The 72,089-nt window shown below is 43.0% G+C and overlaps 1 protein-coding gene and 1 long non-coding RNA gene across 2 annotated transcripts; both read left to right on the forward strand.

Annotated features, from left to right (window-relative positions):
• Positions 1-2,291: 2,291 nt before the first annotated feature.
• On the forward strand, positions 2,292-11,912 carry Tmed3 (transmembrane p24 trafficking protein 3). Its single transcript, XM_020186426.2, has 3 exons — positions 2,292-2,571; positions 4,744-4,992; positions 11,098-11,912. Exons 1-3 carry the CDS (start codon positions 2,407-2,409, stop codon positions 11,332-11,334), a joined length of 651 nt encoding a protein of 216 aa, XP_020042015.1. The 5' UTR covers positions 2,292-2,406; the 3' UTR covers positions 11,335-11,912.
• A 7,447-nt stretch (positions 11,913-19,359) lies between these two features.
• LOC141419212 (uncharacterized) lies at positions 19,360-27,198 on the forward strand. Its single transcript, XR_012443875.1, has 3 exons — positions 19,360-20,262; positions 21,331-21,452; positions 21,924-27,198. It is a non-coding gene; the product is annotated as an uncharacterized lncRNA (long non-coding RNA).
• Positions 27,199-72,089: the final 44,891 nt, after the last annotated feature.

Consider the following 72,089-nt stretch of genomic DNA (forward strand, 5'->3'; position numbering starts at 1 on the left):
GTGGGAAGTGTATAGCTTCAGAAGTGGACAGGTCGGGATTCAACTCCTGCCTTAACTGAGTGAGTCTAGGTAATGTAGAAGATTGTTTAACAGCCACAAATTCTTCCCATCCTTGGAGGCTCCTCCTTTGCAATGATACTTTGCATCTCCGCTCATTGAGATATAGTCTTCTTCTCCCCCCTCCTTGAACGTGGGACAGCTTTGGACTTGCTCTGACCAACAGAATGTGGAGGAAGTGATGTCAGGAAATTTCTGAAGCTTAGGTCTTAGGGGGACTTGCTGTTTTTGTGTTGATCCTCTAGGAATACTTCCCTGAGCCTGTTACATAAGAAAGCAACTTAGCCTACTAGAAGTGAGAGATGCTTGGACGAGAAACAAGGTGCTCCAGTCAACAACCTGCATTTGCTGCCAGACATACAAGTGAGGCTATCTTGGACCAGCACAGTGGGCTGCATGGGCAAGCCCAGGAAAACCCATCTGATGCTGAAATTCCCAGCTAATCTACAAAATCATGAGAAATTATAATTCAGCATTGGTTTAAACCATTGAAGCTCAACAAAAGCTAATAGAGACAGACATATTATTTAATTCAACTTCCTGAGCTTCTGTTTCTTCCTTGCCAAATTGGAAAAACTACTTTTTTTGGCATGATTGCTGCTGAGCACTAAGCATTACAAAGCATATGAACTGTATAAACAGGTGGCTCTGTGGTGGGGTCATTGCTAGTGCTAAATAAATGGTAGCTCTTAGGATTGTTATGTAAACTTGAGAAACTAAACTCTTCATAAGTTTTTACTTTCCCAGGTTAAATTCTTTTGCCTTTGCCTTTACCTTGCTTGAGAAGGGTTCCTGGCAATTAATTATGCTTGTCTCCTCCTAATTACCTTCTTGTGACTATCCCTTCCTCTTTTGCTAGTATCTCTCCTAAAATAGTTCAATAGATGCCACCTGATCATTGCCTGTTAAGGTGGGACATTTACCTTCCTTAACAATATTTTCCATACAACAGGTGCCAAAACAGTGCTGTTCTTTATTCACCAGTCTAACTCAAGTTTCCTTTTTTTAGCTCAGGCATTTCCCTTGTCTTACATTCAGGTTGCTGTTGATTATAACTCTGCTTGCTCACTTGAGCTGTGCTCCTCCCAACCCGTTCTGAATTTAGGCAGGTGATTTCTTGGAATTTACATTCAGGACTTAATATTTAACCTGGATAAACTTCTTTTCATGAGACTTAGCCTAGCACTTCAGCTGGCCAATGTAACCTTCCCTCCCCCTCCATTTGATGTATCTAGATTATATGATTATTACTTCCATGCTTTCTTTCGGATACTAAAACTACTGTTAAACAGGACGGAGACAAGGAGCGGACTGCAAGACACACTAATAAACCTTCTTCCGAGTCTACTACAGAGCTACTACATCTTACTCGTAACTGTGTTATTACTTCACAGCCTACAAATTGCCTTCACACATATCAGGTCAGCTGGATCAGATGGCAGAGAACGCCAGTCTTATTCATATGGAGGTATATGCGCAGTGTAAAATCCCTCACTGAAATCAACTCACCACATCTATGAAAAAATTCTTCATTGAGTAGCAATACCATAATGTCACTTCTGTTTATGGCATTACAGGGAACATAAAACCCTATAGTTATAATTACATAAAAAACTTAGGATAGTGGTTGTGGGTAAATCAACTTGTGTCTTCTTAGCGCTTTGGGGACGTGTGTGTGTGTGTGTGTGTGTGTGTGTGTGTGTGACAGTTTTGTCCAAAAAAGAATTTCAAACAGTCCGTACTGCCAAAACATCTAAATCCCTGCTACTTCATTCTCATTTTCCTGAGACCATTTCTGTGCGAGCATGTCTGTTTTTCCATGGCAGGCGTGCGGGTGGGGCTTTACGTATTCTGGGACACTTCGTCACCCGGGGAAGGGGTGGAGGAGTGTCAACGTGTTCCCAGCGTTCCCTTATCCTCATCCACCTAACCCTCGTAAACTACTGTGCGTGTTGGGTCTGGGCACACCCATTTCTATGGAAGAAGACTGATTTCTCCAGAGGCCTGGGGGACAAGGGACTGCAGAGCGGGTATGGAGTGCAAGCGCAGTGCGCCGTGCTGCGGCGGCGGGAGGGGGTGGCGCTCAGCTCTGTGGGCCCCGGAGTCGCAATAGAAAGCAGGGGGTCTGTGCGGGGTGGTGGGGGAAGCCCGCCTCCGGTTCCTCGTCCCAGCCAGCGCGCACGCGCAGCGAGCGAATGGCCCCGCCCCCGGCCCCGGGCGCGCGCCTGCGCACTGGGCGGCCCGCCCTCCCGGAAGCGCGGCGGACGGTGGCGCCACGTCTGTCTGTCCCGGCACGGCCCTCCAGGTCCCCGCCAGCGCTGCAGCCCAGCGGACTGGGCCGAGGGCACCATGGGCAGCGCGGCCCCGCGGCCCGCCTCCTTGCTGCTGCTGCTGCTCCTGCTCTGCGCCGAGCGGCCGCGGGCCGCCGAGCTCACCTTCGAGCTGCCGGACAACGCCAAGCAGTGCTTCCACGAGGAGGTGGAGCAGGGCGTGAAGTTCTCCCTGGATTACCAGGTGCGGCCGGGCCCGGCAGCCTCCCCCTCCTTCCACGTGCCGGGTCTCACCTGCGCCCTGGGCACCGCCGACTGGAGCGGCCCGAATTAGCCAAAGAGGCTGCAGGGGGTGGGAATGGATGGATCACTCGAGACCGGTTGACCTCCCCGTGAGACCGAATGCCGGCATCAGACTGAGCCCACCCGAGACGGGCCAGCGCCGCAGGTGCGTGCCCAGGTGGAAGCTCGGCGCGGGTCCCGCATCCCGCAGAGTTGGCCAGAGTGACCTCCTCTTGGGCCACTGCAACCCTGACGAACGCCCGTAACCCATCAGCTGAACTTAGGCACTGTCTGGCCAGACCGCCTCCTCTGTCCCCGCAGGTGTTGAAAGATGGCAGGAAGGGGAAGTGGGCTTGTTGACAGTTGGAGTGGGGGTGAGCCAGGGTAGTGAGAAAGGGTGCTTTGGAAAGGAGGTCTCAGAGCAGCCGTTGAACCCTGGCAGTGTTCATAAGAAGCAGTGGCCGTGACCCCTAAGATTTGTCTCTTGCCATATGCCCCAGGAAAGCCACCTCCTGCACTCCTTTCTTCATAGACAGCTCATGGCTCACAGTTGCCAGGATTAGCCCTTGGGTGAGGGGTCTGTCCCCAAGGTTTAGTGTGCAGATCTAAGGTTGGATGGCAGATTGGGCACATGCTGGTAGGCCTTCAATGAATGAGGTGGCACAGGCAGTAGGAATGGGGCATACTGGGGCACCTTGCTGTGGTTAGAGCGCTGAAGGAGGCTGTGCCTGGAGCCAGTGTATGTCCACTTTCACATCTGTGTGGACAGCATGCTAATTGTACATGTGTCTGCCTTAACACAGGCTACCCAAGCACGGGAACAAAACAATGGTAGTTGTGTGGCTAGAGTCCTGAGAGGCCATCTGGCCACCACCAGGGTAGGAGTGTCCTCAGTGGGTCTAAACACCCAGAAACAGGATGCTTGCTGCTTCCCACAAAGCTTGCTGAACAAGTCTAGTAACTTTTATCGCACAAAAAGAACATTTTAAGTTTAGAAACAGATAAAGGCCATTAACTGTGTCCTTTAATGGATCTTGGTCACGGCCATTGACCACCTGTGTGATTTTGCCCTCTGTGGGTCTTACTTTTCTTGGGCATACAGGAGAGTTTGAAGTAAATGATTCCTGAGTTCTCCCCCTCCTCTAACTGATTCTGAGTGCTTCATTCCATATCTGCCTTTTCCTTGCATCCAGTCAGTACTAACTTTATTAAAGTTACTACCCATTCAACAAGCCAAGAATGACACTTGGGACTCCTGTCTTGTACTGGAAGAGAGAAGCAATAGGTGCAGCATGAGCTCCACCTGTTCTTGCCCCTGGGCAGCTCCGGGTCAGATCCCACGCCCTCCATCATCACCCTCTTGGCCAGTGTGCACTGTGAGTGCAGGGTATGTGCTCCGTGTGAGACGTTACGCTGATTACTTTTGACGTGATGCCACATGGTATTGTCACCTTATGAGGTCATTACTACTGTTATCCCCCTTTACAAATGAAGACATGTCCTCAGAGAGTAACCTGACCAGGGTCACACAGCTGATGAGTAGAGCGCTTTGCTCCATGTCTTGTGTTAGGGACTGGACAAAGATAAAGAAGTAGTGGCAGCTAGTTGCTCTGGAGCAGTGTCCTGGGCGTGCCTCCCTTCGTTTTCTTCCTTCTGAGAGCCCTGTAGCCCCATCCTATGAAGAGAGTTATTTTGGGGAGTGGTCACTGGTGCTGCAGAAGAAGGCAGTGGCTAAGTGTTGGGGAGATGGAGCCAAGCAACCCTTAGGCCAAATCACAGCCCAACTATTTTCTGTCTTGCAACCTTAGAAAATTCATTTAACCCTGGAGCTTCAGTTTCCTCTTCTGTAAAGTGAGAGGTGTTAGGCTCATTGTAGTCCTGCTGAGCAAAGCCTTTGGTGTCAGGCAAACATGGATACCAGTCTTAGTCCTGGCACTTTTAAGCAGAGTGACCATGGTCAGTTCACTTAACCTCACTCAGGCTCAGCAAAATGAGAAGTGTCATGGCACCTGCCTTGGAAGGTTGTGAAAGTTAAGTGACAGCAATGTTTATAGAGACTGGTTGCAGTGTGTGGTTGACATTTAGTAAGTGTTGGTGGTCTCTCTAGTAACGGAAGACTTTTTGTGACTGTTAGGTCATCACTGGAGGCCACTACGATGTTGATTGCTATGTGGAGGACCCACTGGGAAACATCGTCTACCGGGAGACCAAGAAGCAGTATGACAGCTTCACGTACCGGACCGAGGTCAAGGGCGTTTATCAGTTTTGCTTCAGTAATGAGTTTTCCACCTTCTCTCACAAGACCGTCTACTTTGACTTCCAAATGGGCGACGAGCCCCCTATTCTCCCAGACATGGGGAATAAGGTCACAGCTCTCACCCAGGTGAGTGGACATTAGCAGTTACAGGCTTGGTGGAACCCCCCACTCCTCTAGCATGTCCCTGTCTCAGCTAATGAGCAGAGTCACTGTCTGGCCCTCATGGTCACTGGTCTCCTTCCTTTCTGTTCTTTAACCAGATCCTGTGGTATCTGTTATTTCTATCTCTACTCATTCCCATGTAGTCTTTCTTTGACACAGCTCCCCTTTCAAAGTCTATGTCATGTGCCTTTTTGCTTATGTGATTTGCCTTTATCATAAAGACCAAAGTCCTACTTTATGTGGTATATTGGTGAGGATAACACAACATGCTATGACAAATAAATGTCAGTGGCTCAACACAGTTGAAGTTTTCTCACTCAAGATGATCTAGAGAAGTTCTTTCTTCCATGGTGTGACTCAGGAATATAGGCTCTTTCTTTCTCATCATCTCTCTGCTTTTCCTGGGGGCTTCAGAGTCTTTTGCCACCAAAAGGAGAGAGTGAGAAAGGCCCGCTTGCTTTGTAAAAGCCTGGGCCCATAGTCACACATTCCACTTCTGCTCCTGTCCCACAGGTGAGCATCCATCATGTGGAAAATTTGGATGATAGGAATGCTGGCAAATACAGTCCTGGGTGAGCAGCCACCTCTGAGTAGCAACTCCACTGTAGAAGAGAAACAGGACATTTTTGGAGGTCAGGCCTCCTTCACCATTCCTCCCTCCTGCTATTTAAGTGCCTCATTCCCTTCCACATGCAAGTTGGAGGCTTCCTGCAGGCCAGGACTGGTATTTTACCTTTGTATTCTTGGTTCCCCAGTACATGAGGCATGGCACCGAAAGCTCACCAAGTATTTGTCATGTGACTGATTATCATGGCCCAGTAAACCTGTAAAACGAGAACAACTACCTGTGGCTGCACTCGTTCCAGAAACAAAGCTACAGCATCTTGAGTCTTTAAGGAGTCCAGGTTACCTTCTGGCCCTCCAGGGTGGCCCTGTGCTCTGTTCCTCTGTGGCTTTGGGCACACTCATCAAATCCTGTGGGCTGCCCAGTCTCCCTCCTTCCCTAAGGAGTTGGAGGATAGAGCGGCATTGTCCAGCACAGTAGCCACTCTCTACACTTGGCTACTTAATTAAAATTAAATTAAAAATTCACTTCCTCATTTGCACTGTAGTGGTGTATGGTACTCAGTGGCCAATGGCCATGCATGGAAACTTCCATTGGATTGCCATGGGTTGGTTGGAGCTGGGCAGCCTGACCTCCTTGAGAATATTCAGCTGAAGGCACGGATTGGATGTAAGACATTTTGCACCTGATATTCTTGAGCGTTCTGTTGGTCACTGACGAAACGCCTCTGTTTGGAAGATCTTGAAAGCTCGAGCTTAAGGACTTACTTTGAACCAGTGGGGTGGGGCATTGGTAAGAGAAAATACTTAATGAGTCAGGTTAGTAGGAAAGTTCTTTCCTGGAACCTGAGCATTCGAGTTTGGTTCCTTTTTAGGGGAAGAGTGACTTAGGCTTCCTTTTTCTCACCACTTTGAACCTCTTCTTTGCTCTTGCTCAGTCTCAAAATAGGCATTCTTTCTATTTCTGTAGCCCTGACTCCTCTTCCTTACACCAGGGTCCTTTTGTGTTTGCCTCGGAGGGCTCTTGCTCACCAGTGGTGGGTGTCCATGTGATCTGAATCCTGGGCCACTCGTAGTGGAAGCACTAGAATAGATGACACTGCTTCTGTGTCAGAAGAGAGCAACCCTACCAGCTAGTTAGCCACAGGGTGCTGTGGTCAGAGCTGGATTGAAGGGTGTGGAGAGAACTGCGAATTCCCCCTGGCAAGTCAGGAAACCTTCATTGGGAAAGTTTTAGCTTAAGAGTGAAAATGTGAGGCCAGGAGTGGTGGCACACACCTGTAACACTAGCACTCAGGAGGCTGGGGAGGGATGATCGCAGCTTTGCGGCCAGCCTGGGCTGCATAGCAAAACTGTCTCAAAAACAAACAAAAAAAGAACCCAAACGAAAACTGAACAACAGCAAAAGAAAGAGTAGAAACGTGAAGACTAGACATTTGTAAAGGAGGAGGAAGGACCTCCCAGATGAAGAGAAGAGCAGTTGAATTGTCCAGGGTCTGGCTTTTATTCTCGCTGACCCATTTTTACTTTATGTGGCATGAATCTCCTTGTAGCCATTATCTACTGTCTCATGTCCCCAACAGAAGCAGGCTGGAGGGATTGTCCAGCTGAACTCTTATGGTAACAAGCTGAAGAGGTTTCTTTCAGACTGGCACTAAAGGAAGATCCCAGCAGATGGGGATGCTTATGGCAAGGGGATGCTTCCAAGTATTTGGGATTTTTATTTTGGTTGTACTGGGGCTTGAACTCAGGGTCTACACCTTAAGCCACCCCACCAGCCCTTTTTTGTGATGGGTTTTTTCAAGCTAGGGTCTTGAAATGGAACTATTTGCCCTGGCTGGCTTTGAACTGCGATCCTCCTGATCTCTGCCTCCTGAGTAGCTAGGATTACAGGCCTGAGCAACTGGCCCCTGGCAGTATCTGAGATTCTTGGCGATATATTGCTTTGGGGCTCTTGTGGGACTCGTGCCAGGTTTAGATATGGTTTGTTCCCCAAAGGTTCATGAGCTAAAGGGTTGGTCCCCAAGGTGATAGAATAAGAAGTAGTGGACCAGCACCACTGAGTTCCCAGACCAGTGTCCTGGGTCCAAGGGGCTCCAATTAAGTGAGTGCAGTGTACATTGTGAGTTTCTGAATGTGGTTGTGACAGAAATAAACTTGGAGAATGGATTTCTAACCTGGAAAACCAAAAGAGCCCTTTCCTAGTGTTTAAAAACAAAGTCCCTATAGAATGATATAAGTAAAGTGTGTGTGTGTGTGTGTGTGTGTGTGTGTGTGTGTGTGTGTGTGTGTGTGTGTGTGTGTGTGTTAGGAGAACGTGATAACTACTACACTACTGAAACCCCATAATGTGTGTGTATGTTTATTCCTCTTACTAATGTTAGGAATGACTTCCTTTGGATCATGGTCCAAGGCCGGCTCCTGGGCAGAAAGTTGAGACTCTGAAGGATAAGCAAAAAAGGGCTGGGGCCATGGCTTAAGTGGTAGAGTGCCTGCCTTGCAAGTGCAGGGCCCTGAGCTCAAACCCCAGGATCTCCCCCTTTCCCACCCAAAAAAGAGTGACTTCTAACTTCTGTTACTAAGTTCTCTGATTTCATAACCCTAAGTCTCCCCCAAATTCATGCTTCCCCACCATTTTGACCTTAATTGAGGACTTGTCTTCTTGATTGCAGCAACCTGAGGTTTTCTAGCTGGTTTTCGTGCACCCCGTTCTACCTCATGGCTACCACAGGCAGATCCTGTTCACGTGGAATTCTCACCCCACCATTCCTGTTCCTAGAGCCCCATAATAACTGCACTCCCCTGTGGTTTGCTCTTTGTACTCTGTATTACACTTCATTTATTTTTCCTTTCAATTGTGAACTTTCTGAGGTCCAAGTCTGTGTTGGCTTTTATTGTTTCCAGAGCCTTAGCACAGGGCTGGCCTCAAAGACAAGTAGGCAGTTCGTAAAAGCTTGGATGAATGAATGGAGTTTTGAGCTATGAAAGAAAACTAAGCATGATTTTAAATCCTTGTAGCCTCACTTTACAGGTCTCCTGAGTGCCTCAGCCCCACCTTCAGTAAGTGATCTAATGACCTTCAGGGTGATGTAAACACAACTGATTTGACTTGCCAAGGCTCCATGTTCATGGTCACAGGCAGAACCTGGAAGGGAGCATGGGGAGGCTCTAGAAATATCATACTTGAGTCAACTTTGACATGGGTTTGCATAGTTAGGTTAAGCATGACTTCACCCTGTCACCTAGTTTCTTCCCAGGCCAGCTTCCTATTCCTCCAGAGGACATGAACCCTGGAAGTATCAAGAGAAAAGTGAGGTGGAGCAAGCCTAAAATGCCACCATTGTCCCCAGCATTGGAGGTCTGTGCTGAGAGGCCTCTGCTGGTGACTGACACTTGGGAATCAATTTTTTTTTTCTTTTGGCAGTACTGGGATTTGAACTCAAGGCCTCATGTTTGCTAGGCGGGCACTCTGCCACTTGAGCCATGCCCCCTATCCCTTTTTGCTTTAGTAATTTTTTCAGATGGGGTGCTGCTGTTTATACCTAGGCCAGTCTGGACCATGATCTTCCTATTTATGCTTTTTCTTCCTCCCAAGTAGCTAGGACTATAGGCATGAGCTACTGTGCTTGTCCATGAATCAACTTCTTGATGTCAAGAAACATTCTTGGATGACTTGTTCTTTTTTCAGTGTCAAATATGTGTGCATACAGCTTCCTTAACAAATGTGGGAAGGTAGCGAAGCCTGGTGCTGATGACACAAGATAAGTGTGTATGTAGCTGAGATACTCAGACATGATAGAAGTCACTAAGAAAGCAGAGTTAAGGTAGCCTCTGGGACAGACTGAAGCACAAACAGACTCATTCTTCACTGGGTTCTCCTTGAACTGGTGCCCAGGTCACCTCCACCAGTTCCATCTGATCCACAAATCCTTGTCACCTTTCTATCCATGGATCAGAATGAGAGGCTGAGCCACCATGGGCACAGGAAACCTAGAGCTCAGGAGATAGACCACATGTCAGACAGACAGAAGATGTGTAGGGGTTAGAGGGGAGCTGTTGTTCTAATGTCATCCTGTTTAGCTCTTAGAGGGCAGCACCATGTTTTGGTCAGATTCCCATTTGCCTCCTGTAAAGGGTTCAGTGTGCTAGAGAAACAAGGGTTTTTGGAGAGGGAGATTACATGATAACTCCATCTCCTCTAGCTTCTCATGCTTTGCTTTGGAAATAGTTTGCCTTTGGAGTGTGGAAGCTGCAGCAAGCATCTGGTAAATGCTTATGAATGTCTGTAGCCTCAGAACTCACTGTTGAGATAGGACTTGCTGGCTTTAGATGTGCTGGTGTTTTAGAGGTTGCCTCTTGAGTAAGAACTGGTGGTCTTCCACATCCTAATGCGTTAGTTGTCTATTGCTGAGTAACTGACTCCCACAAACATAGCGGCTGAATAAGCACCCATCTTCATCTCACAGCTCCGTGGGCTGTGTGTCTGGGCAGTTCTGCCATCCTCTGCTCAGGCTCTCTGGGCTGAAATGGAGGCATTGGCCAGGTATTACTGTTGCCTGGCAGGCTGGGGAAGCATCTGTTTTCACACTCGTTCAGGTTGTTGGTGGGATTCAGTTCTGGGCAGTCTTAGGACAGAAGTCCCATTTCATTGCCAACTGTTGTGCTCTGAGCCCCTGGAGGCCTTTTCCTGGACCTTGCAGGTCTGCTTCTCTGCAACCTGTGCTTTGAGGGCTTGTGTGAGTAGATCAAGCCAGTGGTAATCTCTCCCTGTCTTAAGGGCCACGGTGCCAAGTGACAGCACAGCCACATGAGTGGCAACTAACCATACATGCCCAAGATTCTTGGGAGCAGAGCAGGACTTGGGTGGTGGTGGGAGGGGGCCTTTCCAGAGTTCTGCCTGTCTCACAGAATATTTTAGAAGATACAAGAAGCTGTGAGGTAGTATGTGTTGCCCATGAGAATGTGTGCGTATTTATATGCATGTGTATGTCTTTGCGTGTGTTTGTATGTACGCGTGTGTTTATGTACACGAGAAGTGCATGTTTATGTTTATACATAAAACTGCAGGTGTCAACTAGACAGTAGAATGAGCAATAGATTCAGCATCCAGCACAGCTCCTTGGCTGGTTCATGTAGGCTCCTTGAGCCTCAGTTCCCTCATCTATATATGGGACAAGCAGTCCATCAGCCTCCTTAACCGTGAGGATGTGAGCATTGTCAGCACTGTGAGGATTGATTTAGAGAAGTGGGCTTGCGTACATAGACTCAGGAGAGTTGAGTCAAATGTGACTCTGCCACATACTACCTGTGTGACTGGGCCAGCCGCTTACTCTCTGATCCTCAGGCTTATCCCTAGGATTAAATAGTAGCACATAAGGTCTTGGCACAGACACTTAGGTAGCCCCCCATAGATGTTTTACCTGAGATGTTGATGACAGTGTTGGCTGGATTCCACTATGCCTGTCTCAGGGTTAGCAACATGACGGCTTTTCTCTTCCTGCCCAGATGGAGTCAGCATGTGTGACCATCCATGAGGCTCTGAAGACGGTAATCGACTCTCAGACACATTACCGACTTCGAGAGGCTCAGGACCGAGCCCGAGCAGAAGATCTGAATAGCCGAGTCTCTTACTGGTCTGTCGGCGAGACAGTTGCCCTGTTTGTGGTCAGCTTCAGTCAGGTGCTGCTGCTGAAAAGCTTCTTCACAGAAAAACGGCCCATCAGTAGGGCAGTGCATTCCTAGCTAGGTGCCCTGCACCAGGACCCCCTCATACCTCTAGGTCCTGGCTCCTGCAGGGCTGGGGGTAGGCAGGCAACCCAGGGTGGAGGCAGAGCTGCAGGGAAAGCACAGTGCGTTGTGCTGGTGTGGCAGCACCCTGCCATTCATGCACCGCCTGGTCCTTGCACCCCAGCAGCTAAAGCTCACCGAACCCAGTCATCAGAAGGCATCTGATTGCATTATGTGTGGACATTGACCAAAAAATGTTTACAGTCACACTAGGGATTGGCCACTGTGGGAGGACAGGTGGGCAGCTAGCTGTAGGAGGAACACCAAGTGCCTAGGCCTCTGGGGCAGTTTAGGGCTCTGCCTCTGCTCCATGATACCTGGGGGGTCATTTGGCTTTTGTGTCCTCTTCCTCGTGGAAAACAAAGGATTTCCCAGTTCTCCCTCAGGACTCTGTACCTGAGGAAACCATGCCCACCTCAGGGAAGCAATGGTATCAGCCATGTTTGCAGGCCCCGAATAGTGATTGGGTGCCCTTGGTTAGTTGTACATCTCCTAGGAGGTGAACTGTGGCTAATAAAATCTAACTACAAGCACCTGGAGATGTGTGCCTTCATTTTTTGCCCTAAAAGAGCTCACAGCTTAATGGGGAGCATGGGTATGTATATAAATGCAGTACAACGGAGCAAGGTATGACCGAGAGCTGTGTGTGGGTGCTAAGTCCAGAGATGTGGAGGGGCCAGTAAGTCACCCTCCTCCCAGGTGATGGAAATGGGGAAGTAGAAAGTCCCCTTTCTGTTCCTGTCACTCACCTGGCTGTGCAAATTGTCTCTGCTAATGTGTTTTTTCCCCTGGCTCTGCTATCTGCATGACCTCTGTCATTTCCTGCTGACCAGTGTCCTGTCATCAGTGGAATGTTCCTTGACCACTCTCCAGGATGGCACCATCTCACTGGCTTAGCTCCCTCTGCTCATTAGAAAGAAATTATTGCATTGAGTGTCCACGTAGCAGATCTAGAGGGAACCTGTTGTCTAAAGGAAAGCTACCAAGAACGCTGAAATCTCAAGCTGCCTTGCAGGTGTTAATGCGTTGTAGGAAAGGGAACAAAATAATCCTTTTAAAAAGCTACCTTGCGAACATCCTGATTTAACTTGATTACAAGAATGTTTCTCTCCTGTCTACTGTTTTAAAGTTGAGCACTAGGCATGGATAAAAGATTATTCATGAACTATGTCCAGGGCAGATTGAAAAACTGCAGCAAATCTGTATTTGCTACCTAAAAACATAACCTATATCTTCTTTCTTATTTTTTCGGGATACGGTCTTGCTAGCCCAGGCTGGCCTTGAACAATTGGTCCTCCTGCCTGACTCTCCTGAGCTCCACCTGTACTTCATACAAGCTCCCTAGCTGCTTGTCCTTGAGCTCCTTTGCCAGCTACCCCCCAGCCACCACCCTGAGCGTGACGTTTATCAATCACTATTAAGGACATTGCCTAATAAAACTCATATCACTTTTGCTTTTTATAGAAACAAATCTCTTCCAACCTGAAAGAAAAAAAGAGAATAGAAATTACTGGTAGCTCCTGTTTTATTTATATAACCTTATAATCATTCATCCAGAAAAACAGACTACGGGGAGAAAAATCCTGCCCCATGCATTGAGTTAGGAAATAATGTTTACAATAAAATTTGCTTTCTGTGTGTATTATTTAAGTATTCATTTTGATCAATTATGTACTAGTAACAATTAAGATGATACCCAATCCAGAAGATATTTTTTAATACTAGGAGCTTTATAACTGCAGCATGAGGCAAAATTTAAAATTAAAGATGTAAGTAGAGAAGTAGAGTACTCAATATAAGAATTTCAAACAAATAAATGTGGTTGTATAGGAGAGATGAAATGGAGGTATGAAGTTAAGGGAAATTTCTGAGCATGCATTTATAGGTGATGGATATCAAGTCATTTTGATAAGTACCCATTGAATGCATTTTAATAGTAGTGTAACTTAAAAACTAATGTTTAAAAAAATGGCAGAAATTATTTCCTTTGTAACTGCATTCATCATGAAAAGTTTTAGATGTAAGTTTAAAAATGTGTGCAGTTTTATGGTTTCTCAAGTTCACTTGAGATATTGAAGAAAAAGAAGATGCTGCTTTGCTTTGTTCCCTAGGAGCCTCTTGCTCTCCTTTGATGTCTGGGCATCTCAGTGACAAAGGTTCAGCATTGGCATTTAAGTAGAAAATACTGAGTTGAATCTGACCCTGCCAGATTTGAATCCACAAACGAATTGTGTCATTGTGGGCAAGTACTGAACTTGCCTCACCCGTGAAATGGACAGAAGGCAGGATTGTGACCGGACAGGCACTTAGGGCATTGGTGAATAAAATTAGGTCTCACTGGTCCATGGGCTCACAGGAAAATTCCTTTGAATTTGAGTCCTGGATGCTACTGACAGAGTTAAGGGGCACATCTATAAGCTTATCCAGGCATGTGAAAATCCCCCTGGGAAAAAGAGAAGACCTCTGACTCCCATTGAGATGCAGAATTCTTAAGGAGGGGCCTATAAAAACTGGTGGAGTATGGCTTGCTGCATACTGTAGATTTTAAGAAAGTCAGTGGAGTTTCTGCAGGGAAATTCTCTGTAAAGCAGTTAGGAATCTGGATGGACAAGCTGGGCCTAGTCCCAAAGACCAAGGGTTGAGATGTGGTTCTGATTCTGGCTACCTCGTGGTATAACTGTCTGGCAGTCAAAAAGCTATGTGCGGTATGAGAGCTGTAATACTCAAGGCCCAGGCAACTTTGTTGTCAGATACCCTGCACAGGATAACCCCCCACCCTGGGAGGAGGGAATATTTGCTTTAATTTTTCAAAATATAATAAAATTATCAGCTTTGTGCAGACCAGATGAACATATGCTAAAGATTTTATTTCACTTGTTAGTGAGTGAGGGAGCCAGATGTCAGAATGATTCAAAAAAGAATTCAAAGAACAGACACATTTTTACAGGGCTGAAATAGATCAGAGATTGAACCAGGCTAGAATTGGTAACCCAGAAGAATGTGCTATGTGGAGAAAACACATAGTGGTAAAAGTAGTTCAAAGATAAAGCTAGAATCAGATAGCTAGAGGAGTTTCCAGAAATGCAGAGGAAATTTTTTATTATTAAAACTTTTTCCTCCACAAATTCAAATTCAGAGGGGCTGCTGAATGATCACGCTGCCTGGGGAGTGGCCCTGATTTCCAGTTTAATTAAGACCAGCTGTTCCATTTTGCCACTCGTGGTCTTTACCTTAATCTTACATTTGTTGCTCTCTTCACCTTACCTGACCTTTGTAAATAGTCCCTCCATTAAATTTTCCTCAAGATAGTAAGAAAGAAGGGGAAGAAGGCAGGAAAAATCATGTTTAGCAGTCTAGGGTGCTAGATTGAATATTTTTGTCCCACCATTTTTTGATTCATACATTGAAATTCTATCCTCCAAAGAGCTGGGATTAGGAGGTGGCACCTTTGGGAGGTGATTAGGTCATGAGGGCAGTCATCCTAAACAGGATTAGTGTCTTCAAAAAAGGTCCAAGAGAGGTCCCCATCTCTTCTGCCATGAGAGGACACAAGAAAGTCATCTAAGAACCAGAAGATGGGATCTGACCAAACACTGACTCTGTGGGGGCCTTAATCATGGAGTTCCAGCCTCCAGAACTATGAGAAATAAACCTTTTAAAATTGTTGTGCTGCGTGGGAGTATATTGTGGCATTTACAAAAGTTTTTACAATCTATCAAATATATCATACTTGAATTCACCCCCTCCATCATTCTCTATCCTCCCCTTGCCATTCCTGGAATAGTTTCAACAGTTCTCACTTTCCTGTACACACATTTGCACCATATTCCCCCTCCCACCCTTTCCCTACATCCTCTCCCTCCCACTGGTACCAATCATCCACCACCCAGACAGGATCTGTTCTATCCTCCTGTCCTATGATTTTGTGAAAGAAAAAAATAACATTTTTGTTTGTTTTAGATAACCTCACAGGGAGTTTCCTTGTGACATTTCCGTGTGAGAAATAAACTTCTGTTGTTTATCAGTTGCCTAGTTTGTAGTATTCTGTCATAGAAGCTCAAAAAGATGAAGACACTGGGAGACAAAATTGCAAATGAATATGGAACCATCTCTAGGGAGGGCCACTCAGGCAAAGCCTGGACCTTCTCATTGTGCAAATGGATCCTCAGCACGTGGAGATGTGTGACTCAGGGTGTCTATTCCAGCCTTGTTGGATTCTGTATGTTCAGGTGCCTGGCACAACCCTGGTCTAAAACAAATGCAAGTTTTCTGCCCTCTACTTGCACTCACTAAAAACAAAACATGTTAATAAACCAGATAAGATGGTACTGGAAGGGTTTAAGTATCCTTGTTGGGACTGGAAGTTCAATAGCTTTTCTTCACCCCTCACTGGAGTTTCAGTGGCCATGTGCTACTCATTTGAAGGATGGTTCATTTTATCTTATCACAAGTAAGCTTTTCAAAATAAAATAGAATATGGTTGCTTGCTTAGAATTAATATGGCTTGCACCCAGCCAACAGCCATATTCTTTCTAAGAAGCTTTTGCATATTTGGGGGCCATGTAAGAATTCTAGGAGCTATAGAAATAAATATAGTTATGAACTCTTAAATGATGTACAGATGGTCAGGGGATGTTCTGTGTTGTTCTCAGAAAATGCAGCTGCCCTGCTCAGGCTCCGTAGTGAGTGTCAATCCGAGGATGCTGTTTTCTCTTGGAATTTCACTCAACATTTGCTTTAAGAAGTCACCTTTCTTTGTGGTTGTGTCCAATTCAAAAGGAAAGGGGCACCAGTGGGCCAGGGGACTGGTGTGATAGAAGAGGAAGAAAAGGTCATGGCTTTATCTCTAGGATCACCAAGCAACCTTCTGATTATAATCTGGCTTATTACACAGTTTGTCTTCAAGAAGAGAATATATTTGAGATGCATTTTTAATGATAAAAAATTAAAAACCACATTCTGATTTTAATTTATAAAGTCATTTTTTGGACAGTTAAAATATTAACTAAAATTGATTAATTTCCTCCACCTCCACACAAGGCAACTAACTGGCCCTTAGACAGGTCTAAAGCCTGGTGCACTATACGTGGGAAATGACCTGTGGTTTATCCATCCTCACAGCCAACTCTCAAGAATGTGCTGGTTTTGTTTTGCACCTGCTGGGGGAAGGATAAGGGTACTGAGACCCTGTGTCACTCTCGGGGTGATAACCTGTAAGGTGGCCATTCTCCACAGCACACCTAGAGAGCTACAGGAGCAAGAGAGGCCTGCATCTGAGCAGCTCTCATCCACGCACGGCTGTGAAACTGTAAGAGGGTTGTGAAAGCACTGAGAGGAGCAATCGCAGGAAAAACTTTGACCTTCTGTGCCTGGCTCTCCTGGGTATTGTCTTGAGGACCATGGTCTTCCCCTTTACCATGAATTCAGTGGCAACAGGCCAGGCAGCATCGGGTGGTATCTCGAAGATCAAAGGCCCTGCCTGGTCCAGTAATAAACTGGCCACCCACTCCAGGGCATCTCCTCCTTGTCCTCCCTTTCCTAACACCTAGGGGTGGTGGGTTGGAAACTAAAGCCAGTATCATATCCCAAAGCTGTTCTGAGAGTTTGAAGTGAAACTTTGAACAAAGTTGTCAAGTATTTGCAAATGGGGGTTATCCGTTGTGGTTTTTGGGTTCTGAGTCCCTCCCTCCCCTTTCCTTAAACTCTCTAAGGGTCATCAAGCAGGGCCTGGCCTTTTGCCTTCTCAGTACCCATTTCCAGTCCCCTGGGGGCATGAACTCACAAGCCAAAACAACGAACACCAGAGGATACGACAAATTGAACTCTATTACATTATTTGAAGCAGAATTGTTGGGACATGTGGATCACAATTTTTAAGCAACATGATAAGTACACTCTAAAAGAGAAGACTTTCATAATATTTTGCTGTATAAGAAGTTATAAGAAAGAACCAAGTGGAAATGTTACGTATGAGGATATGAACACAGAAATGAAGACTGCCTAGAGGAGATGAAGGCACCATGGAGTTCAGCCAAGGATCTCTTTGAAGAACTGTCCCAGAAAGCAGTAGAAAGAATGGAGAAATACAAGAAAAGTTAACAGACAGGGAAGGTGAAGCAGAAGTGCCAAAGGATGGATAACAGGTATCCCCAAAGTATGAAACAATGAAAAAAGATTTGAATAATGGAAATAAGTTTCAGGAATAAGAACAAATATGAAAGATCTCAGATCTAAAGGCCTTACAAAGTAAGAAATAGGATTGAGAATCAATAAGGTAAAATTCCCACATGGATACATTATAATGAAACATAAGAACACCAAAGGTAAAGGGAAAATTACAAATGCTCCAGAAAGAAAGAACCTATTGCCTGCAAATAAGACTGAAATGAGACTTTTTTTTTTTTTTTTGCAGTACTAGGGCTTGAACTCAGGGCCTTCACCTTGAGCCACTCCACCAGTCCTATTTTTGTGAAGGTTTTTTTTCTTTTTCTTTTTTTTTATATAATGTTTGGGTCATTTCTCCCCCCTTACTCCCACTCCCTCCCTTACCCTCCCTTACCCTCCCTTACCCCCTCAACCCCTCGCTACCAGGCAGAAACTATTTTGCCCTTATCTCTAATTTTGTTGAAGAGAGAGTATAAGCAATAATAGGAAGGACCAAGGGTTTTTGCTAGTTGAGATAAGGATAGCTATACAGGGAGTTGACATGTATTGATTTCCTGTACATGTGTGTTACCTTCTAAGTTAATTCTTCTCCAACGAACTTTTTCTCTAGTTCCTGGTCCTGAAGGGTGTTTTTGAGATAGGGTCTCTCAGAACTATTTGCCTGGGCTGGCTTTGAACCGTGATCCTCCTGATCTCTGCCTCCTGGGTAGCTAGGATTACAGGCATCAGCCACAGGTACCTGGCTACATTGAGACTTTCTAACAGCAACATGGCAGGCACAAAGAAAATCAGATCTTATTTTTAAAATAGAAAAGGCAAAAATAAAATAACCCCTGAGTTTAGACATTTGTCTGGCTACAGTGTAAATATGAAAGCCTACTAAAAACCTCAAGGTCACAGCAGGGGAAAAGAAATAGTGCTGGGAGGCTTCTGAGACATGCAAGAGCCAACAGTTATTAACTATTAAATATTGCTGTCTTAAAAGATCAAAGCTCAGAGAAAAGGAAGATATACACATCAACTATGATACATTGTACTAACTTTTGTAAACATCACAAAGTATCCTCAATACAACAGTAATATGATAATAGTAATAAAAAAAGAACTCCCATTCCAAACACGGTCACCAAAGTTTGCAGATGGGGTGACTAAAGTTACTGTCTCATTAGAGAAACATGTTGATCTTATCAATCTGAGAAATCAGCAGGAGTAAGTAAGTACGAGTGTGGGCCATAAGTTACAAAGTTTAGAAAAAATAATTTTGAAATCACTAACAGAAAACAAGCTATTCAGTGGAAAACTGGGAAGAAGCAGAAAAGATAGAGTAGATGAAGACAGGGAAGAAAAGTAATTTTGTATGTACCTTTCTTATAAAAGGTACTTTTGCAATAAGCAAAGCCAATTAAAAGGCAAAGACTCAAACTAGAAAAAAGTATAAGGTCTGCTATTATGTTTTCTTTCAAGGACATGTGTTGAAGACTTGGTCCAAGGGTGGTGACACGGTTGAGAGGTGATAAGGTCTTGAAGGCTCCAATTTAATCAGTGGATCAACCCATTAATTCAAAATTTGATGGCATTACTGGAGGTGGTGGAAGGTAGAAGGCGAGGCATGCCCCTTCCTGTTCTCTCTCTGTCTCCACCACCATGAGGTGAGCAGATTTGCTCTGTGTCACCACAGCCCCACAGAAATAGGGCCAAGTGACCAGACACTGACACCTCTGAAACTCTGACCTAAAATAAATCTTTTTTCTTTAAGTTTTCTCAGACATTTTGTTAAAGTGATGAAATAATGACCCAGGCATACTTAAAAAACACATTAATGTGGAAAATAAAAGGATGAAAAAAGACTTTCCAGAAAACATCAACCAATTTAAAAGTGAGGTAACTATCATAGCATTTGGTAAAGCAGAATTCGAGGAAATTATTTCACTAAGAAGGAATATTACATACTCAAGTTACAGGAACGAGTAGAGCAGGTGGACCTCACCGTCATTGCTGTGTACAACTGGGAAGCAGTACAATAGCACCTAAAGCAACAGACAGAATCACAATGGCTCATCAGACTCCCTGAGAGAGAGTTCTACACAACTTCTATCAGAGCCTTGGACAATGGGAGTTTCCACTGACATGTTCCAGATGGGCCCATGCAGAAGCTTCAGCTCAAGTGAGGCTGTCAGAAGTGGGACTGAACGTGAACTGGGTATATTTAAGCAGTTAGTTTACTAGAATCGTCCTCCTTTAAGACATTTTGAAACTGTTGGATTCTCTCTTATTAGTAATAACCCTAAGTTATTATGCTCACATATGGATAGTAAAAGTTTATTGTAATCAGGAACACCTGCCTTCTGCAAGACTTGGCCAGTATACTGGGGCAAGATGGGCAAATTTCTGGACCAGTCAAAACCTGCAGCCCCCTTCTTAATGATCACTGAGCTGTAAAAGCCTCATGATTGCCTACTTTCAGGTCCAGGGACCTGGTGGTAATTTAAAGTCTCTCTCCTGGATCATAGTTGGGTCAGACTCTGAACAAAAACATCTGATCTGGTATTCATGATGGCATTCTAGCCTTTAATATTGTATGACATGTGATGTGCAGTAATTTAATTTCTTCATTTCCAATGGTTCAGGTTCATCTTTTCTCTGGCATTAGGAAAACACATGGCTGAGCTGAAGTCTGCAGGCCACCGCATTCCCAGTCTGTCCTGGAGCAAATGGCAGGTGCTCAGTTTCAGCTCACCTTGATTTGCTTCCTCTGTGCTTTGGTAGTTGCACAACTCCTAACCTTGCTCTCTTGGTTCTGACTGCATGGCTACAGTACAACACAGTCTTTAACTCTACACACCTTAGGGCCATCACCCTGGGGAGCATAAGGTGCATAAGTGCTAGGACTGTACCTGGAGGAGACCTACAGCTGAGCCCATTTTCCTGAGACATTTCTTTAAGCAAAGTTGTAGAAATTCAGGGAGACCATCGTTGGCCAAACCAAGCAAAGTCTAACACAGATGAATGACAGGCTGTGGAGCAAGTTGGGGAGAACCTGTTTTTCCAGCTCTGGTGGCAGTCACAGGCTGAGCTGACCTTAGCACCAACATGCAAACTGGAACTTTTGGGTTATGTGAAAAGCTGTTGTCTTTCACTTTATCTACCTGTAGACATAAGATTTTCCACATTCTCAAAACAGCCAAGCCATTATAATTCTGCAGATTCTAACACAGTTTTATGCTGTTTTCTTCATCAGCTGTGTTTCTTAGTCCAATATTTGACCATAGGAGAAAATGGGCTTCATGTACTGCTTCCTCCAGTGACTGCTTTCACACTTTGTATCATCCTGGAAAAATTGTTCAAGAACTCGAGAAGACTCTTTACAGTTACTGTTTTGTTGGTCTCTTCTTAGCTTTCTGTAGTGCATAGGAAACAATACTGGCTCAGCTTTCTTTGTTGAATGGAGACTCCTGGCTACAAGCTCTTTGTTTTTAATCTGTTTTAAGTACTGTGAGAATTAGCACTAGTAAGAAGGGACCTCTGATGGGCACTTATAGAATCTTCAATTTAAGTAAAACAGGATGGTACCCAGGTACCTTCTCCATCAAGCATGGCTTCAACTAAAATCACTTTGGTTCATTTAGATGTGCTCACCTCAGCTATAAGAAATTGCAGAAAATAATATCATCCTAAGTATTAGTGGCTTGATATGATTATTGCAAATCAGGATGAGCCTCACAGACAAGAGTAAACTCTCAATAGCACTAGTAGCTGAATAGTAACTTTTTTTTTTTTTTTTTGCAGTGCTGGGGATGGAATCCAGACTCTCACACACATTCAGCAAGTGTTCTACCATTGAGCATCAACCTCATCCCCACAGTAATCAACCCAATTAAATAAAATAGAATTTAAACTACTGAAAACAGGTGAGAATAACAATCCCAAATGACTTGCTGAGACATGATTGTCAAATGTGATGATATTTGATGACTAGAAGAATTCTAGGCTGTCAATGTGTGTGTTTTCACTGTTCATTTTCTGTTGCTATAACAAAATACCCACGGCTGGGTAATTTATAAGGTAGAGAAGATTATTTGGCTTATGATTTTGAAGGTTGCAAAGTCCAAATAGCATAGTGCCAGAGTCCTGGTGAGGGCCCCTTGGCTATGTCACAAGATGGCAGAGAAGAGGAAAAGAAACTGTCCAGATGCAAAAGGGACATGGGTCAAGCAAGGAAGCAAGAGAAATTTAGGAGCAGTGCCATGCTCCTTTATAAAAACTCACTCTGAGGGACTTCCTCACACTCCTGAGTGTGAGAGTGAAAACACACTCCCAAAAGAAAAATGCTAATTCCTCTAAAGACCTAACCATCTCCCACTCTACCCCATCTCTTCAAGGTTCTACTGTCCCAACGATGGTACACTGGGGACCAAACTTTGAGCACATGACAAACCATATCCAAAGCCCAGCAATGGTCAAGTGGCAGAGCTTGGAAGGAAGCATGTATGGACTGCAGGGTGGCCTCTTCTCTATCCCTCATCTCAGAGTGGCAGAGCAGGTGAGGCTGGAAGAAGAGCTTTGTGGGCAGGTGGGCAGGAGCCATGGCAGGTGTAAGAGGAATGTGGGGGCAATCATCTTTGTAGCCCTGATCACACCAGGACCAGGAGAGCAGAAGAGAGAGCATTGCTGAGTGAGCACACCTGACTCCAAGCTCCCTGTGCCCCAAATGGCATGGTTCTTTAGCCAGTCAGTGGCCTGGATGGTGAAAAGAGGAGGGGTGACCATTGGACCAGGATGAGAGCAAAGTAGCCAATGGAAGGCACACAAAGAATGCATTTCAAGAGAGTTATCCGAGGAAGGAAAAAAAAAGTTACCCAAGAAACAGAACAGTGAAAACACACATTTTCCCATAGTCTTAAAACAGAAGAAAGAAAAGCCAACACTTCAGGAAGGGGTCACCTGGAATCATAGAAGAGGTTATAATAGAACCAAAGAGATCAAAAGGAGCTGTCAAGTCTCAGGAGGTATGTGAGAAAAGCAAAAGCCATTATAGAAATGACAGTCAACTTGAAGATGCCAAAAAGAGAAGAAACGCCACTGAAATCACGGATAGGGACACTAAAGAAAGGCTTGAGGACACTGCCCAAAATAAAACGGGAAGAGAGCAAAGAGACAGAGCTGTTAGGTACAGCCTGGGAGATTTGTACAACAAAGGGTATCCATCACTCAGATAATTGGTGTTCATGGAAAAAAATAGAACAACTTCAAAGACATGAAAAAGAAAGCTTTATTAAAACTAAAGGCCTCAATTTCAGTTTAAAAGAGTGTCTTGCACTTCAGAAAAAAACTGAAGCAGAATCACTAGCACAGATACATGCTAGTGAAGTCGTGGTTCAGGAAAAGAGAGAGAAATATAACCCAAATGAGACAACCAGAAAGAAAGACAAAAAGCAAGTAATGTACCAGAGGAATAAATCATGTCATCTTAAATTTTCCAGAATATTTACTGAGAGAAGACAGTGGAGTGGTGTCTACAAGGAACTCAACTTGTAAACCTAAGAACTTGTTGTTCAGGTACAAAGGCAACAGGTGGCCTTTCTACTACCTGAAGGAATTGTGGGGAAGGAGCACACATGCACTCTTCTCGGATAGGCTCTCTTATGAAAAGATCTAGCAAGTCATGAAAAGCAAGAACCCATCATAAAAAGGGCAGGTGGAGAGCAAGCATTTCATCCAGTAAAATATACAACTGAGACTAGCAACTATGGACAATCTAGTTAGAATAAATTTAAAAAACCATGATAAAATGAGCATAGCAAAATAGCAAATTGAAATTGAGAATTGGTGCCTGAGGGAAGATAGGAGAAAGTATAAATGCTAACCTTATCTTTCCTGATAGGAATTTGAGGTAATGCTATATATAATCATAAGTACAAAAGAAATCAGATTGAGTTCGTGCTATGAGATGACTATGGTTCTAAGTGCTTTTAAGAGAGGGATGAGAAGTCATTTCATTCAACTCTCATGACAGCCCCGTGATGGAGGAACTGTTTTACAGATGAGGAAGCTACAGCACAGAGAATTCAGTTGACTTACTTGAAGGCTGTTGCAGCTGGAGTATAACATGAGGGGAAGGATTGCTTGTCTGGAAAACAATTAGTGCCATCCATTCCTGGTGAAAATTTGTGATGAAGGAAGGTGGAGCTGACACGGTGGATTCTGTCCTTTCTGATTCTGGTGCCACTGAGGAGTAAACTTTTGTTAACACCAGGTTGGACATTTCCTCTTCTAACCCGTGGCTCTGGCTGGCGGATGTTAAAACATCAAAAAGATAGGGAGTCACAGGCTGGCTAGTCCCGCTGACAACAAAACACATTGTCACCATAGGTACTACTTTTCCTCTAGGCGATGCCCATCCTGAAAACTCTACCCACCAGAATTGATTGATTAGTTGATTTGAAAAATTGAGAGACACAGGCATTTCCAGTACCAGAAATGCTTCGGTCTCTGGCATGCACAACTTCCAAGTGTCAAGGAAGAAAACATAACAATTGTGACTTGCTCTGTGAGTCTGTCATCAGAGCAAGGGGGCTACAAGCACTGTGAATATTCCAGGTGGTCCACAGTTGGAGGGCTGCTCCTTGCTACTGCCAAGGTCCTATCTCCACTGGCCACAATCGAGCATCTTCATCCTCTTTAGCCGTTTGCTCTTGCAAACTATGTTCATTTTCTCAGGCTGCCACACCAGTATCAAAAGAGTGGGCAGCTGAAACAGCAGAAATTTAATTACTCACAGTTCTGGGAGTTGCAAGTCTGAGATGGAGGCATCGCGGGGTTAGTGTCCCTTGAGGCTTCTCTCCTTGGCTTGTAGTTGGCTGTCTTCTTATGTCCTCACCTGGTCTTCTGGAAACATGAATTTTGGCAAGAACACAGCTCAGCCCATGATGAGTGGTTTTGGACAAATGACATCCAACCCTGTTAACCTATGCTGCTTTTAAAAATTAAATTATATTTATCAAGAACCATCATACTGTCAGCATTAGGTATTTTATGGCTCAAAATTCACTTTTTTCTTATCTCTTTTTATGAGATATTGATCATTGCCAACCACCTGCAAAGACCTGCACAAAAGATGGCTGGAGGGTGGAGCCTTTGTAACCATTCAGTCCTGACTGCCACCTGGGAGCTGTGTGAGGATGGGGAAATCACGTGGTCTCTCCCTTCTGAGCCTCGGCTCCTCATTTGTAGTTAAGCGTGATATTAAGGGACATGCCTGATGATGTTCACTGCAGCATTGGGTATGGTGATGAAACCTTGGATATAACCCAAATGCCTATTAGACAGAGGGATGGATAAACAAGATTCCATACTTATGTGGGAATACTTTACCACGGTTGGGAATGAGTGAAATAGCTCCCTGTACAGCAACATGAAACAATACTGAAAACATAATACACAGTGAAAAAATTGCAAAATGTTCTAGTGTATCTCACTAGAAACACAGAAAACAGTATTCTGTGGTGCTATGGAAAATATACGTGTGAGTATATAGATTAAATATACCATAAATGTACACACAGTGAAATTATAAAAAACAGATTATATAGGTTGTAAAATAAAAGGTAACTTCTGGGAATGAGAGCTGGGAAACAGGAATGGGGAGCTGTGAAAGAGACTTCTATTTTATAATGCAGTGTTACATTTGTCTGTCTTTAAACTCTTGTACAGATGTAAAATATTAGCAGCACCTGTTAGTTCTGGGAGGCAGGTATATGGGAGTTTGCTGTTTTCCCTTTCCCTTGCTGTTTACTTTTCTGCATGAAAAAAATCTCAAAAGCAAACAAAAGTGTGGTAATTGTACTTGTCTTACCTCTCTGGGCTGTTGCAGGTTTGAATCATAAAATATTTCCAAAAGTTCTTAGCAAAGTAAGCGCCTCTGTACAAATATTAGACTCCACAGCTAATCTGTTTCATTTGCTGTTGATTCTATTAACTTCCATTTCAAAAGTCCACATTGTTGGCAGCTCCAGATTTGGGGTGGTGTTGGCTGTGGTCATGATGGGAGAGGCAGTGAGGGCAGTGGGTAGTGGTGATGGGGAATGTGGTGGTGAGGATGATGACGGAGGGGGTCATGGTGGCAATGGTGGTAATCATCATCACTGGTGATGGTGGGGTTGGGTGGGGATGGTGGTGGTGGCGATGGCGATGGTGGCGATGAAGTTGACGTGTAAGGAGTGGAGTTAGGTCTGTGATCTAGCTCTGTGCCACACTGTGCACTACCACAGAATTTAATACAGTTCTGGAGTTGAGTGTCTTTTTTTCTAGTAAGACTAAATCCTCCAAAGGCAGATTTCATGAAAATGTATCTCCCACTGCTTCTAGTAAACTCTGTTCAAAGTACTGTATTTAGTGCTATAATTAGCTTTTTCTGTAAATACTTGGCAAATTCTTTTTCTTAGAACTGCAGCAATATGAGAAATGACCACAAGAGATCAGTAGAGAAACATCAACAGAACCCAACTGTACCTCAAGCAGAAAGCATCTGCACTCAGAATGCAGCTCTGAGCAGGGAGAAGCATGAGTCCAAAGGACTCAGACTGTGTGAGTGCCTGGGTTATTCCAGGTGTCGTGGGATTTAAAAGTTGTGACTCATCCAATTCAACCTTAGGCATGGAGCTTTCCCAGGGCCATGAGTGCTCAGGAAACAAGGACTTTGACAGGGATGGACCATGGGAGGCGAAGGTGAGATGGGAACAGATGGGCAGTAAATAAAGATGGAGAGGAAGCCATGGCTGGCTAGAGTCTTAGCACAAAACAAGGAGATGACTCTTACATGGAGTTTGGGCTCCATCTTTTGGAGGTTGAGCATGTGGCTAGGTGTAGGTTTTCCTATCACTGAGGCTGCTGTTAGTGAGGCAGATGGAAGAAGGAGATCGCACCATGAGTTGCTCAGCAGCTGCCAAGCCCAGTAGCTGGGGAGCAGCAAGGCTTATGGGAATTCATTGGATCCCTACCCTGTGCCATAAGGAAAATTCTGCTTGACTCCATACAAGATGATGCATAACCAGAACGGGCACATGGTCCATACCTGTGGTTCTCTACCAGGAGTAATTATTGCCTCTCAGGGGACTTTTAGCAGTGTCTGGAGACAGTTTTGGTTGTCACCACTGGGGAGGAAGAAATGTTAATGGATGGAGTTCAGGGATTCTTTTAAATATCCTGCAATACACAGCCTTCACCACACGAAAGTATGTTGGGAGCCATAGCTGCAATCTGACAAGGTCGTTGTGGCTTAGCAGGATCCTGACAAGGTCAGAGACTGCAGATGCACCACACCTCCCGCTGGGGTTTTGAGGGAACATGGAGAGGCTCCCTTTGTCTGGAGGAAAGAAACATTAACCTGAAGGTATTTGTTTATGAAAGGTCAGGAACAGGTGACATGTCCTTAGCAACCAGGCCCAGGTTTTGTGTACGTGAAATGAGGTGAAACTGGATGAAACTAGGAGGGTCCGAGTTTCGTTTATGAAACCAGGGAGTTTGGAATGAGGGCATTGTTTCCCATGCACAGACGATGTCCTTGCATTGTGTAACTTCCTGCTTTGTACTGCTTATAAGCCTAATGCAAAAATACAAAATTTGCCAGTTTGGTCATCAGCCTTCTGGTCCTCTTGATTTGTGTCTTGACTGTTCATTACTGAGTCCTTTTGGGTCAAGGATCTCTGTGATCCTGGCAGAGAAATATACAACCCCAAATACCAAAGTGCCAACAATGAGAAACCTTGTTCGGTACAAAATAAAAAGGAGGAAAGACCAGAGAAAACAATTTGTTAGAAAAAATGCCACTCACAAAGGAAGCTCACGAGAAAAGTCTCACGTCCATAGAGCAAAGTTTAATGGCAGGCCCAAACTGCCAGGCTAGCCGGGGAAAACATGGCACAACACCGAGCCTGGGTGAGCAGTGGCTTTTATAGAAGGGGGAGGGTAAGGAAGGTAGCGCATGCTCGGGAGTCTCTGGTAGGGGTGGGGCTGTCTTAGAGTGTGGGAATTTAAGGGCGGGGCTGCCATTTTGGCTGATTCACAAGATGGAGACATTATTGTTCTATCATGGCCCCATTTTTTCTTTAATAATGATGAGGGTAGGGGCTGAGGATCAGGAATTGGGGCAAAGCATCGGTCTCTTTAGCTTCTTCCTGCTGGCAAGGGACATTGTATGGGGCAGGATCCTCAGGCTCCTGTGTCCTGGTGGGGGCCCTCATAGCAGTCCTCTGGATGGTTTTGGAGAGGTTGAGATCCCTGGGGGTACAACTGGTTAAACTTTTGATTAGCAATAGCAGACATGCGGTATGATACAAGAGAACAAACGTAAGAATAGGAGAGCAAGAAACATAGGCATTAGGATGGGCATTGGCCAAGAGAACCACTGTGAAATGTTCTTCCCTAGACAATTTCAAGAGTCCTCCAATTCCCTTCTCCATTTTTCTAATGGTTCCTTGAGAGGTGTCACCACTGGGGGATCCCATTGAGCTTGACAGCAATGGGTGTCATGAGAATGACCAGATGAGGACTGGTCTATTGAAGTCCCAATGGAGAGGGTAGAAGATCCTTTTAGGAGAACAAGATGCCCTGCTTTAACAGAAATTTTTATAGGGTGGAGCAGGATCTTGTCTGCATGCTCTCTGAGAAGTTCCCTGAAAAGGCAGGTAGTCAGCCAGAGGAGCAGAGTCTGTTGGAGGCAAGTTTTCTAAGAGAAATGGGTGGCCATACATTATTTAAGACCCAAATAGGAATATTAGGAGGAGCATAAAAAGGTGTCTGCTCAGGGACTGCATACCTAGGGATCTAAATTCTGCAAAATCCTATAACTGCCAGGAAAGCTGTAAGCTGTCTTATGGTATGGGGGTTGGGAAATGGAAGATTGGGTTGATGCATTTATGACTCAGGGAGTAAGTCTGTCCCTTTAAGGCCTCACCTAGGTAGGTGACCTGTGGGAGACATAATTGAACCTTCTCTTTAGAGACTATGTATCCCTGGAGACCAGAAAGTTTTAAAAAGGACTCAGTTGCCCTGCAGATAAGGGGCTCTGTGGCTCTGCACTGAAGAAGGGTGACCTCTGGGTAGTGCAAATCTAATGAGTCTCTGGTTAGGGCCTGTCTACAAAGATGAGGTGTTGGGTCCCAACTAGGAAAAAAATAACAGATGTGGGGCCCCATTTAAAAAATAACAGGGACATCGTCATTTCAGGCTCAGGCTCCTTTGTTCCTTAGCACTGACCTGAGCACAACCTCTCCTCTGGAATGCACCACCTCAGCCCTGATCCAGTCATAATTGAGCAAAGCAGGCCCTTGCCCAAGGTGACCAAAAAAAGAATAACTCTGGCCACACTCCTGAAGACCAACACACAATGGAGTAAAAACCAATTCCAATATGCCAAGACCCTCTCACCTGAATAACATCCAACCTGTTTACCCCTAGGATGAGAAGTCCTGCCTCCTGCCCTTCCCCAATAAAAACCCTGCCGGGGTGAGGCTCAGGGCTCTCTGTGCAGATCCGCTGTCTAGGTGAGGTCGGAGAGCCTGAGCTTAAGCCCGAATAAAGGCTCTTTGTTTTTGCATGCGACTTCGGACTCCTGAGCGGTCTTTTGGGGTCTCACGATCTGGGTACAACAGAGGCTGTCTTTAAATTCTTGTGGCAAGACTGACCAGGTTAGTTGCTATGTAGTGTTTGTGGGACCTTTAAAGGCAAATAGAGGCTGACTGTCAGGATGCAGGTTAAATGTAGCACTTTTGGATAAAAGAGAGTTTTAGCTTATTATTTTATATAAACTGACACTTTTAACTTTGTAAATGTTTGTCCTATATTTAGATAAAGTATAACTTTATCTACTATATTTAGATAAAGTATATAGTAGATATATAAAGTATATAGTAGATAAAGTATAACTTTATCTACTATATTTAGATAAAGTATAACTTTATCTAACACTGTTAAGACACATAAGCAAATATGTAAATGAACTCTGATTTAGTAGTACTTAAAGCTTGACAAGATCAGCAGAAAACACAAATAATTTTTTTGATAAAATCTTTCTCTGTAACAGTGTTTTGTAGATGTTACTCAGAGCAGAATAATATTTAAGATAAACTTATTATTTTATAGACATAGAGGATTTGATTTTAGTTTGACATGACCCTAAAAATCTTTTAGGCAACTCTTAGATTATACTCAACTTTAACTTTATTACACACCGAAGCTTCTTTATTATATACTTTTAAAACTTTCTTAGACCTTTATATAACATACTAAACCCTTTGATGGCTTGTCTTTATCCCTCTTATTTGAAACAATCTTTAGGACAAACGCTTCTTTATAAAATCTTTTCTCATCCAAAAACATTTCTTTTTCCTTTAACTTCTCAAAAAAAATACATTCACTACCTATCTATATCCTTTCCAGTTGTTTACTTTGTAACTTGTATTTTTAAAATTAACTTTTATAAGAATTTAAAATTTATTATAGGGGCTGAAGCAACTAATTAGTAGCCCTTGTTGTTTTAAGCAATTTATGATAGGCATAAGGCCTCAGGTTTGAGGGGATATTGTTTTGGATGTGGAAATTGTGAGGATTTTTGAGTTTTATTTGAATAGGGAGGGCCACCCTGGCTTGCCCTACACTCATCTCATCAGTCCACCCTGTGGAATCTATTTGTTCCTGAAGGAGGGGGCAGCAGAAATAGCTGCCTGGGGGGGAGAGAACTTGAGCTTTTAATTGAGATAGTAAATCCCATCCCAGCAGGGACACTAGAGTTTCAGGAAGTATGAGGAAAGAGTGACAGAAGAGGAGGTCTCCCCAAGAGCAGGCCAGAGGCCGGGTAAACTAGTGCTCTAGGGGCTGGCCAGATTTTCCCTGAATGATAATTTTTGTCACTGGACTGGGGACCAGGAGAAAAAGGTAAAACAGAAATGGGCTCCACTGCCTAGGAGGAAAATGACCTTTCACTTCTCTACCATTATGACTACCTGAGGCTCCTCAATATCGGTATTAATAAGTGGAACATGGATAGGAGGCTGGGACCCATAAATCCATAGGAGATGGCACCCCGCCTTCATCTGGAAACGGGGGTACTTAGACCTCCAGTGGTTACCTTTGCAGAGAGGGCAGGGTCCCAGTTGGGGGCGGGGATGTCTCCCGTGCTGTCCCCCTTAAGCATTCTCTGCAGAAGTGCCCCTGCTGTCCACCATGGCAGGGCCCTGTCTGAGAGCAGCAATGAGGCCATGGTGTCTCTTATCTTTTTCTCTCCTGTTAGTAAGGTCCCAGACATACAGACATAGCTATAAATACAGACATGGCTAGCTGTATTACTTGGTTCAATGACTTTTTCTCTTCAGCCACAGTCTGAGTTTTTTTACGAATATCTGGGGCTGACTGTTAGAAATTTATCTTTGAGGAGAACCTCTCTCACCTGTGACTCTGGGTCCATCGTGGTTTGCTTTCTGATAGCCTCCTTAAGATGTTGTACAAAGGTAAGAGGATTGTTTTTTAGGTTGTTGCTGTAAAGTAAAGTTGTTATTTTACATTGACACCTGACACTCTGGAGAGCAAATCTCTGAACTGTTCTGGGCCTCAGTTTCCTCACTTGAAGAATGAGGGATCTGGTCTAGGTCAAACTATGTTTTTCCACTATCAGATGGCTGAAGTGACATTAATGCCACTTATCTTCTTTACCATATTTTTCTTTACTTTGGCTGTACTGGGATTGAACTCAGGACTTTATGCTTGTAAAGTGGCACTCTACTGCTTGAGCCATGTAATCATTTCCAACCTGAGTGGCCTGGGCCAGAACCCATTGCTTTTCTAATGAGATAAGGGTCTGGTCTAGTAGAAGCATAATATCCTTTGATGTCAGTTGAAAGGTTTGGATCGCAGAGATAAAGGCTTGAATGTATTTGTCTGGGTATCAGTACAGTTGTTTAGATGTTTTAAAATTTCCCTTAGATCTGATAACTGGAAGGAGACATAAGACTTGCCCTCTTCCTACCATTGTCTGTTGAAGAGGGATGCACTCATTAAGAGGTTCTGAGTATTGGGGTGGCTTGGAAGGTAGAAATTTGTACAAGGGACCTCAGTTTACTTTTTTTACTTTTATAGAAAAGGTCTAATTGGAATATGGTATTGTAATTTAAGGAACACGTGAAGGCCATTTCTCTTGGTCACCCAAGGCATACTGAGGCCAGGCCTCAGCACAAAGCTTTTAATATTTTTTTAATGTTTTAATAGACAGGCCAGAAGACTGGAATGGGGCAGGTCCATCTAGAAAGAACAAAATGCTAGGATCCCATCTTTTAGCTAACAGCAGGCAGCCTCTTTAATAAAGGCTACCTTTTTAACAAAGAAATAAATCATTTGTAAAGTTAGAGAAGGGCATTCAGAGGGCATTTCAGGCCAATAACAGTACCATATGGGACTAGTGTTAATATTTGGAGGGAAAAAATTTATGTTGAGGCTGAAGGTATAGAAAATTTTCAATGAGAAGTTTAGAGACCACAGTAATGTCTATTTTGTTATTTCTGTAACTACAACTTTCAGCTAACAATTGACTTACAAGGGCTGGGTCTGGTGCCCTGAGGTGTGAGGTGGGGCTAGGAGCAGGGTGTGTGTAAGGCACCAATGCCCTCCACACACACCCAGGACAAGCGAGCATGTCTGCCTAGGCCTGATCCTGCAGCCTGTCGCCCTTCCCCTTTCCTGTGTACTCTGCACGCATTTATTCTAGGGGAAGTGGCGGTGGGCTGCAGCCATCGCCACGTGTGGCTGGTGGTCCAGGATGTCCTGGGTCCTCCCTATGGATTTTCTTAGCTATGGCAGGCATTTTTGCTGTGTCCAGGCGCTGGCATCCTGTGCACAGGTGCGCCTGTTTGTTTTCCCTCCTCCCCTTGTGGGGGTGGAGTTACGGCATGAGCATGGCAGTTGCAGTTTTTTGTAAGCGCTTTTTATAAAGCAGCTGACTTAGTTACTTTAGTCTGAGAGGCCTGGCAAACTAGTTGGAATACCATGTTACAAGTTTTTAATGGGAGGCAGGGTCCCAGTAAGCCCAGGGAGGGGAAGGCAGACAGAGACAAAAGACATGGGGTGAGACCATGGAGGAGGCAGAAAAGGTGTCCCCAACATCTTAGGTAAGGGAGGGGAAGGCAGAGCCTGGAGGCATGACACACGCCTGAGGGATTAGCAATCACCTGTGCCTCTAGGTCACGCCCATTGACTAGTACTGGAACACTTTCAGCAACGTGAAACCTCCATTCTCTGATTGCTGTCTCAGGAAAAAGGGACATTAGATGGGAGGGGGAAGAGAAGCAGTCGTCAGATGCCATAATCAAACAGGACTCCCACAACGTAGCACGAGGCGTACCTGAATAAACCCCAGGCTTGGTCTCAGCCCACAGGGAGGGAGCATGAGCTCTCCCAGAGATGGAATCGCCTTGAAGCCAGAATTGGCAAGGAGTGACTTGTTTAACTCCATGACAGGGAAAGTTTTTCAGGAAGATAGGAGGAGATAAGCATGGTAAGCAGTGCAAGAAGTCTGTTTACATGGGGAAGGAGGAGGTTTGGGAGAGGAATTGGTTGATTTAGAAACAGCTGACAGGCTAATAGAATCTGCACAGGGGAACAGAAAGTACAGAGGGAGGGTTTGATGCAGAGATAGGGAAGGGATTGGACATAGGAAAGTTCCTTCCATTTACCAGCATGCTCACAGAGATTATATAATAAATCCCTTAAAATATTGGGATTGAAAATGTCATTAAGTGGCCATTTGGAGGCATTGTCTAATGGGTATTGGGGCCAGGCCTGATTACAGAGAAAAATGAGATTTCGTGGCTTAAGATCAGGCATTAGGTGGAGGGGCCCAAGGTTGGCCAGGAGACATCCCAGTGGTGAGTCTGAAGGAATTGGGATGGTCCAACTCCCATGGTGAGGCCTGACCTAAAGAGAGATATGGCGGGCATCCCCGAAATATCAGGTCCTCAGGAGAGAGAAATGTGGAATACAACACTCAGAGGAAACATCTTCACCACGGGAGGTCCACAGTCCCTAGTGGGAACCCAGTTCCCAGGGCGAGAGCAAGCTGTGACCTAGTGCTAGGGTTTTTCGAGGAAATGAGGAGAGAGACCACAGCTCAGCGTGCGAGGAGGACTCACCGAGGGTGAGAGGATCTTGAGGGAAGATTGGCTGGTGGTGGATGGCAGTTGGAGGCACGCTGGGGCAGAGGAACTTCCCTGTGAGCTAGTGAGAGAGTGGTGTTTTCTAGGATCGGGGGTCCTGGTAAAGCAGCTCAGATCCTGGAGGAAGGAAATGGGAATTGAGAGGGGGAGAGAGAGAGAGAGAGAGAGAGAGAGAGAGAGAGAGAGTGGGATGGAGTGGGGGAAGCCGGGAGAGCAAGGTTAGTGCCAGGAACTCAACCTGATCCAAGTCACGGCACCAAATGTTAGGAAAAATGCTGCTCACAAAGAAAGCTCATGAGAAAAGTCTCATGTCATAGAGCAAAATTTAATTGCAGGCTCGAACTGCCAGGCTGGCCGGGGAAAAGATGGTGCAGCCCCAAGTCTGGGTGAGCAGTGGCTTTTATAGAAGGGAGAGGTTAAGGAAGTCAGCATATGTGCAGTAGTCTCTCGTAGGGGTAGGGCTGTCTTAGAGTGTGGGAATTTGTTTAAGGGTGGGGCTGCCATTTTGGCTGATTCACAAAATGGCGACATTATTGTTCTATCACAATTAAAGTTAAAGAATACCAAAAAATGTCGGCTGGCAGCCAATAAAAATTATAACCAAATATTTCATTAAAAAGTTTAAAATTGAGCTGGGGGTGGTAGCTCATGTCTATAATCCTAGCTACTCAGGAGGAGGAGACTGGGAGGATCATGGTTCAAGGCCAGCCTAGGCAAAAAGTTATTTTGACCTTATCTCAATCAATAAACTTGGAATGGTAACATGTGTCTGTAATCCCATGGGAGGTATAGGTAGGAGGATTGCAATCTGAGGCCAGGCCTGGGCAAAAATAGAGACCCTACCTGAAAAATAGTTAAAAGCTAAAAAGGACATGGCTCAAGTGGTAGAGCACCTGCCTAGCAAGTGCCAGGACCCACGTTCAAAGCCCAGTACTGTCAAAGAAAAAAAAAGTTTAAGAATAATTAAGTAAAGTAATTGCTTTTTAAAGAATAGGAGTTTGAAGCAGAGACATTAACTATAAAAATAAAACAAAAAGAACTAATACCAAGTATACCTGACATAGATAAAGGGAAATGAGCTATGAGAAGACAAAAGGTTGGGTCACAAATCAAAATCCAATTTTACATTGTATCCAAGTATGTAAGATACTGTATATAAGAACCACAATAGAAACAAAGTTATTTAGCAAGTTTTACAATAGAAGAGTTGGCAAAGGTATTCCATATGCTTTCTTACGTGTTCCCAGCTTTGTTGCCTCTGAAATCAGTCATAATGTGGGCCCCATTAGGGATGGACCACAAGCCAGGTACTGGACAGCTGATATTCTGAAAAATGGCCATTGAGTCAGGACAGGTGAGCTCAGAGAGATCAGGGCATGGATTTAAATGCTGACCTGCACAGGTGTCTTCCAGAGAGCACAGCGATGGGGGTGAGGACAGATCAAAGGGCAGCCAGAGCATCTGGTCTGAGTCATGAAACTCTGGGCTAAAGGAAGCTCATCTCAGGCCCACAAAAGCTGGAAATGCTTAAGACATTTACCAAAGTGCCACCCTCCTTTTAAAAGCTGGCTTTTCTTTCTGCATGTAGACCCTTAAGGAAAATAAAATAGAAGCAATACTTTTAAAAGACACAAAAGAATCTTTATTTGTAGGTAAGGTGATTTTTCAATGTGGAAAACCCAAAGTAATTAACTCAAAATCTATTAGAACTAATGAGACTACAGTAAGGAGACTGGTTAAAAATATGTACAAAAATCAATATTTTCTTACAAGCCAGTTAGAAAATTTAATGGGAAAAAGGTCCCAAATGACTGTGGCAACAAAATTAGATGTATTTTACCACTATAGGGAAAATTGTAGGCTTAATCACATTTTTAAAAATGTGCACAAACTTTATGGAGAAAATAACTTTTCTGAGAGCCCAAAAGAAAGCACTACCCATACTACAGTTGCATTTGGGAATAAAAAATAACCACAGTGTCCCAGCCACAGCTGTTTCAAACAGCTTGCTGCCACACTGTTTGCTATCACAAACTTCACTGAATGTAGCTCACCCTGCAGCCATTTTCACCCAGGCCAGCGGGCTGGTGGCCCAGAAGAAGGCCTGTGAATGGTGCAAATTCAGACTGTTATTGGCACGAAGGTCTTCTATGATTGGTCCAGACATCCTTGCCCCACCCCCTTTCTAGCCATATAAACAGGCTGTTTGGCTAATCTTTTAAGGCAGCCAGCCATACCCTACTGTGCTGCCTGGTGGTGTTGAAACATTAGGCCCAACATAAAGCTTTCCCTTGAGTGGTCTTTTCTTGCCTACTTTTGATTTTTTAAAAGTTAGTAAATCAGGCTAGGCTCATAACATGAAGAAAGGACAGTGGATTTGGCTGCTGAGCAGTAGCAGTGGCAAAGACGGCAGTAGTCAGGAGAGGGCACTAAAGGGTTCCAGTGCACAGGTGGGTCTGAAACAACAGAGAGCAGGGTCAGCAGAGACAACAGGGATGGCAGAAGAAGAAAGAAGGCAAGAGAGAGTGGAGAGTTGAGGCTAAAGAAGGAAGTCTGTGAAGAGCCAAAGAAGACAAACTGTGGGTGCTGGTCACTGGAAGAGTTCCAGGGAGCTGCCAACGTTTAAGGGTCAAAGGTCTCAGACACTCCAGGCCTGAGTGAGTAGCCTGTGACATAGCTGCCTGAGAGCTGTAACACTTGTTACTAAGGCTACCCATCCTAGTGGTTGAGGCCTGTTTGAGAACTGCAACACTGGTAGGCACCACCTGCTACTGTTTGCTGCTGTCAGCTGACGCCACTCACTGCTACTGGAAGCCAGAGATTACAATAGCTGTCGAGGTCCAGGGCTATCATGGTTAAAGCCCAGGGCAATGAACATCCAGCTTGAGTTCCTAGAGTCATAAGTCTGTAGTTTCTAACGCCTGGAGGTCCCTACCTCTCAGAGTTTGGAACTGAAGTCTCTGGGTCTGCCAGTCCAGCCCCTAGACCCTCAAGGGCCTGGGATTGCCAGCACTGGAAGAGCTTCTCCTTGCCTGTGCATGATTCCTGTTTGGGTGTAGCAAAAGGATTGCAGTCAGCTGATTGATGACACTCTCATGAGTTCTGACTGCCTATGACAGGTTCTTAGCCTTTGCTAAGGTTTGTACTCATATAAAAACACAGCCAGGAACAAGAGAGGCCATAGAAGATAAGTTTGAGGAAAGGTGCCCTAAAGGAAAAGGGACTCTTTGCAGGAAGCCTCAGGACTGCTTACCCTTCCCATTATATGCAAGATAGAAGCAGAGCAAGGATACTGCAAATCCCAGGACATCAAAACCAAATAGGGTCCCATTCCCTGTGGAAGTCAAAGTTCTATATTTAGTCTGTTTAATATGTTTGACTTGATTCTGATCTTTCATTGGGAAGGAACAATATTGGGGTGGAGAGGCAACATCAGAATTCCTAGTAGCCCTCTACCTGCCCTCAGTGAGTTATTCCTCTTATTTAAACAGCAAAGGTCGTGATGAATCAGGAGGATGGGTTACTAGGCTATCAGAGTCTTGTCTGCCTTTGCCCAGTCCCCACCACCAGGTCTACTTACCCACCTGGAAACACAGGAAGTAAACCCTTTATACCTCTATGAATATCCCATTATAGAGGACCCCAGATACCCCTGAATTGGTTAGGATACTACAGCAACTTAATTATTGTGCTGAGCACAAGACCAGAAATCAGCTGTGCAGCCAGGAAGCCCACTCTACAAGCCTATTCAGCATACTCCCCATAAGGCCACAGCTCACTAGTACGATCAAGAGGCCCTACAGATTCACCTTAAGTCTGGAGGTAGTGGGCGTGGCCAGCACAGGGCTTTCAGTCACAGGGTCACTGGTGGGCAGTAGGTTAGGGGGCTGATGTGATTGAGGAGATAGGACTCCCATCAGCCCACCCAAGTGAGTAATTCAGCTAGAAGAAGACAGCTGAAGTTCCAAAAGTCATTTTGTAATCAAAAGCAAAGTTCTAGTCCTGCGTGTGCTGCCCACCATAACTAGGGAGTAGCACACCACCGCACCCAGGGATCTAGCACACTGTGACCAGGCCAGGCATCTACCTTTGTTTTGGCAAACACTGGGGTGCCAGTTTTGAGAGTGGGAGAAGAAGGGGCTCCAGTTTTCTCCCGGAGGACTCAGGGTTCTGGAGTGGAAATGTCAGCAGATGTGAGCCATAGAGAAATCCTGCTCCAAGGAGCCATCCGTGACCCCACCCAGCATGGTTCACCCTTCCTTTCCCTGAGCCTTTTTCATCTGGAGTTTCTTGGGTGCCATTGGCTGCCCACAATTTGGCTGGTTTTTATGGATTAAGGGACTGAAAGTTCAAGAAAATGCAATTTACTTTAAAAATTTTAAGAGAGAGGTTTAATTTGAGATGTTTTGGCTCAAGTAAACATCATTATTGCAAACCAAATGTCAGAGATGTCAGCAAAACAATAGTCATCTTGCCCAGCTTCTTCTCATTATCTGGGGAAGTGGGGTTCATAGAAGGTTTCTTTTTGTGATTAGTTTGCTCATCTCCTAGCACAAGTCCTGGGTGGCATTGTATACAGACCTCCTCTAGACCCAGGATCTATATAAGACCAGCGATGTTTTTCTGCAAAGATGAGACTGAGGAGGAAAAGGAGTCTCCTTTGAAGATTTCAAAATGTTCCCTGACCTCCAGTGTTCCCCCTTAGAAAAATCTCTTGCATTTATTTAACATCAAGGTGGGGTTTTTGCCTGTTATTTTTGGTGTCTATTGCCAGAGCTTAGAATAGTGTTGGCACAAGACAGTTGCTCACCACATATTTAGTAAATGGATGAAGGAGCTAATGAATGCCGAAGGTTTATTTAGCATATACTGTGAGCTTGGACCCGGATTGCAGAGGTGAACCAACAGCCAAACCCCTGTGCTGGAGTTTCCAGAAGGAGAAGATGAAATACATAGATATTGTCTCAGACCAAAAAGTGTAGGGTAAAGGAACAGTGTGTGAGGAGATTGGGAGGTCTTAGATGAGCCCTCCCTGACTTGATTTCCCTTTTTAGGAATTCATCCTGCACAATCATAGCAGTACCCCAAATCTGCATGGGAATGTTCACTGCAACATTATAACTTCCCCAAAGTGGCAGCAACCCAGTGCTACATCAAGCATGGAATAATGTGCATGTATTTAAGGGAGGGGCATTTATATGTGGTGACAGAGACAAATGTCCTCAATATATTGTATGAAAAAAGACAACCAAATTGCAAAGTAGGATGTACAGTATGAAGCATTTTAATGAAACATATGTGTACAGTATGCATAGTTATGTTTATAGATGTGCACAGCTTGGTAATGAGTACATCTGAAGAAGGATCCACTTCCCATGCTGAGCTCTTTAATAGATTAAAAAGTAAAGTGTTAGTTTTCCATTGCTGTGACAAAATAAAGGGAGATTTTCTTTGGCTCGTGGTTTCAGAGGATTCAGTCCATGGTTGTGTGGCCCCATGGTGGTGGGAGTGTGTGCAGGGAGGTTCTCACCTCATGGTGGACAGGAAGCAGAGAGGGAAGAAGGGACTGGGAACCAGGCATAACCATCAGAGCCACATCGTTAGTGATGAAATTCCTCCAGCTCAGCCCCACCTCATAGGTTTCTGTCACCTTCCAAAATAACCAGTGTGAACCTGTGGGGGGACGCTTCATATTCAAATCATAACAAGCACACATTAATGTTAGAATTTAAAAGTTTTGTTTTAAAACAAAACAGTTCTTCTTGAGTGAATGATACACCTTCCTCTCCTAGGGTCCTGCTGTCTGTGTGTAGCCCCACTACCTTCCAGGGTGGGGCACTGAGCCTGGTTGCTGCAGAGGTAGCTAGGCTCTCTGTTCTGACAGGGCTCCTGTATTTCCATTGATTCTTGAGGCAACTGGAAGAACATTGACTGGAAATCAGGAACTGTGGTCTTTGGTCGTCTTAACAATTGCAAAGCATTGCAAAAGTCAATTCTCTTTTCTGAGCCTCAGCTTCCCCACTTGGGAAATGGATGTGTTGGTCTACACCATGTGTCATTCCCAAGGATCCTTCAGTCCTGTGAGTCAACGTGTCTCTTTGAAAATTCTGTATCAACATCTTTCTTGAGAGATGAAACATTATAAGGACACTTCTCCCAGCTTCAAGTGTGAGCAGGTTCACTTATCAGACAAATCAGGCAGAAGAGCCCTCAGAGAGTGGACCACTGAGGGGTAACTGTTTATGTTCCCACGGGAAGGCCAGAGTGTGAGGTCAGACCAGGGATGATGGGCCACCCAGTGTCCTCCATCAGAGGCCAAGGGGGGGAGGCAGAATGCCATGCTTGGAGGAGGCTCTGCTGGAGGAATTGGGTGCTCTCTCAGAACCCTGCAAATTGTCAGGAGAAGAGGAGAGCTGCAAGCCAGGACTTGAAGCTCAGACCATTGGTGGGAGATCCATTTCGCCATTTCGAAGAATAAAATTAAGGTGGTTCCCTTTTTATTTCTGGGGGTTTAGGAACTACCCTACAGGGTGTGAATAGGTAAGTGGTTTACAAATGGGGCTGGATGATGAATTGCATGTCATGAATTGCAGCCCACTGGTACCTGGCTGGGTGAAAGGTGGAGGTTGTGGGGAAAGGATCTAACTTGATTTTAGCCACCTGTAAGATCCAGCTTCAAGATCAGGCAGTCAAAAACAAAGGCATCTCCCTGCCTGGTCCAGAAGGAGATCATGGGTTCAACCAACTCTCTGACCATTGTCTCTTGTCTACAGTGTTTTCATCCATTGGATTTACATTCAGTGAAGAATGATTCCAGCATCTCCTTTTCTGCCCAATGCCTATAATGAAACTTCATAGGAAGCAGGCAGCTGAGGCATGGCTCAAGCCATAGTGTGCCCACCTAGCCCCCATGAAGCCTTGAGTTTAAACCCTGTGCTCAAATCCACCAGTATTGGGGTTTGAACCAGGCATCCCAAAGACATCAAGAGCACCAAAGTTGTGCTTTACGTTAAAACTGCAAAACTCTATCTGTATCTCTATCTCTATTATCTATCTATCTATCTATCTATCTATCTATCTATCTATCTATCTATCCATCTATCTGTATCTAATATGGATGAGGGTAGATGTTACCCTGTCACTAGAAATGGGTATAAGAAGCTGGTCTCATTGGGGAGACACATAAACAAAGGACTGGCCAGATGAGGCATACAGTCCCCTGTTTTCTTTTGATCCATGGACCAGGGCATGTTTGGTAGTGTGCAGGGACAGTCCCCGCTGCCACTTTCCTCTCCCCTGTGCAGTATGAGAGCATCTGGCATGCAGAGGGGAAAAAGTCAGTGTCAGGTGCAGCCTGAGTTCAGACATCAGGTGCTAAGACTTAGGGACATTGTAGGAAGTGGGGTATTTGCTGGTGAGACACAAGGAGTCCTTAGTTCCATGGGAAACTGAGCGCACACTCAGCCCCTCTCACCTGGGGGAAGGTGACACTTAGTCCCAGGTAGCTTACTTCCAGACAACCTGAGGGGGCTCCTGGGGGCATCACTGAGCAATTCTACTTGTCTCTTCACAACTCACAAGATGCAGATTCATCTCCAGGCTTTTCTAAGCAGAATAATTACAACATCACTTCATCTTGACAGCACATGTACATCTGAGTGGAGATTGCCCTGGGATTTCTGGGAACAGTGACCCAGCCACCATTATTCTCGACAACTGACTTGGAAGTTTCCATTTGATGGGCACAAAAATCAGTTACTTGGATACTGATGAGGGAAAAGTGCACCTTAAAGTACAGCCCATTCAATCCACAAGGGGAAACTGGATTGTGGAGAAGGGCCAAGGATCCCTCAGAATCACACAGCCAATAGGAAAGTAGCTGTCACCCTGGAACATCAGATTTGTGGAGCTGGCCCTGGTTGGTGACTAACCTCAAGTAGGTGTCAACTCAAGCTTTGCTTTGGGTTCTTAACAACCAGGCTTTCCAATGGTGTTTAGAGCACAAAAATTTTGCTCTAGACATTAAATCTAGCTACTTTTTTCTAACAGCTTGGTTATTCTTAACCTATTTATTAATCATGCATCCTTTCAACCTAGTATAAACTTTTCTAATCTAATGAATTCTTAAATATATCTGCATTTGATCTGACTTGTCAAAGTGTTGGCCAATCTGTACCTCTACACACAATTTTCATTCTGTAGCTTGGAAATATGTTATCTGGTAACAATGTAAGTTTTTTTAAACAATGTCTGCATCTATTCAAATGCATAAATAACACTTCTATATTACTTTTAATAGCTTTCATTAAGATACTCTCTGCAAATTCCATTAGAATTTTAGTTGGCATTATAATAACTGTATTAATGAACTCTGATAAATTGGTTTAAAATGCTAAGCTTATATTTAGGAATTAAAGTCTCTCTTTCTATTCATTTAAATCATAGCTGGTGATCACAGTAAACTTTCATATTCGTGTAGCATTTTATTTTTCTATGGTGCATGGACTCTTTTTTCATAATATTGTCCGAATAACTAATGCTCTTATAAAGGAAAATAGTTACATGTCTATATCTGTCTATTGACCTATCCATTTAATTAATTCTGAAGTAACCCTAAGCACCATCAATATTCAGAACAGCCCAACACTTCATAATTTGCCTCCTCTACTTCAAGGAGTCCACCCTTGGAAAAAGCCATAATATGCCCTGGTCCTAGAGAAAGAAAGAGGAAGAATCTATCTTCATGAACGTTAATGGCATTTGTCAATGATAACATTTGTTATGTCCATCATTTCTGTGATTGCTGGGTAAGTGAACAAAAATGAAACTAAGTGACAAGTTCCTAGACAGATCGGTTAGTACAGCCTCCTGGCTCCAATTGCCTGCTCTGGAGTACTGTGAGGGCATTTTAATATTGCAGTATGTTAAAGGGAAAAGTTTCTTATTGGTTCTTAATTTTCCTGGGTTCCCCTGGAGTTCTGGAATTCATTACCTTGAAGCATGAATCTAAACATGAAAAAATCAAAAGCAAATATACACATATCAAGCCCCACGTGAGACCCCACTTCCATCTGTTACAGGGGAGGGACAAGGTTGGTACTGGACTTTTTCAGAATCTGTTAATGACCATGACAAACTTGGATTAGTGCTGATGTTGGTGATGGTGATGAGCAGAAAAGTGACATGGGAGGGAGGACTTTTCCCTGGCATGAATAGCAGCACTGAGAAAGAATCCAGGAGGGCTGGGGACATGTCTCAAGTGGTAGAGCACTGCTTAGTGAGTGCAAGACCCTGAATTCAAACCCCAGAACCAAAGAGAGAGAGAGAGAGAGAGAGAGAGAGAGCCAGGAAATAGCCAGATTTTGGCTTAATATAGGTATGTAAGTAAAAAGACCACTAAGAGTGCTATTCAAATGCATAAATAACACTTCTGTATTACTTTTAATAGTTTTCATTAAGGTCCTCTCTGCAAATTCCATTGGAATTTTAGTTGGCATTGTGTTAACTATATTAACTAACTCTGATAAATTGGTTTAAAATGCTAAACTTGTATTTAGGAATTAAAGTCTCTTTCGATTGATAGGATCATAACTGTGTGAACATTGATGAGTTTGCCTGCTCAGATCCATTTTCCCTCCTTCTAACCACAGTAGCTCCAGCCTTTCTCAGGACCAATCCTTGTGGTTGAAGTGGAGCTGACTTCAGCATAAGCTCTGTTTCCTGAATTTGTCCTTGAAATCATGACATAGAGCTTCCTATTATTCTTTCTGAGTGAAGGATTTAGGTAGAGATCTAGACGCATTAACCAAATGTGTCTCACCCAGTACCCGGTAAAGTCTAGTAAGAACCAAAACAGAGCAAGTCAGCCACTGACTGGACACTCTGAAAAGTTGAATTATTGAAGTAGAAATTATTTCAGTGCTCAAATAAGAGATAAAGGATTAAGAGATGAAAACAAGAGAAATGGATGTTAGGAGAGGAGATGCTGGGAGGACAGTCCAGGCAATATAAAATGAGCATTATGTAAACTGCCCTGTGCACCCACCTCTCTTTGGAAATGTGGTGGGGACATATCAATAATTTTTTAACCTTGGTTTGTTGCTAGTGCTTGATCAATTGATTAGCCTAGACAAAATACATGCCTTTTTCTTTTTTTTTGGTCATCTCTCCAAACTGATGATCAGAGTCCAATGTCCCTGCCTAGCAGCAGGATTGGAAGTTAGGAAGTGTCAAAACCCTGTAGCTGAAGACCACCAGGAACACCTGGTGAACAGGTGGGGCTTATTACTCATTGCCATGAGGGAGCTTGCACACTGTGGGAACTGAGGGATGCCTCAGAAGGAGAGTGTTAGAGTCTATTATAGAGTCTGGGCTTGTGTTGGTTAGCTTTGGGGGGTGAGTTTTTAGATATTGTTAGATATTGCAAGCAGCTCTAATGCTCTCTTATAATATCTTAAATCTCTTAATAATATCTTAAATCTCTTAATAATATCTTAAATATCTTAATAATTTAATATATTAAGTATCTTAATAAATTTAGCCTAGGTGAAGGAAAGCTATGCAAGACCCAAATTGTAACTAGGAACAAGGAAGCAGCCAGTTGTATCCACTAGGAGCAGGTGTTCAGTCACTTCTGTGGGTTGTGTTCATGTTGAATGGGTACATGATCACACAGAGGTCTTGTTTTGCTCCATCATTGGTCCTGAGCAGCCTTGTCTGATGTTCTGTGAAATGGTCCATGTGTAACTAGGCCAGGCCAGCTCTTGGCTGGAAGGGGCTGATTTGCTCTTTCTCAGAAGGAAAAAAGACACCCTTCCCCCTCGAATCCTAAGTCAATTTTCAGCAAGTGGCAATGGCAGCTACTGGCTAGTGTAGGCTCCACTGTATTCCAGCAGGGCGGTTGCAGTAGCAGCAGCTCCTAGGGACCTGGCCCTGGCCAGAGCAGCATCTGGTACTGGGGCTCCTGCAGCTTCCTCAGGCATGCAGACTCCCGGCATTCTGCAGATTGGTGCAAGAGCAGGGCATCCATCAGCTTCAGAGATGGCTCTGCAAACACTATTTTTCCTCTGGCTTCTCCAGTCATACAAGTTTAATTTCAACATTTTTGATTCTTGCCTGCTAACACTCTGAAACATCTAGAGTGCTTTTGATTTTTCTAACTGGACACTGATGGACAATTCACCTTTGAAACCACTGCTGTCATTCAATGCCAAAAGCCTGTCAGATTTTATGACCTCCTAAGTAACAGAGCTTTATTATCAATGCAGTATTTTTTGAATTGATGCTACAAAGCCCCAGGATACACTTGTGAGTCTCCAAGTTCTTCAGTGGGGAAGGGAGAAGCATTGGTGGTCCTGTTAGCTTCTGGTGCTTCTGTGAACTAAAGTCATCTTATACAGACCTCTTCTGTTGCTTGCTTGGCATGGACACATCGAGGGCATTTCTCCTTTGGGGGTGTCTTCTATTAAGTACCCCTGCACTGAGCACAGCTTAGTCCCAGGTCATGTGAAAGACATCTATAAGGTTTTCCCAGCCAACTTCTGGGAGGCAGATGAGCTATTAATAGTTTGATGGTAATCAAGGTGAAAGAATATCTGTCTGGCTTTCTTGAAACTGCCTTAAGTACTGAACTTTAGAATATTAACTACTGTATCTTTTGGAAGATGGAGGGTTAGAGAGACCCAGCACTTTCCTGCTTCTCCACCAATTGGAAAATAAACATCAGGAATACAGCTGCAGGAAGAGGTGGATGATACGGAAAGCCAAGGGAGGGCAACATTTAACAGTAAATAGAGACCAAGTGGAATTCAGAAATATTGAACTTCAGATTTATAAAAGAAACAATAGACCCTAACAAAGAGCTCTAAGCAAAATGGTAGGCAAGTGAGGAGAATCTACTTCCATCCACAGCAAGGCTGCAAGCAAAAGAGAAAAGGAGAGCCTCAGGAAGATTCACACTGACTGGTACTCTATAAAAATAAAGTTTAAGGTGGGCACCAGTGGATCACTCCTGTAATTCTAACTAGTTGGGAGGCTGAGATTGAGAGGATTATGTTTTAAGGTCAGTCCAGACAAATAGTACTCAAGAACCAATCTCTAAAATAATCAGAGTAAAATAGACTGGAAGTGTGAGTCAAGCAGTAGTGGGCTTGCTTTGCAAGCATGAAGTCCTGAGTTCAAACTCCAGTCCCACCAAAAAAGTAAAAATTAAAAAATAATATAAAGGTTAAGACTGGAGAGGTGCACACCATGAGGCAAGCAGACACTGGGAAAAGAGCCCCCTGAGCTTTCCTAGCTTGCTCATTGGTGTCATGGAATGGAGTTATGTTAGGAGAGGTCTTACAACCAAACCTCTCAGTTGGGGGAGAGCAGATGACCCTGCATGTTTACATCACCAAATCCCAAAGGCCTCCCCACTCTACCAGCTAGGCAAGTAGCCACCCTGAGAAAACTGGCTATACTTATATTCATGGATACAGATCTACTTGGGTGGGAAGTGAGTCATGAGCTATGATCACCCAGGCAAAAAAGTTCATGAGACTCCATCTCAGTGGAAAAAGCTGGGCATGGTGGTGCATGCCTGCCTTCCCAGCTATGGTGGGAAGCTTAAAATAGGACTATCATGGTCCAGGCTGGCCCAGTGAAAAAAGACTGATGGCATCATGGCTAAAGTAACAGAGTGTCTGCCTAGCAAATTCAAAACCCTGAGTTCTAAAACTCTAATCCTGCCCCCACCCCCGCAAAAAAGACTAAGAATCCATAGGGTAGAAGAAGGAGCTGTGATACAAACTAAAGGCATAGAAAACCTATTCAATGAAATTATAGCAGAAAATTCCCCAAATCTAGAAAAAGATATAAACATCCAAGTACAGGAAGCATTTAGAACCCTGAATGGACTGGACCAGAAAATAACCTCTCCTTGTACATAGTAGTTAAAAATGACAAAAGTATGGAACAAATAAAAGATATTAAAAATTGTAAGAGAAAAATGCCAACTTATTTACAAAGGAAAAGTCATCAAAATTACATCAACCCTCTCAGCAGAAACCCTGAAATCCATGAAAGCATGGAATGATATGTTGCAAGCTCTGAGAGTAAATAAATCCAACCAAGCTTACTATATCCAGTTAAGTTAAATTTGACAGAGAAATAAGGGCCTTCCAAGATAAGCACAGACTAAAGTATTCATGATCACTAATCCAGTGTTGCAGAATATACTTAGTGGAATCTTAGTCACAACCATGACCACTCAGGAAAGGATAAATATCATGAGAGGAATTGATGAACAATTAGGAACTAGGAATGAATCAAACATGTTTAACTTAGTAAACCAGAAAAGTCCTAAGATAAATATGGGAGAAAGAAAATAACAACTAGTATTTGAGTCAATCAGGAAATTAAAAAAACACACAATAAAATTGGATTAAAAAACAAGGTCCACCTATTTGTTGTCTGCAAGAAACACACCTCACTGGCAAAGACACACATAGACTGAAATTGAAAGGATGGAAAAAATATACCAAGAAAATGGGAGTTGAAAGAAAGCAGGAGTAGCTGTACTGAGAGATGACAAAATATATTTTGAGCAAAAATTAATCAGAAGAGACAAAGAAGGTTACTACATAGTAGCAAAGGGAACAAACCATCAAAAAAATATAACCATGCCAGTTATGGTGTTTCACAGCTATAATCCCAGCTTTTTGGGAGGTAGAGGGAAGAGGATAGTGAGTTCAAGGCCAATCCAGGGAAAGTTAGGCAGACTTTATCTCAAAAATGAAATAAATAAAAAAAAAACCCAGAAGGGCTAGGGACATTGCTCAAGTGGTAAAGCACTTGCCTAGAATGTACAAGGCCCTGGATTCAATCTTATAATATATACTAATAAATAATTTGAAAAGAATGTATCTTTTAGTTTACTAAGAATTGTGCTAGGTAGGCTATACTCAAAGTAAGCCAGGCAGGCATGGTAGTGTATACCTGTAATCTTAACACTCGAGGTGAAAGCAGGAGGATTGTCAGTTCCAGGCCAGCCTGGGCTATACACTGAGAGTTTGGCTCAAATACCACACACACATGTGGTATGAGGCTGCATATTTTAAAACTAAGCTCTCTATGGAGATTTGAAAGATGAGATGATGTATACAAATACACTTTATATCCAAGTCTTCAGAGACAGAACACTGTAGAGGACCACATAGAATACCTTGTGTTGGTGACAGTCAGTGACAGTGGGTGGCAGTGAGAAGGGGCCTCAGGATGGCTGGGAAGGTATGAAATGTGTAGAAATTTGCCCAGAGCAAAGTGTGGAGGTAGGTGGGATGGAGGTCTTGGAGGGAGGAAAATTTGTGGTGTAGAGATTGTACAGAGAGATTGAGTGGAGTGAAGCAGAACCTTACTATTGGGAAGGCTCCCTTCCTCTCCACAAAGCTCTCCAATACTCTTTGCACCTTTGGAACTTAGCTGGTATCAGAATGTGGATTGGCTGATGGTCAGACTTGTTTTCTCTCACGCCCTGTGTCCAAGGTCAAAGGTAGAAACATGGCAGGTTGGAGATGGGTATTATCTAACTCAGCTATTTGCTCTTCTACCACACACCATCTGCTTCTCACTTCCAAGTTGGGAGACTCAACGATATCAAAATGTTCTTGATCAATTTAATAGAAAAGATTTATTTACATTAAAGTATAACACTATAATAGATCAGGACCCTGATAGTTTTGAGGGCTTTTTTCATAGCTTTTGGGGCTCTTGCATGATTTAAATTAGAATAGTGAAGACAAGGCCATTTGGAGGTAGGTATTATTGATCATCTTGCATATTCTACTTCACAGATGGTACAATGTCAAAAGATTTTGTAAGCTTGAGGAGTATAATAACATCCCCTGTCCCACTCCACTGCTTTTCCACTCCAATGTGGTCCCCAAACTCCCTGTGTCCTCGTGTGGGATGGTGGAAGGAGTTTTTCAGGAAGCATCTGTTTGTCTGGCTACTTACAGGGCATGGCACCCAGAACAGAACACACTGCTGCAATCGTTATCTGACCAGTGAAAACCCCAAACCACCCTCTGTTCTGGAACTGGGGTTTTCATGAATGCCTCTAGGAGAACTTCACTGATGGCAATCTCGCTGAACTACTGACATGCTGAGTTAATATCAGCCATAACCTCCAAATATTTTTTTGAGAATTTTTATTGTCGTTTATTGTTTTGTTGCTTGTTTTGTTTTAATCTTTTTGGTGGTTCTGGGGTTTGAACTCAGGACCTCTACTACTTGAGCCATACCCCCAGCCCTTTAGTTTGTTTATCAGACATGATCTTTTGCTTTTGCCCAGAGCCAGTCTCCGACTGCTATCTTCTTACCTCTGTCTCTTGTGTAGCTGGGATTTGTAGGTGTGATCAACTCTACCTGGCCTGATTTGTTGTTTTTTAACATGTGCACAGTGTGTTTCCCTCTTTCTGGAATCATTTAGCTGCCCTAGATTTGTGTCTGCTTTATTGTTTTTACAGAATTCCTAGATTTCTACTCAAACGGCCTTTGATCACTTGGCCAGGTCCCGTGCGTGCTGTGCTCAGTGTCTCCCATAGTCAGTGGGATGTTGGGTGGAGGTTGTGGAGCTACTCACTGATGGACCTTCACAAAGCTGAAGATGCTTGGGATTGTCTGTTGGCATTGCCTCTGAGGAGAACTATGGAGGCCAAGGAGAAAAGACTGCAGTTCCATTAAAAAGAACAGAATATTCAGGTGAGCCAGAGAGGTCTTTTATTTACAATTGAGGTAGATGTACCATCCTAGGTATTCAAAATAGCAAAACCCAAATGCAGTGTGTGTGTGTGTGTGTGTGTGAGAGAGAGAGAGAGAGAGAGAGAGACAGACAGAGAGACAGAGAGAGAGACAGAGAGAGACAGAGAGAGACAGAGAGAGAATGAGGGAGATACCTGAGTGTAGATATACCTTATCTTCGTATTTTTACTGTCTCTAATATAGTGTGCTGGGTGCTGGTGACTCATGCTTGTAATCCTTGCTGCTTGGGAGGCTGAGATTGGGAGCATTGTGGTTTGAGGCCAGCCAGGCAAATAGTTCATGAGACCCCCATCTCTAAAGTAACCATAGAAAAACGGACTAGAGGTGTGGTAGCATGCCTTTTTGCAAATGCAAAGCCCTGAGTTCAAACTCCAGTTCTACCAAAAAAACCCCAAAAAGCTCCCAAAGATATTCCTATCTTCAGGTGCTTTTAAAATCTAACCCATGGGGCGAGAAGAACCAGGTGATTCCCATCCAGTAATCACTGAGGGGAAGGGCATGGGTGGTTCCCTGCCAGGTGAGGGTAGTTCCTGAGCCAGAGCATGGTCAATCTGAAATGCAATATTAAGTTTCTATGAGTCCCGAACCTTCGCTAATTTTAGCCTGCCTCACAGTCACCATACACCCTCAACTTAATCTCCTTCATTCACCCTTTCTCCTCTCACAAGTGCCCCTCCCCACAACTGTGCCTATTTTACAGCCCTGTCTTTTGTGATTAATATTTATAAATAATTATTAAACATTGCATTGTTTGATTATGATGAGTGTTTAAGTAAACTGCCAAATTCCAGTGAGTTAACCCAGTGGAGTTTATTTTTGGATCATTTGCTCAGTCAATGTGTGGCTCTCCAGACAATGATTCAGAGAATCAGGTTTCTTTCCGTTCTGTGGTTCTCCCATCCTTGAGGGCCTCAGTAATCTTAGCAGAATCCAGCTGGGGAAGGGAGACTATAGAGAAGACTCACCCACTTGAAAAGCCTCTGCTTGGAAGTCATAGGCCCCATGATTCTTTACTTTCTATTGGTGAGAAATACTCAGGTGACCACTCCACACCAGCAGCAGTCACTGGGAGATCCATGGCTTCCCTGGGTCAACGTTAGATACAGAATGAAGCGTGGGAAGAATGAAGGTTGGTGGACAGCGAACCACAACATAGAAAGTAAAGTTGGTTGGAAATACATCTTTTAATGAAATAGTTCAAAAAACTGCATTTTATCTCATTTATGAATTTTACTTGTTGCTTAAATGTGACCTGACTTAGTATCTATTCCAGTCTGTTTTTCATCTCTGTAGATATAAATATTGAGAAACCTTACTTTCAGAAACATGTAGGTAGGAATAGAAGTTATGTTGTAGAATTGTCACTCAATTCTTTGAATTTCCTCTGAGTAATATGTCAAGTGATATTCTTAACTAACATCAAGGTTTTTAAAATTAATGATCTGCTGATCATTTAATTAGTTTCTCTTATAATGTTATTAAAATCAAGTAACTGGAAACCACCTTATTTGCAAATGGTGTTGCCCATTCATAAAAGTTATTCCTTACTTAAATTTATGGAAACTATAATGAAATAAATTTAGCAATATGTATTAACTATTAATTGTACCTGAAACTATTATGGGGGGATGCATTGGGAAATACTGAAGTTTTATTTCAACATGCCTTTGTCAGCAATATTTTACAAAATACCTTTATTATTTTACCTGTTTTATCAGTATTTTTGTTTTGGTTGAAGTCTTGGAACTGCTGTTCGAGCTTATTTAGTTGATGGAAACTGCTGCCATATAGCTCAATTAATAGAACCGCTCCTTGCTGGCAAACCAATTTTAAAGAAAAATTACAGAAGGCCATTTGTTTTGGACTAAATACATGCACGAGCCCAATAGGTGTCACTCATGCTAAAATTCCACATCCATCAAACTAATCCATTTACTCATCTGAACTCCTGAGAGATCAGGATTAGCAAAAGAAAAGCGAAATTTCCCAAAGGGGATGGTTTCATCTGGCATAGCAATGAAGCGCCCCAGTTTTCCTTACACAAAACAAGTAACCTGAAGTAACCTGAAGTTAGCTAACCAGTTCTTTTCCTAATCTGTCTCCTATCCTTGCCTTACAAGGACAATAAATTTGAAATGACCAATCCACTTTTGGCTTGTTTGCTTCATCTTTCTTCAGCCCTTTTCTGCCTATAAAGCTAACCTCTTCTGCTCGGCCCATCAGAATGTTTCTTTTCTTTTATAGAATAAAATACTGCTGGATTTTAGAATAAAAATTAAAGTCAATTAACATGATTAAATTAAATTGTTTTTTTTTTTTTTTCTTGACACTGTTAATGGCAATGGTGTAGTCTCTGGTCAGAAGATTTCCAAATTCTTTGTGTCCCACGTGGAAGAATCTATGGCAGGACACATGGGTATAAACGGAGTTTATTACAAAAGGAGTCATGGTGGGACCAGGTGGAAACTGGAAGTAGGCAGAGAGAGTCTTTCTCTTTTCCAAGTGCTTTTAAAACTTATGCTAACCTATGGGAAGGGCAGAGCCTGGTGATTCCCAACCAATAATCAATGAGTGGGAAGGGGCATGGGTGGTCCCTGGGCTGAGGTGGGGGTGGCTTGAATTGTTACTGAGTTAGGGTGTGAATAACCTACACACATTTGCAATTGAAAAGAATGCTCAGAGAAAGAGGAATGTTCATTCTGAAATACAATATTAAGTCATATTTTCTAAGAGTTCTGAACTTTCCCTAATTCTAGCTTCCTCAACACCAGTCACATCAGCTTACTTTACTTAATAAAATTGAAAAAGACTGACTTTATTTTTTTCAGACATGTTTAAAGATATCTTAAAAAAAAGAACTGCTAAGAAATACAGAACATATCTTGTAAGATACAACAGTAAAACCCGTCAATAGTGAAGTACAGCTAATATAATTATTACTCTTTAGTAATAACAAAGTAATGAATAGCTAAAATACTGTTCTTTAAGAAGTTAAGCATATGAATCAAGGTTTTGGGAAAACATGTATGTATTTGTATATTGAACACTCGTAAATAAATGGCTTTTAAAAATAACTAAAGAATCATGTAAAAAATCAGAAATGATTAATTACATCAGATACCACAATAAAACTTTTCTTATGTATTTAATGAAAGTATAAAAATGAGTGAATCTGATAACTGGCATATAATTTTGATTTTATGAAATAAAATAAAGTAATTACAGAATCTAACTGATATTTCATGATATGTGCTAAAATAGGCTTTAACTACCTTACTGAACAAAGCACACCAAATCTGAAAGATCCCAAAAAGGTTTTCATCTGCAGGACTGACTCAGTATATATTGGAGAATTTTGGTAGCTCAGCAAACATTCTAATCATGCTAGCTGCACCACTGCTTGGGATAAACGTAAGGAAATATAGGCCCCAAAAGTGACCACGTGGAGAGGAGTGATCTGGCCAAGAGATTCTTTTGCCGGGTGGGAGAGGCCGAGAGCCAAGAGAGCCAAAAGAGAGAAGCAGGAAGGGCAAAGGCTTAAATACCCCTCAGTGAGACTCAGCATGATCTGATTGGTTAGGATCTTATGGTTCATGCTGATTGGAGGTTGGGGCAGAAGGAGGATTCAAGCTAGACTTTAGGCAGGACTGTGACCCTGGAAAACAGAAGCTTAAGGGTGCTGTAAGAACTGAAACCTATCGGCGCCATTATTGCCAACAATAAACATGTCTAAAAAGAATTATTTACCTCTAGCTACTGAGAGGAATGCAGTTTCTGGGGCTCTTTTTTTTTCTGTTCTCAGCAACTCTCCCTTCATATTGGCACAATTTGAGGATGGAGGAGGTGAAAGTCTGTACACTACCTTGCTCTGCACTGTATCCAAACACAGCAGATAGACACAGGCCACCACAGCCAGGCTCTGAAGCCTCACTCCATGCTCACAGAAATCCCTGGGAGACCTGAAGACAGAGACAAGCACTGGACAAGCCTGTGGTGCTTTGATTAATCCTTAAAGAAATTGTCCCATAAGACCATATTTCAGATTGTCCCTTTGTAAACAGTAAGACTTGGAGTGCTGCTTTTCCTCCTTCCCTTTTCTTCCCTTCCCTTCCCTGATCTTCCCTGCCCTTTCCCTCCCCTCCCCACCCTTCCCTCTTCTTTCTTTCCTTCCTTCCACCATTCTTCCTTTCCTCCATCCCTCCTTCCTTCGTCCTCCTCCATCCCTCCTTCCTTCGTCCTCCTCCTTCCCTCCTTCTCTCTCTCTCTTCCTCCCTCCCTTCCTCCCTTTCTCAACATAGGCCAGTGTAAAGAGAAAGGAGGCAAAGAGAATCTACATGACCATTCCCACCTGTTCTCAGGCAGATTTTAGGAGCGGCAGCTGAGGCAACTAGACAGGAATTTCTTTTCAACTCAATGCATGGGGTATCAACTGATGCTCAACGTGCCAGGCAACTTCCACCGCCAGATGGCAGCACTCCCCAGTGGTTTGTGGACTTTGAGTAGGGGAAGAATTCTAGTAAGTCTATAAATAAGCCCTGTAGCCTTGAACAAATGGGCCTGAGCCAAGGCAAAAACCCAGGAGAACTCACAACAGTCAGAAGCTAAGTTGGACGTTTCAGTGTTGTTTTCTGCTCACAGCAGCACGAACAATTCGGTAAATGCACACTAGACAGAATGGGATGAAGGTTAAAAGATTTTCTGGAGATTCATGAGGAGGTAGAGGTGATCTGTAGGAACACTCCAAGTTTTTCCTTGTGGAATGTCTGCACTAGAATGAATGCGTTGGTAGTCTGTTTCCTTGCCCCAGGGTGCCCAGGCTGAGAAGCTGGGCTCTTCCTCATCAGAACACCTCCCAGAGGATAAGACATACTGAGGTCATTCTGACTTGGCTCCGGAAGCCAGGTTTAAAAGGCTCTCACAAGCTTACAAAAACTGAGTGATTGCAGACCCTCCCATCCTCTCTGCATTACCAGCCCTCTCTTTGACTCTTTGACTTGCCCTTCCTGTCCCCAAGCCCTTCCCTCCTTGATCCCAGAGCTCACCAAATGCTGATGCTGTCAGAGGTGGCTGTGGTTTAGGAACATTGTGCCACAGCCAAGAGACATCCAGCCTTGCCACTAACCAGGAACCACAAAGGGTTCCAGTTTAGTCACCATCTGGGACGTCCCTGTTTTATTTGCCCTCTTGGGTGTGCCATGGAGCATGGCTTTCAAGGACTGTGAGGGGCATTTGCTGATCCCTGAATAAAACCACAGCGTGGAATTACGGTTCTGAGTCACAGCAAAGGCTGCCTTGCAGGAAGTGGTGGGGAAGTGAGGTACAGGCTCCATTGTCCTTCCTCTGTAAGGGCTGGCTCCCGTGCACTTTCTCTCCGGGATCAGACACCACTATGGAATTAGAAAACCCCAAATTGAGAGTGAGCCATGGTTTTTTTACACTCTTTTGGTTGCATAGGCATGCCCTCACAATACTGTAGATATTCCCCCAGGGCACTCATGGGGACCAGATTCAGATTATTAGGTCTCCTGGGTACCAATAAACAAAGCTGATGAGCTGGCACAAACTGCCACAAAGCACCTCCGATCGCGGTCAGGATGCGACATGAGTCATCGGAATGGCTCATTCCTCGGCAGGGGCTGGATGTTACATACCTGCTTCAGCGAAACAGCTCGGGACAGTTCCAGGTCTGTGGCAGTAACCCTCAGAGCACTCCTTTCTTTCTTTTTTTCACAAAACAAATGTATAGTTTAACAATTGTAAAGTAGGAAGACATTTTATCACCACACAAGTTAGGTAATAGAGCACTGCGGGCATCCCAGAAGCCCTCTGGGCATGGTTTCTACACAATAACCTTCCCTCTCCATCTTCACCTTGCACTCTCCCTCCCAACCTGACCTTGACAGCAATCACTGCTTGTTCACTACCTGAGTATGATGACTTTGTATATAGGTTAGTACTATATCATCTGTTTTTGACCTTTATATAAGTAAGAAATATATTTTCTACCTTCTTTTGCCAAAGACTATGGTTTAAAGATTCATCAGTGTAATCACTACATAGTATTCCATGGTAAAAAAATGCCTCAAGGTGTTCATCCCTTTATTGCTTGAGAGACACTTGGGTTATTTCCAGTGGGGGGCTATTATGAAAAATTCTGTGATGAACATTTGGCACACGTACAGGAACACACTTCCTTTGATAATCTCAGGAATGCCTATTTCCAACTTTGCTAAACAATGTAAAAAATACCTCCTTCTTCTTTGTGGTGCTGAGGTTTGAACTCAAGGCCTCACACTGGCTAGGCAGGTGCTCTGGCACTTGAGCCAGGCATGCCGCTAGCCCCATAAGGTGGAAATCTACAGAGTAGCTATATCAATTTATAGTCCCAGGCATGAATATGCCTGCTGGCTCATAAGAGTTCTTTCTACATTCTGGACGTTTATTCCTTGTTGGGTGTATGTGTTCCATTGAAGATGTGTTCCGATTTGCCTTTTCACTCTGTAATGGGTGGGTGTCTTTGGATGAACATTAATTCTGATTTCAATTTAGTCTAATTTTTCAACATTTTGCCTTTATGGGTAATGCTGCTTATTGGCTTGTTTAAAAAAACAAAAAGTAAACATCTAACCCAAAGTTAGGAAGAACTTGTCTTGTATTTCCACTAAAAGCTTTGAAATTTTTGCCTCTTATAATTAAGTCTCTAATCCATGGGTTTTGCATGTTTGATATATTTCATTGTTTCTGTGTATTTGCTAACTTTGAATTCTCCCTATGATTATCCACATATCACACGTCCTTACGACGAGACATCTCTTCCCTTCTGTTCTGCAATGTCATCCTTGTCATAAATCAGGTATCTACATATGTGTAGATTTGTTTCCAGGCTCTTTATCTGCATTCATGGGGCTGTTTGTCAATCTGTGTGCAAATACCACAGTGACTTGATAAATGAAGCTTTATAAGTTTTGACACTTAGAAGGACAAGTCCTCACACATTGTTGACTTCAAGGGTGCATTGGCTATTCTTGCCCTTTCGCATTTCCATGTGAATGTTAGAAACAGCTATTCAAATAAACAAACAAAGTCCAGTGTAGCCATGTTTGGGTTTTCACTGGGATTGTGTTGAGTCTATAGGTTTGCTGGAGAGAAATGACATCTGTGCAACGAGGAGTTTTTCAATGCATCTTTTCTATTTATTGGAATCTCCTTTAAATTTCTCTCAAGAAAGATTTGCATTTCCTTCCATACAGATATTGTATATCTTTTCTTCTCTGTATTATAGATAGTTGTTATTTCTTGATGCTATTGTGTTTTCTTTTAAACTTAAATTTTTTTTTTTTTAGTAATACTGAAGTTTGAACTTGGGACTTTGTACTTGCTAGGCAGGTGCTACACTGCTGGAGCCAAGCCTCCAGCTTAATTTTCTGTTTGTTGCTGTCATACAGAATTAAAATTGATTTTCTCTCTTGATAATTTCTTATTAATTTTAATAATTCATCTGCAGTACTTCTGGACATTCTGTGCATATAATTATAATACTCTAAATATAGAAACTTCATTTTTGTTCACTCCAATTTACTCCTTTTCATATTTTATTATATTTTCATTTAAAATCTGATATGAGATTACTATCTTCTTAAGTAGAATAGTTAATATAAATTTACTAATATAATTTATCATTTCCTTACATTCTGGCTTATTGGTCACAAACAAATAATTTTTGTTTGTCTAACAATGATTTTACTTCAATTTAAAAAAAATACACACACATTTTTGGTAGATTAGAAATTCAGGACAATGGTTATTTTCCTTTTGCTTGTGACAATATTGTTCCATTTTTTTTTCAGTCCACATTTTTTCTCTTTTTTGCTGTTAAGGTGCTGTTGGAGGCATTTGAGTTCTAAGTTTCAAGTTCCAACCCAAGTCCCACCAAAAAAAAAAAAAAAAAAAAAAAAAAAGAAGTAGCAGTCTATCTAACTTTGGTTCCTTTGAAAGATATTTGTCTTTTTTCTTTGGAAGTCTTTAAGAATGTTCTCCTTTCCTTTTTCGTTGGCTCACTGTAGTTTCACTATGTATCTCTGTGTGTATTTCTTTTTCTTTATCTTGCTTGGAGTTCATCAGGCTTCTGTGGGTCCATAGCTGGTGCTTTTATCAGTTCTAGAAAATTCCTTATCAAATGTTGTCTTTGTCCCATTCTCTCATTTCTCTTTCTGGATTTTCAATTATGATAGACTTTCTTATCGTATCATCTTTCTATTTATTTTTTTAGCAACTCTTCTGCATTTTTGTACCATTTCTTTGTTCTTCATCAAACATAACTACTTTTTCCCATTAATTTTTTACTAGGATATATTTGTTGTATAGGGGGGATTCATTGTGACAATTCCAAATAGGCTTATATTGTACATTGGTTAGATCACTCCCACCATCTCTCCTCTCTTTACCCCCATCTGGCCCCACTTAAAGCAATTGCAGGAGGTTTCATTGTTTTATTTTATATAGGTATATGAAATCCATCCACTATGTTCCCTCACCTTAATTCTCCTTCATTCACCCTCACTCCTCCCTCAAATGTCCCCCCTCCTACACACACTACCTATTTTACAGTCCTGTCTTTCATTATTAATATCTAAGTCGATGTTCAAAGGGTTTCTGAATGCTGCGATTCTACTTTACTTTGGTCCACTCAACCCCTTTACCTCCCACCCCCCATTTTATTTTTCAACAGCTTTCAATACACATCCTTATATCCTCTACCTTCACATGTTATGTTTTACAGTATTGTTGATGCTCCACCTTTCTCTTTTCCTTTCCCTCCTTCCCCGAGTTCTATAGAGAAGTTCTACCATTACAGACATGTTTGAAGTATGAGTTTTTGTATGATCATGTTTATTTTCATATATAAACATAACTACTTCTCATCTATCTTCAAGTTTAGTACTTCTCTCTTCGGTTTTTGGTTATATCACTCTATTGTTAAACCTAGTCATTGGGTTCTTACTTTCAGAAAAAGTCTGAATTCTAGAATTTATATTTGCTTCATTTTAAAACAGTCTATGTTACTTTCACTGTTTTTTTTTTAATTTCTGTTGTTTTTGTTTCTTGCTAAAATATTCAAGGTTAACTTTTTCTTTGAATATTGTAGTTCAGTTTTAGTTCTAATATTGCAAATAATTATGCAACTCTATTGCTCATTATTTCAGCTGAGGTTTGATAGTGTGTTCAGTTAATTTGAAAATTTATGTATTTGTAAATTATTTGGAGACATAATTTGAGGCCCTCAGATAGAGTTATGTTTGCTTCTGACAGGTACCTAGGAGGCATTACACATTCAATATCATCCTTATCTAAATTCAAAGCTTGAGGTGACCTTGAGCTCCTTGAAGACACAAAGCTAAAACTTGTTCAAGAACTGGTTCTTCTAGTCCATCCTTTCTGTAAGGTAGGCCTTTGGATTTCAAATTAAATCGTGGGATTTTTATTCTTCAGGACATCTCCAAAAGTGAAGTTTTAAAGCTGTTTCCTCCTTTCCCTCTACACCATTGCCAAATGACTTCCTTGAGCTAGTTATTAGTTATTAGTTATTGTTATTAGTTCTTTGACATCTTTAAAGAGAAGCTACTTAGATTGCTGTTGTTAGTGCTGGGTATTGAGCACAGGCTCTGTACCTGAACTATAACTCCAATTACTACTTAGATTTTGAGCAACATTTTAAAGAAATTTTGTTCAAAAACTTGCATGGGTGGGTCCAAATCGTCCAGTGTGCCATTATCAGAGTTGGAAGCTATTAGTATTGCTAAGCCTGAATTCCAAGAAATATATCTGGACATAACTGGCTGGTCTTACGATTACAGGGACTGGTGCTGAATCTTACCAGTAAGATAATAAAACTAAAGCCAGGCGTTAGTGGCTCAATCCTAGGCTGTAATCCTAGCTCCTTAGGAGGCAGATCAGGAGGATCTCAGGATTGAGGTTCAAAGCCAGCCAGGGTAAATAGTTTGTGAGACCCTATCTCAAAACATCCTTCACCAAAAAGGGCTAGCAGAGTGGCTCAAGGTGAAGGCCTGAGTTCAAACCCCCGTACTGCCAAAATAAATAGATAAATAAAAATAAAATAGCAATAATAGAACTGAATAGCTTCTGAGTGCAGGTACCTCTGCTAAATGCCAGGGCCAATGTAAAAATGAATCAGACAGAGCACTGTCTTCAAGGCACTCTGGAATGGGCTGGGAAGGGCATGATGCATATAAAGCAAGCTGTTTTAAAAGACGTGTGTAGACAAAAATCTTTGGAGGCTCGCTTCTACCTTGTGGCATTTGGGAAGGGTTCAAGCAGACAAAATTTTTAAATGGGGTTTTGAAGAGGAATGTGGTAGGTATATTTCCAGATTGGAAAAACAGAAAGAACAATTGTTAGCAAATGAGGGATCCAGAGAAGTTCTACTTGGCCCATTTAGGCATTTCACACTCCTCTGCCTCCTTTGTGCCTCTGATTTGTAGTAGTGGTGAGTGCTGGTCTGACTGTGAAGGGGAACTCAGCCTGGAGGGTGTCTGTGCTGTTGACATCCTGGTGATGGAGAGGGGTCTAGATGGCCAAAAGAAAAATAAAGAATGTTAGATCCTGAGTGTATTTTTGGGAGAGGATGGTGGAGTGAACTGGTGTCTAAAAAGCTCATCCAAAAAGCCATGCTTTAAAAGTTTATTTTCCTCACAGATTGTCAGAAAGTCAGCATTGTGGGTCTTCACGGAATGTCAGCTCCAGCAGCACGCCTACCATTCCCATGTGTTTACTGTGACATATTTCTCTTGGCTCTGGTGTGTTTCTGGCTTGGAAGGCTTGAGACTGACTCATCCTTCTGTTGGCAACCCAAGATTTCTTTAAAAATATACAGAGGGAGGGAAGTTTGCAAACATATTTTGCATTTTCAAGTCTAATTGTTACTGGAGCAGCAGTTCTTAGGTCTGTAGGCTAGCATTCAAGCCTGATTCTTCATCATTCTAGAAAATGCTACTGGGAGGATTTTATTCCCCCACAATTTACAGATCCCATCAGATTCTGCTTCCTCTGGGCACAAAGATGGGGCCACAAATGGAGAAGTTCTTGCACTCATTCTCCTATTGCATTTATTTCATTGATGTTTTAAGCATATTACTAGGAATAGAGATAATGATGATAGTGTCCCTGTACCTATCACCCTGCTTACCAAATTTTAACTGTCCTATTTGACTGAGCTTTGTTTGAAAAACAAACCATTTCAGAGAAATTGTGACCTCCTGTGTACCAGTTTCTAAAATGAGTACCTTATTTTCTTTCCCAGTGGTAAGTGCCATCATGAATTCAAGTATCGTTTCCATACATGTTTACATTTTGCTACATGTCTATGTATCCGTAAATATAAGGCACTATTTTATTACAGGCTTTCAAGCCAACAAATGGGATAATTTTTTTCTGGTACTGGGGACTGAACCAGTCCCCAGTACCAGGGCCTTTGTGTGCTAGGCAAGCACTTTACCACTTGAGACATACCTCTAGCCCTTTTATTTATATTTTGTTGTTGAGTTAGGGTCTTGCTAGCTAGCTAGCTAGCTAACTGTGCCCATGCTGGCCTTGAACTCATGATCCCCTTGCCTCTGCCTTGAATAGGAGGGATTACAGGTGTGCTTTGCCATGCCCAGCTTTATAAAGAGAATAATATTCATGATAGAATTAGACTTATTTCTCCCCAACATTCTTCTCTTTTCATTTTTTCTTCTCTTTTCTTTTTCTCTGTCTTCTATTGGCTTGATAATGCTTTCTGTTTTCTTTTTCACTCTGTTGCTTTGGAAATCACAGATAATATTTCTTCTCTCAAGCGCTTGCACTTAAGTATATTATACTCTCTCTCTGTCTCTCTCTCTCTCTATATATATATGTAAAACTATACTACAAAAACTTAGTAGTATAGTTCCTGCAAATATGGATAACAATTTCGTTCACTGACCATGAACACTTACCACTTTTTGCTATTATAAGGTAGAATTTTAGTTTAATTTAAATTTGAACTCTGAGAGTTCTAAAGTAGATGTCTAGTCCACTCTTATCACCATATTTCATCAATCTCTGTGTCACCATTGTTCCTTCTATTTCATGTTTTCCATCAGTGTCTCAGTACATCCTTCAACAGGCCTTGTACTGAAAGTTGGTCTAACGAATTCAGTCTTTGAATGTTTAACCTGTTTTTATTTTATACATCTCTTAAAGGATATCCTGACAAAGAATAAAATTTTAGATGTCTACTTTGAATATATCACTCAATTTTCTTCTGGCTCACTTATTGCTGATAAGGCCTGGTTGGTCTAAATGTTAGTTTAATTGCTTGGGAAGTATATCTTCTAGTGTTTCTTTAATAGTGCTTCCATTGTGGAAACTCCCCAAGGAAGCAAAATGAAGTCTCTCCCTCTCTCTTTTTCTCTCGCTTCTGACTTCTATATTTAACATCTTCATTGCTTCATCTCATTTTTCTTTTCCTCTGAATTCCAGAACGGATTCTAAAGTTTTTCCTCTATAATAATTATTTTATTTCTTGTTCCATGAGTTCTATTCTTTAACTCCTTCTATTGAGGTGTTACAGATACCTATTGCTGCATAACAAATCACTCCTAAAATTTAGTGGTATAAAACAATGACCATTTTATTATGCTTAGAGGTTCTGAGTCAAGAGTTTATACATGGCATGGGGGAATGACTTGTCATGGCTCCACCATGCCTGGGGTCTCAGTTAGGAAACTTTGAATGACCGAGCGTGACTTGGATGGCTAAAGACTAGAATTGTCTTTAGAGATGGCTCAGTGTCCACAGCAGGTAGAAATGTCAATATGAACATCTATTTGTGACCTCTCCTTGTGGCTTGGGCTTCCTCAGAGAAGGCAAACTGGGTTTCTTACATTTCCACTCAGGGCTCACAGTGTAAGTGTCCCTAGTGAGCAAGGTAGAAGTGCACAACCCCTTATGGCCTGACTTTGGAGGTCATGCATTGGTCAAACCTGCACCCAACACTGGTCCCACATGGTTTTAAAGCTGTGTTTTTCATTTATTGCTTAGCATTCTGAACGCTCATTTCTTTTGTTCATTCACCTGCCTATTTCCCTTCCTTGACTGTTTGGTTCACCCTTTTATTTTCTTAAATCTGTTCTCTCCCTAGAACTTTCTGATCCTGTTTCACAAAGGCTATCTGTTCTGTATTTTCTTGGGAAGGAAAAAAGAATTTTCTTTCGAGAACCCTGGCTTTCAGAATGCATTGTGTGCATACTGGTCTGCCCACCCCATTTCACCTGCTCCGTTGTTTTAGTTTCTCTCTCTGCCAGCAGTAAAAAGATGGTGAACAGGTCAGAATAGCCTCTCTGTTTCCTCATAGAGCAGCAAGAGCTAACAGAGAGCTGGATGCCATTTTCCTGTTGGCCCTGGGACTTTGAGCTGGGATAGATGAAAACGGATAAAAGTGTGGGCCTATCTTTGATCATTGTTGTCTGTCTCACAGGAAGGGTAGATAAACAAGGTAACCAGGAGCTGAATCTGGACAGGTTTTTCTCCATTTAGCTCATCTACTTTGCAATTTGCTTCAGCTTCTCTTCTCCAGATCATTGAATCATATTATTAACCAGTCAATCGATGTGCATGTGCACTTTTGCATTTGTCTTTATTTTAATAAGACATCAGGAGAGGCAGTATTGGGGGCTCCAGCCAGATGCCATTTATACCAGAAACTTAATTTTTTGAGTATTAAGAATGTCATTTGCATAGGAAGAATAAGTTTAGGAGGTCTATAGGATAACCTCGTGAATTTCGTTAACAATGTCTTACACTCCTTAGAACGGCTAAAGGAGTAGATATTAAGTATTATCACTGTCAAATAGAAGTATGTGAAGTAATATACATGATATTATCTCCATTTAGCATTCCACAATGTATGTATATTTCAAAACATGATGTACATAATAAATTAATGTAATTCTGTTAATTTTATACTACACATTTAAAGTATAATATGAACAAAAATGTATCACAAACTCAATCTAAAGATATGTACATGCATAACTGATCAAAGGTAAGTTGGGACCAGGTGCTGGTGACTCACACTGTAATCCCAGCTACTCAGAAGGCAGAGATCAGGAGGATGAGTTCAAAGCCAGCCCAGGCAAATAGTTTGTGAGACTCTACCTCAAAATACCCAACACAAAATGACTGGTGGAGTGGCTCAAGTGGTAGGGTGTCTGCTGATCAAGCATGAGGCCCTGAGTTCAAACCCCAGTACTGCCAAAAAAAAACCCCAAAGTGTAAGTTGGGGCACTTGTTAATTTCAGACAAGTCAGGATTTAGATTAAGGAGTAGTATAAGAGATATTGTGAATACATGATGAAGCAGTCCATGAAGTCGTAACAGTCCTAAATATGTATAGACATATGCAGTTTAGCAAATTATAAGACAGCAAAAAATTAGACCACAAGGAAACAAAGCAATTCATTTGTTTAAGATCAGTTCTAGGTTCATAGCAAAACTAAGTGGAAAATACAGAGTTCCCATAGCCTGCGTCCTCCTGCCACTCCACCCGCGACCTCCCTCACTTGTCCACATTCTGTCTCAGAGTAGTACATTTGTTACAATTCATGACCCTCATATACCTTGTTATCATCCAAAGCCCATAGTTTCCTCTTAGATTTTGACAAGCATGGAAAGACATGCACCTGCCATTGTAGGTAGTATCGTACAGGGTAGCTTCACTACCCCCAGTCCTCTGTGCTCCACCTGCAGTCCTCCCTCCATTCCTTGGTGACCACTGACTTCTTTATGGTATCCTAGCTTTCTTAGGAAATTCATGTCTGCTTACATTAACAAGTGCTGCTAGTGTCACTTAAAATGCTGTGTGTTGGTAATCCTCTGTATCACTCAGCTCTTCAGTAAATGGTGTAGGGTAGTAAGCAGTGATCTCTAGTAGGTCTCACATGTTTTTCCACAGTGTATGATATATGCAATCTATGTGTGAACCACCTGTGTTTGCTAATAGTAAGGCATTCTAGTCAACAGCAGGCAGTTTGTGAAATCTGGGAGGAGTTGAATTAAACATGGATTTTTTTTCAACTCTGCAGAGGGATCAGCACCCTTAACCTCCATGTTGTTCAAGAGTCAACTGTATATGTAAGATAAACATATATGTACATATACATGTAAAGGTGAAGCTCTATCTGTCTTCATAGGTATACAAATAAATTTCTACATAAACTTCTCTGTCTCTGTCTAAAAAGATTTATGACAAGGAATTGCCTTCAATGATTATAGAGGTGACAAGTCCCAAGGTACACAAGTGAGCAGACAAGCTGGAGGCCAAGGAAGACAGTGGCTTAGTTTTGGTCTAAGTGAGAAGGCCTGAGTCCAAGAAAACCAATGCTGTCGTTCCTGTCTGAAGACTGGCAGGCTTGAGCCCTGGAAGAGCTGATGTTCTACTTTGAGTCTGAAAGCAAGAAAAGAGGCAATACTCAGTTTTTGAAGGCAGGCAAGCAGGAAGGATTTTCTCTTCTTACCTGGGGAGGGCCAGTCTTTTGTTCTATTCAGGATTTCAGTTGTGTGTTAGTCAGGGTTTTCCAGATGAAGAGAACCTCTCTCTCCTCCCTCCTGCCTCCCCACTTTCTTTCATGTAAGAGATTTATTGTATAGTATTGACTCACAATTATGGAGGCTGAGAAGTCTTACAACCTGCTGTCTGCATCCTGCAGACCCAGGAAAGCCATTGGTGTAGTTTGAAGCCCTGAGGACAGATTAGTGTTGCAGCTCAAGCAGTCAGGCCAAGAGTGAACCCAACCTTTCTCTTTGCTGTGGGTCCCTGGCAAGGATGACTCTATACTGGTGGAAGAGGTGAAGTGCAGAGGCAGACCAGCACAGTAAATGGTCTAATTGGGTTGAGTGATGCCAAACCACATTGCAGAGGACCATCTGCTGTGCTCAGTCCACCAATCCAAATGCTATTCTCCAGATATCTGAGCAACCCATGGCCTAGTTAAATTGTCACATAAAATTAAGCATCACAAACTCACTGGATGAGGCAATCTGAGTTACTCCACCTACCAAATTAAATGTTAATCTCATTCAAAAACTCCCTTGTGGAAACACCCCAAATAATGTTTGACCAAATATCTGGGCTTCCTGTGGCCTGGTCAAGTTGGCACATATAATTAAGCATATGACCTGGAGTGCCCAGGACCAAGAGGCTTCTGACCTAGGACTTCTAAATTTGGAGAAATCCTGGGACAAGTTGCTCACAGTAGTTTGCTTGAGAGTAAAAAGGCAAAGAAGAGGGGGAAAGAGAAGAGAAGTTCAGGCATGAGACCAAGGACCATGTGTTCAAGGAGAATTATGAGCTCAAGGTTTGGAGGAGTAGGGTGGGGAGTGGTGACTGATAAGAGCTGGAATGGTAACCAGGGGCCATGTGTTGAAGGAATTTGAATTCCATGCCAGGCAATGTTCCCTTTATTCAGCATGAAATGATGGCTTTAAGCAAGAGAGAGACATGCTCAGTTTTGCATTTTAGAAAGTTCTCTGACCTGCCTCCCCACACTGGGCAGAGCACTCCTGGTATTCATTACTCAAATGCCAATTGAAATGGCTCTGGAAAGCTAAATAAAAATTGCATCTGTGAATACTGTCAACCATAATCCTGCTTTTATCTGCAGTGACAGCTGAAATCGGGGGTGTGGATCCAAGCCAGCTAGGCTGGGGAGTACTTTGGTCCCATGGAGGCAAACCCTGCTCCATTCCATGAGCTCCATTTACAGCCCATGACACTGCTCTACCTTACATCTGGGTGATTTACAAGGCACAACAGGTCAGAAATTGCTCCCTAACTCCTGCCCCAACATCAATGGCTTCCCACTGTACCAGGGATGCAATCTAAACTCCATACCAAGCCTCAAGAACCTGCATGGCTTCTGCCTTTCTCTCTAGCCTTTCTCACTGTGTTCTAGCCAAAAGAGCATCCTTTCTCTGTGTCAGACTTCATGTTCTTTCCAGCATCAGGTCCTTTGCACTTTGCCTTTTCTTTTGCCTGGACTATTCTGTTCCCACTCCTCACAACATTGGCTCCTTCCAATCCTTCAAGTCTCAGCTTCAAAGTTGCTTCTATAAAGAGGCCTTCTCTTACCATCTTATCCAAGTAAGTCACCTCTGCTATTCTTTGTCATAGTACCTGTTTATTTATTTATTGGCAGTCCGTAATCACTTTACCTATGACTGTATTTAATTATCTTTTGCCAATTTTCCCTACTAAAATGTAGGTACCGTGAAGGCAGGGATCTTGATTATTTGGCTGTCTCTCAAGTCCCCACCAACTAGAACGCTGCCTGTAATCAATTAGACATTTGATGAACACTTGCTGATTCAATGAGCAATACAAAAAATGACACCCAAGGTCCAGAGTTAATGGGAACCACCTAATTATTGTTACTGCTAGAATGTTCATTACTAGACTTACTCAAGAGACAGAAATAGGAGAGAGGGACACACTTTTTCAAGCATTATCTCATTTAATGAGAAATGCACAAGTCATCCAGAGACCTGCGTTCTCTTCTAAGCTTCTCACTATTTCAAATTATTGGTATTTTCTTCTGTAAAAGGAAGGGGTTAGATCATTTAATGTCACAGGAGCCTCTAATTTCTGATACTCTACAACAATGTAATAAACTTTCACGATTCATAGTGATCATTTTCATGTGGTGAGTAGCTGCTCTATACAAACACATGGCAGACTAGCCAGCTTGCTATGGAAGGCATTGTAATTTACCTGGCCAGGCCCTAAATGACTTCCTAGGACCAGCCTGAAGGTGACAAGAATGAGATTTAATTTCAGGTCTGCACTAGTGCTAAGCCCATATACATTTTCAAACCATACCACGTGGAGTAACTCCTATGTGCTATGGCTCTTTATTTTCTCTTTTCACTGATGTATTCCCAGTGCCTAGATTATCTACAGTAGGAACTCAAGAAATATAGTTGAATGACAGAATGAATGAAATCAAATTTGTAAGTACCAGCAAGTGTTTCTTAATGGCACAATGTTTAGTACATGGTCTGGCACATACCACTTGACAAGTACTTGATAGCTTGCATTTTTATTTAGAAAAGAGTAACAGACAAGTATTTTCTTTACATGGGATGCAGGCTAGGTGACAGAGGCCCACAGGAGGAGCAGAGGGATTTCCTATCTCAGCGATTCTCATCCTGAAGGGTTTTGCCACCAGGGAACAACTGGCAATGTCTGAAGACATTTTTGGTTGGCACAACAGGGTGGTTGGCACCAAGTAGGTAGAAGGTAGGGTTGCTGCTAAGCCTCTTACAGTGCACAGGACAGCCTGACACAGCCAGGAATGGCAATAGTGCCAAGTTGGAGACACCTTGTCTGCTTGGCCAGGAAAGATGAAATGTGGAGAAGTGAGCAGTGTGGAAGAATTGCTTCACATTTCCACCTGTGTCAGTAACTGAAAAAGGACAGATGGAATAGAGAAGCAAGAGCTGTGGAATGGGAAAAGATTTTCCTGTCAAACAGCTTCTACATTGGGGTATACGTCAGATGGGGAGGCTTAATGCTTTTTCCAAGCAGATGTGAATATAGATTGAAACCCATCAATAGGTTTTTAGACAAAGTTAGGAAGTCACTTTGGAAGAGATGATCTTCATTAAGAGCATTTTAAATGACCCTTAGTCAGGCAATAGGAGCAGTGATGGAGTGGGGGGGGGAATAGAAGGAAAGTGTCTTGGCCAGAGTCCCCCAGAAGGGAGAACATATGATAAGGGTTTATGGGAAGGTGGTTTATTTCAAGATGCAATCTCAGGGATCAGGAGGAGGGGAAGAGAAGGGAGCAAAGGGAAGAAGTTCTAATCGAAGCTGTGTTCTTGAGTTGCTCACTGGAGCTCAGTTCCACTGGAATTGTGTAAAATGGTCCACCCAGATACCAAAGCATGGAGAATTTGTCTGCTGGCTTCTATTCCCCATGGGACATTAACTTTCTTCTACCTTCAGGTTACACATGTGAGTGACTGTTTGGCAGGTCCCCACGGGTGCCTCATGCTGAGGCTTCAGAGAAACCCAAAAGCAGACAGTGAGAGACTTGCAATACAGCCCAGGCTAGGTGCTGTTGGGTTATACCTGTGTGAATTATTGGGGCAAAGAGGAGGAAGGTGTCTGATACTGTCCAGTCCTTGCACTGCTTGTGTCACAGTGCTTTCACTGTGGTGACCAGCCCCACCATGTTAAGACTGAATACAACAGTGGAAGCAGAACACGCTGATGTCCCTGATGTTGGACCTGGTTATCATGCCATCAGCAAAGTGTGTTTTCTCTCTTATATGCTCTCTTTAAACTAAATAAGTCTTAGTTTAAAGACTTACTCTAAGTCTTTAAAAAGAAGTTCATTGTTTTCCTAAGCTGGCATCTTCTAGGTGATGTGGCATATGGTAACTACATGATCACATACATCCTTTGTCATGAAAGGTACCTCTTGGTCCTAAGTAGTATTATTCAAGATCCCGTGCCAATCACCCTTGTATTCCGTAAAGCCTTGCATAAGGGAGCGGAGGTAATTCAGCTCCCTATATGGATTGGGTAGGTAATCTAGCCCCCTGTATGTATTATGTGACAGTTCCACTAAGGTTGAATCACTGTGCCCTGTAAGGTGAAGAGGTCCTTTGTAATCATACTGCTACCATATGGCTAGTGGCCTTCTTAAGGGATGATATCATATCATAGATTCAGCATCAGCCTCTGCTGATGACAGACCAGTTATTCAGCTGCAGTGGTAGTTAGATTGTGCTGCTGAGAGGGAGCTCATGCCTTGGGGCCCATGTGTAGCATCCATCCCTGCTGCTGTGGGCTCTCCATCCATGGGCCATTACCCAAGCACTGAGATGACTGAAGAGAAAAGCTGGCTGCAGCCCTCAAGATACAAGACGGCAGTTGAATGTCTCCTCTGTAGTGTGTAGTCTCTGGTGGGCATTAATGTGAAGCGTGAAGCTCTGCATAATTTGGGCTTTTGGCTTCCCATTGAGGCTAACTCTGAACATGCTTACACCCAGTTCTGAATATACTACTTCCAATATGACTTAGTCTGTACAGAAAACACAAACCTATGATACTGAGCTCCAGTCTCAGAGTCATTGTAATCCCCTGATTAGGAACTCAGGCATGCCTACAGCTTGCTATAAGATGCTTTCCAAATAGGAAATGGTTTCCTCTGCAGATGACATGGCTCTGATCCAGAATGCTAGAAGTCTGAGATGCAACTCTCCTGCCAGTCTTGCCAGAAAGTGCACAGAGCATCCTCTCTGTGGATTTTTCTTGTGCTATTGGATTTTACAGTCATGTGGCCTGAGTAGTTGGGAGATTGGTGCTAATTGGTATAAATACACTCTTGGATTTGATAGAGAATCCTCTTTCATTCGTGCCCTACTCAAAATTGGAAGTCTTCCATCATGCCTAATAAATGGGTTGGAATGGTATTCTCAAGGGCTCAACATACTTCTTTCAAACTCCAAAAATGCCTGCCCACATGGTTTCTCAATATTATGGGGTGTAGCAACCTATCTTAGAGGGAATATCCTAGCAAGTCTTGGGTCACTTAATGCATGGAAATTTCACCAGTGTGACTGGCCATTGAATGTTTATGGATTTTATCTCTAATATTATGAAGGCTTGTGCCTTACTTACTAGGGCAATTAGAATACTTTCCACTTCCTGCTCGTCAGATGCAGTTAGCCCGATGTCATCCGTATAGTGGACTATCATGAAGTTTTATGATGGTCAAGATGATCAAGATACCCTGGGTCTCTGCTGAAACAGAGAGTAGGAGAGTAACCACAGTCCTAGACAAGGCAGTGACTGTGTACTCTTGTCCCTCTCGTGTAGAGCTGAGTGGCTTTTTCTGCTCCTTTCTGATGGGGTTTGGAAGGAACTTATTTGCGAGATCAATAGCTACATTTCTAGTGCCCTTGGCTGTGTTTATCTCTTCCAGTAAAGATACCATGTCTGGTACAGCAGCTGTAATTGTGGATGTCATTTGTCTTAGTTTATGAGACATTTACCTGCTATCTCCATCCAGCTTTTGCAGAAGCCACTTGGATGAACTGAGTGACAGATATGATAAAGACTGCCACCCTCACATAATTTAAATCTTTGAGGGTGGGGATGTTTGCCATTATATCCAGGAGGCAGTATAGCTTGGTTGGGATGAGGGGGGCTGTTTCAGGGGCTTTCAATTGTCCTTCCTACTTCAACAATTCTTCTTCCATAGGTTAAAGCATGAAGGAGAGGGTCTACCAGCTACTGAAGGTGACTATATATTTGGTAATTGGAGAGTAATTCAAGGGCAGGTTTATGGACACAGTAGACCTTTGGGGGAGAGCTTGGGCTATGGTTCCAACTGACTTCCTATGTCCTCATTCTAACTGGGAAGTGGGAACCATGGTGTCATATTGGGTCCCTTTGCAACAGTGTTAGCCTGGACTTCAAAACCCACACTCTGGTGGAACACAAGTTCCTTTGGGGGAAGGACTGGAAGAAATTGATTCTTCACAAGGCAACACTAGGCTCTGGGTGTATGAGTGGTCTTAACTCTAGAAGCTGTGGGAGGAGCAGTGATTTTTCTGCTGCAGCCGTTGACACTGGCCTCTGCTCATCCAATTTCCATCCTTTTGTGGTTTGGAAATCAGATAACACTGTGGCCAGCTACACATTAATCTTACCCCACAGGAACACTGAGATCTAGTGGCATCACCACCATTCTCTACAGCCACCATGTTATGCCAGTTACTTCTTGTTATGTTGCATCTATCCTGCCTCTGACCATGTAATCTCCCCTCTTTTACTAGATTCTGTAGTAGCATTTTCTAGTATCAGTCCAGGCCAACAGAAGTCAGCAGTCACTGAGCTTCTCCAAGGTGCTGATGCCTTAGATGCTGAGCTATACAGGGAGTTGACTCACATTGATTTCCTGTGCGTGTGTGTTACCTTCTAGGTTAATGTTAAAGTGCTCACGCCCTGAGTATCAGGACCTTCAGCTCCTAACAGCAGCTTGTGTTATAGCTCCTGGGCATTGTGTGTCAGGACCCTTGGCTCTTAAGACTTGTCACCTTCCAGGAACTCTTCTATTTTAGTAACTGAGACCCACAGTCTCTCACTTTCTCTATACTTCTGCAATCCTTCGTTATCCTTACTGCCCCTGCTCCCTGCTATTTCCACCCCCAGTGGCTCTCTGGACTCTTCAGCTTCCTTTACTTTTTTTTGGTACTGGGGTTTGAACTCAAGGCTTCATGCTTGCCCGGCAGGAGCTCTACCGCTTGAATGACTCCACCAACCCCTTCAGCTACCTTCTTGCCATGATTACTGTGGCCTTCTCTTTCTGTTATGAACTCAACCTACTCTACCCATGAGAAAGACCACAAGTAGACAAGAAAAGACCACTGGGAGAAGCATTTTATTGGGCCTAATGTTGCAACACCAGGAGGCAGCATAGAAGGATGCCTTCTGGTTGG

This window comes from Castor canadensis, chromosome 19, assembly GCF_047511655.1.
Source record: "Castor canadensis chromosome 19, mCasCan1.hap1v2, whole genome shotgun sequence".
Lineage (NCBI taxonomy): Eukaryota > Metazoa > Chordata > Mammalia > Rodentia > Castoridae > Castor > Castor canadensis.

Coding starts and splice junctions, on each gene's coding strand:
- Tmed3 (XM_020186426.2), top strand. CDS start 2,407: ATGGGCAGCGCGGCCCCGCGGCCCGCCTCCTTGCTGCTGCTGCTGCTC. Junction 2,572..4,743: donor AGTTCTCCCTGGATTACCAG/GTGCGGCCGGGC, acceptor TGTGACTGTTAG/GTCATCACTGGAGGCCACTA. Junction 4,993..11,097: donor AGGTCACAGCTCTCACCCAG/GTGAGTGGACAT, acceptor CTTCCTGCCCAG/ATGGAGTCAGCATGTGTGAC.